The following is a 71,821-nucleotide window of genomic DNA, read 5'->3' on the forward strand; positions in this document are numbered from 1 at the left end:
TTTTGATACCAGAAAGTCTTAGCCCACTTGGGCTTTAAATAATGATTCTTTGAACTTGTCATATCTCTTACTGAGGTCTGGGATCTCTTTCACCAAAGGGAGTAGTGCATCAACTCTGAACAAGATTAGGCTGGTAGAAATTGCCTGATTCACCTTCCTTCTTTGGCATCTCAGGTTCTTCTCTCCTCCCCCTTTCCTCCTGCTCTAGTTCTTCCTTGCTGGCTCTTCCTCTTCTGCCAACTCTTCAAATGCTGGGGTTCCTGGTCCTCTTATTTTCTTCTTACCTTGTCTATGGGCATCCTCATCTATACTCCTTGCACTGAGGATTTCTAAATCTGTACTTCCCACTCAGGAGTTATTCTCCTGAACTGTGTGCACATTTTCAGATTTCTAACTGCTTGAGGCATCACAGCTGTCTGAAACACGGCATGTCCAGAACTGAACTCATTTTGTGCACTCATTCTCCTAATATTGGACGATTCCATATAAAAGTCAGCTTCTGTTGAAAAATTGGAAAATCTTATAATACCGAGTCCATGTGACTACAGCTGGCTGGAGCTGAGGAGTTGTTCACAGTCCGTACCTCTCCCTTTGTCCGATACCTGGCTGACTTCACACAATATGTTCTTGGCCTGGCAACTGTAGATGTTTCAGTTTGTGACCATGGTCTAGGCCATACTATACCATGTGCTGAATTAAGAAAAATATCGAAGAATCAAATAGCATCACTCTTTTGATTTTATTAAATCCTGGTTCCCCCAGGTACTAAACTAATTGCATCTTTGCATAAGTTACTCAACCTCTCTGTACCTTGGTGACCTCATCTATAAAATAGTGATATTTATAGTAGCTACCTCACAGGGTTGTTATGAGGGTTAAATGAGATAAAATATGTAGGTAACTTAGATCAATGCCCAACACAGAGTAAGCCACAGTGTTTGCTTCTCAGCCCCTGTTCTTTGTTATCTTTTCTGGATTTCTGTGACATATTTTTCAAAACTATTTGTAAAATTGATGGCTTCATAAGATTTCAGAAAATAGATTTAATTTGGCTCATGACCTGTAAAGACTCCAACCTTAACTGTGTGGAAATATGTAAATGCATTTTCTATTACTAAGAAATCACGTTTCTGGAGTTAAGTAGAGATTCAGTTTGACAACTGAAAGTTAGCCCAAATGGAACTGACAAATACCTGAAACGAACATATTTCATGACTACATGGGAGTTTTTCTGTTTGCAAAATCCATGCGTGGCCAAAGGCAGAAGTTCTTGTTTGAGCAGTTTTGTATCGATACTGTATTTCCTGTATGACCTTGAACAACTAGACCCAAATTTCTTCCAAATGGCTGTTCTCTTGCCAGGAGTGATGTCCTGCTTTCGTCACACAGGAAGTACTTCGCCTTCAAGATTGTTTTCAGTGTCGCTTCTGATACTCTTTTCTCTTACACTGAGTCACAACTACTTGTTTACATGTCTGTTTCTCTTAGAGTGAATTGCTTGAATTCTGAGACATCTTACGTGCTTCACTAGAAAGGACATGATGACTGGCTCAGGCTTTGGTGCCAGGATGCCTGGATTCAAATCCTGGCTCTGCCTCTTTTGGGCTTTGTAGCCCAGGGACAGGTCCTGGACCCCTATGAATCTCAATTTCCTCATCTACAGTAACTCACAGGGTTGTCGTGAGGATTAAATGAGCAAATATTTGTAAAACTCTATAGAACAGTATCTGGCACATGGAAGACATTTAATAAATGTTAGTGATTATTATTGTTGTTGCTGTCGACTTGATTTTTCTTTATTTCCATATTTTGTCTCTAGTTTCCTCCAACTGCTCAAATTTACTCTGCTACAACTGATACAAATCTAATTTTACTGCTCTTTGCTTCTTCTAGTTTAAGAAATAAGCTTTCAAAATATGAATCACAATTTGATCCTGCAGAGACAGAATACTGAGAAATGAAAAATATTGAATGTCTAGTTTTGGCAAAAGGTGCATAGCCACATTCCACTCCTTTAAAAAACAAAAAAAACTTATCCTGTGGGCTTCCCTGGTGGCGTAGTGGTTGGGAGTTCGCCTGCTGATGCAGGGGACACGGGTTCATGCCCCGGTCCGGGAGGATCCCACATGCCGCGGAGCGGCTGGGCCGGTGAGCCATGGCCGCTAAGCCTGCGCGTCCGGAGCCTGTGCTCAGCAACGGGAGAGGCCACAGCAGTGAGAGGCCCGCGTACCGCAAAAAACAAAACAAAACAAAAAACAAAAAACTTATCCTGTAACTCCTCCCTGCTCCCTGGTAAGACCTTTCTAGATTAATAAATTGATTCCTTTTTATTTCTGTACTACACTCTCCTTCCCTTCTACCCCTATTGTAATGTGTTTAATATATATCTGTTTGCACTTAGTACAGTGTACTAATTAAATGAATGTACTAATTCCTGCCCCATCACATCAGGGTGTACTTGACAGTAACATGACTTATAACTGATGGTGTTAACCTTGATCTGAAACCTGGTGCTGTTTGCCAGTTTTCTCCACTATAAAGTTAACTTTTTTCCCTTTCCATACTCTTCTTTGGAAGTGAGTCATTAAGTCCAGTGCACAACCAAGGGAGGGTGTGGGGAGAGAATTAATCTTTACCTCCTGGAAGGAGGAGTATCTACATCTATTCTTTGGAATTCTTCTATAAAGAAAAGTTGTCACTTCTCCAATATTTATTTATTTGTTAAATAATTTTTGTATCATTACGGACTCATGGATATTTATTTTATTCTTTGGGTTATAATCCAATACCATAATTATTTCCTTGCTGAAATTTTTTCAGCTTTGGCCATTGGGAGCTCTTTCAGATTGGCTCCTGTATCCTTTTGACGTGCTTCCATCAATTTTATTTTATCTTTTTTCAAACTTCCTTCCTTTTTGGCATTATAAGACACTCCAGACTCATATTTTCCCTCCCCTGTTCTAGAGTCAGCCACTTCTCCTTTTCTAGGAAAATGGTATTTAGAAATCAAAATCAGGTTGCTGGGCATGCTTATTGCTGCTGGAATGTCACTGCTTCTAGGCCCTCTCAATGGACAGAGCTAGGAAATATATGTATGTATAGTAACCTATGAATACACACATCTATCTATTATCTATCTATCTCTCTATCTATCTTCTATTTACCTATCTATCTATAAACATGAATTTCTACTGATGTCTCTGGCCCTAATCCAGCACCCCAGGGCTCATTTTAGCCTTCTCTTCTTGCTTATTTATGACATTTTCTCTAATAATGAGAGACCTGGCTCCCATTATCTACAATTATTTACTTATTTGTTTGAGCCTACTATTATGAGTTAAAATGTGTTCTCCCAAAGTTAATATGTTGAAGTCCTAGCTCCCAGTACCTCATAATGTGACCTTATTTGGAGAGAGTCTTTACAGAGGTAAGAGGTGGGCAAGTTAAAATGAGATCATTAGGGTGGCCTCTAATCCAATATGACTAGTGTCCTTAAAAATAGGGGAAATTTGGACACAGACACATGCATAGAGGGAGGAAGATGTGAAGACAGGGAGAAGATGAACATCTATCTACAAGCCAAAGAGAAAGGCCTGGACCAGATCCTTTCCTCACAGCCCTCAGCAGGGACCAACTCTGTCAACACCTAGATTTCAAACTGTGAGTAACCAGAACTGTGAGACAATACATTTCTGTTGCTTAAGCCACCCAATTTGGTACTTTGTTATGGTAGCCTTAGCAAACTAATATAGATTTTCTGGTGTACAGGTAAATTAGTTTTGAAATTCCTAATACTTAGCTCTACGAGAAACAGATTTACCAAACAGAGTACAAAGTTTTTGCCTTTAGCCTTATAATATCTAGTCAAAACACTGTTTTCCAAAGTCAGTTCCTTTTCTACCTACCCCTTCAATGAGGTTATAGTATATATTTATAATATAGTTAGATTAATTTGTCACAGCCTTCATTCCATCCCAGGATTCCTCATCATCTTGGTTGATTTTTTTTTAACTTGAATACAGCAAATGGATTTTGACAAATGCATCAAGTCTATAGGTATCCACTACCTGTAGAGTATAGAAGAGTTCCTACCCTAAAACATCCCCTCCCTCTGCAGTGCCTTTGGAGTCAACCCTTCACTCCTCCTGAATCCCTGGCAACCACTGGTATGTTTTCCATACCTATAATTTTGCCTTTTCCGTATGTCATATAAATGGAATTACATAATATATAGCCTTTTGAATCTGGCTCCTTTCACTTTAGCAAAAATGCATTTGAGATTCATACATGTTGTTGACTAAATTAGTAACTGCTTCCTTTTTATTTCTGAGTAGTATTCGATTGTACCACTATTTATCCACTCACTTGTGGAACAATATCTTTGTTGCTTCTGGTTTTTGGCAATTACAAATAAAGTTGCTATAAATATTCCCCTCTAGGTTTGTGTGTGTTTCAATTCACTTGGGTAAATACCCAGATATGAGAAAGCTGGTTCTTTATGGTAAGTGTATATTTAACTTTATAAGAAACTGCTAAACTGACTTAATGACTGTACCATCCTGCATTCATACCAGCAATGAATGAAGGTTCCTATTGTTCCACATATACACCAGCATTTTGTACCATGAGTTATTTTTTTTTAATTTGAGCAGTTGTAATAGGTGTGTAATGATATCTAATTGTGGTTTTATTTATTTAATCTTATTTTATTTTATTTTTGACCATGATGTGCGGCTTGTGGGATTTCAGTTCCCCAACCAGGGATTGAACCCAGGTCCTTGGCAGTGAGGGCGTGGAGTCCTAACCACTGGACTGCCAGGGAATTCCCTGATTGTGGTTTTATTTTGCAAGCACTAAATTTTACAGATTCATCCCTGTTGCCATATTACATCCCATGTTCTGCTGTATAATTCTCTGTGATGTGCATCTACCACATTTCACTATCAAGTCTCCCAATAACAGACACTCCCACTGTCTCCAAATAATACCATGAAATTTATTTTCTTTATTCATTATGATCTCAGAGATTTCAGTATTTCTTTAGTTTCTTTTCATCATCAAGTTATTTCATACATGAGAGAAAATAATATCCAAACAGTCAAACAATATCCAAACCATATCTAAAAATCTTCTTGCATAGACTAGATTCTCAAATTTTCTCACATAGACTCTATGATAAATATAGAATTGATGCAATTATTTTCAAAAAAGGATTATTTAGGGCTTCCCTGGTGGCGCAGTGGTTGAGAGTCCGCCTGCCGATGCAGGGGACGTGGGTTCGTGCCCCGGTCCGGGAGGATCCCACATGCCGCGGAGCGGCTGGGCCCGTGAGCCGTGGCCACTGAGGCTGCGCGTCCGGAGCCTGTGCTCCGCAACGGGAGAGCCCGCAGCAGTGAGAGGCCCGCGTACCGCAAAAAAAAAAAAAAAAAGAAAAAAAAGAAAAGAAAAAAAGGATTATTTAATAAAGCATTATGACTTCTGGTTTGTTTTCAATAACATTTCTTTCCTTTCTCCCTCCCTCTCTTGCTTTCCTCCTTGCTTCTTTCATTTCATCCCTCAAAAAAATATTATTGAAGGTCTTTGCCTATAGTAGTCATTGTTCAAGCCAAGGATATACACAAAGAAGGACCCAACCCTGTAGTAGCTGACAATCTGGTGTAGTGTGTGTTGGGAGAGAAGGAAACATGGGAACATACATACAGACATAAAGGAAAGAGTTGTTTAAAAACAGGCAAGAGAGTGCAGCCAGCTGTGCCCTGGTGAGATAGGGAAGGTTCTCCAGAGGAGATAAAGATTTGAACTAGTTGTTGAAGGATTAATAGAAGGGGAGAGGGACTTCCCTGGTGGCGCAGTGGTTAAGAATCTGCCTGCCAATGCAGGAGACACTGGTTCAAGTCCTGGTCCAGGAAGATCCCACATGCCATGGAGCAACTAAGCCCGAGTGCCACAACTACTGAGCCTGAGCTCTAGAGCCCACAAGCCACAACTACTGAAGCCCGCATGCTGCAACTACTGAAGCCTGCATGCCTAGAGCCCGAGCTCCACAATGAAGAGTAGCCCCTGCTTGCCGCAACTAGAGAAAGCCCGCGCGCAGCAACGAAGACCCAACACAGCCAAGAAAAAGAAAAAGAAAAAAAAAGGGGATAACAGAGGGCATAAAAACACTTGTCACGTTGAGGGGCTGGTGAGTAGTTCAAAAATTATAAAATTTGGGGTCCATGAAAGTGGGTAGTGGGAAGTATGGCTAGAAAAATAGGATGGATTCTGATTGGGATGGGCTTTGCAAGTCTTATTTTGTCATGTAGACATCAAAGAGCCATTGAAGGTTTTATAACAAAGTAGAGTTTATTAGACTTGTATTTTAGAACCATAACTTTGGCATATAGATCAGAGAGGAATGAGATTGGTAATAGGGAGACCAATTGCAAGTCTATTACAAATAGTTTACATAAGAAATATTGAACATAGGAATGGCTTGTTTTCTCCCTAAGTCGTCTATGTGTGAGAAACAAGGAAAAAAAGTAAAATCTGGGAAAGTAGAACTTTATTTGGCATGTAAGTTAGAAAAGAAAAAAAAAAACACAGCCATCAAAGAGCCACATAAGGGATCCTTGCAGTGAAGGGACTGTATCCTGCCTGACATGATGATACAGAAACTGACACGTGATAACATTGTAGAGAACTAAGCACACAAACACACAAGAGGATTGAAGTAAGGGGAAATCTGAATAAGATTGTGGATTGTCATCATTGTGGTAAACTGGGTAAAGTTTATATGGATCTCTGCGTTATTTTATACAATCGTGTGTGAATCTACAATCATTTTAATAACAATTTCAACTCAAAATGATAGCAAAATTAAGATATTTTCAAACCAAATATATATTTTTATATATATATATATAAAAATCTCCTTTTGGATGTAGAGGAAGAGATTTAAGGCAACTTTTCCACAATTCCTCACTGGAATTTTGATTGATTTTATGTTGCAGTCATATAATAATTTGGAAAAAAAATGGAAAAAAAGAAAACCAACCAGATTCAAAACTAAGATAAGGTATTTAAATGTGTAGTTTTTTAGATGATAATTATGATTGGTTCCATATCTTACATATTGATTAATTGTGAGGGGAGAAAATAAACATTTATTGGGTACTTAAATGCAATCACTGCTCTGGGGGCTTACATATATTTTTCTATTTCATGCTGCTGAAAAGGCAAATTTTATTAGAATTATTAATGCACTTTTCAGACGGGGAAGCCTAAGTGTCAGAATGTGTAAGTACTTTTGCAAGGTCACAGTGTTTGGACTAAGCTAAGCCTGTCTGACTTTCAAGCCTATGTACTTTCCTACCATGTAAGGACAGTTACAGACACAAGCATATTTAAGACAGTATCTCTGTCCCTGACTTCTCTGGTTGAGCTCTACAGTGTCTGTACCCAATACTAAGAAATGTGGAATATAGTACTTTTGTGGTTATCAGTGTGGATTATTTCAGCTCAGGAAAATACGTTTTCAAATTTGTGACAAGATAGCTTTGATAAAATATTTCGCAAAAAATAGAGTCAGATATAATTAGACTTCAGGGCAGTCCCTTCAACCTTTAAACAAAACAAAAACAAAAACAAAACCTCAGTAAGAGGGTTATAACGTTTAACTATTATGGAGTGTTTACTATCTGTCAGGTGCCAGGTTAAGCAACTTACGTGCTGTTTAACATCGCACAATGAAATAGGGATGAAACTTGGGCTATTAGACTTCAAGGCCACACTGCTAAACCACTGGGCTACAATGCTGTAAGCATCTACCAGATGAAATTAATGGGGAATGAAGAAAAAAGGAACTCTAACGAAAAGTTTAGCATGATCCATGATCAGTGACCAGAGCTACCATTTATTGTAAATTAATTACATGAGTTAACTACATTGTGTGATTTGGGGGCCTAAGGGGGTCTAAGCCATGAGAAAATCTCAATGCTATGCTCAGATCGGTCACCTTCTACCCCTTTATGTGATTTTATTTTCTCCACAGCTCTTTCACTTACTAATACCTAAGATTATTTCATTACTTGTCTATCACTTGCCCCACATCACCAGAACACAAGTTCAATAAAATTAAGAACCATGTCTTTCTTGTTCAATGCTGTATTTCCAGTGTGTCAAGTTGTTCCTGACATATAAATATTTGTTGAATTAATGCATAAATGATTGCCCTTCCTGGGTCTTAAATGGTAGAGGTTTAGATTTACAAACTGTGGTTCAAAAGATCACATTAAAAGGCATGCCTTATTAGCAATTTATTCGTGTTTCATTCCTTAAATTGGCTAGGATAATTGAAAGAAAGGGAGGAGGAAGCCGGAGGAAGGAGCTGGAGTAAAGGAAAGAGAGAATATAAACTGGTAACCATAAAGCCTTTAAATATGGCAGTGGGGGTTGAAGAAATTAGGAGCCTCGGATCAGTGCCTGAAATTGGTGGGGCACCCTGGAGTGGGATGGAAACCATCATGAAGGCTAACTTTTCAATTTGGTCTCAGATGTTCAAACCACCAACGTGTATGGAAAGGAGGTGAAAGTTATTTACCTTTGATTAGACTACGGTGCTCTTGAGGACTCCATTGAAATTAGTGCCAAGTGTACTGACATTTTGGGCACTGGTCTACCTAGTTTGTGTATTGTAGATTCTTCAGGAGGAGCCATTATTTTTTTTTAATTTTTAAGTTTTTGCAGTACGCGGGCCTCTTACTGTTGTGGCCTCTCCCGTTGCGGAGCACAGGCTCCGGACGCGCAGGTTCAGCGGCATGGCTCACGGGCCCAGCCGCTCCACGGCATGTGGGATCCTCCCAGACCGGGGCATGAACCCGTGTCCCCTGCATCGGCAGGCAGACTCTCAACCACTGTGCCACCAGGGAAGCCCAAGGAGTCATTATTGATGTGATTATAATCCTTATTAGCCTTACATCATTGTCAAGTAGGATGTATATGAAGACAGAAAGTTGAGAAAAACAAAATAATCACATAAGAAAACCCAAAATGAATGGATAAACTCAGTAGCACAGAGTGGAAAAGGCAACTAATTTTAATGAGGTTGGGGAGTGCCGAGGGAAAAAACCATATCCTCTAAAATGGATTAGGGGTTGCTGCTAAACATGAGAATTACAATAGATGACTCTAAGCAGTTAGAAGTTTCAAGGAATACAAGAGAGAATAGTTCTCAAACTTTTTAATCTCAGGACCCCTTTACATTCTTAAAAATTGAGGACTCCAAGAACTTTTATGTGTATTATAGATACCTATATTATCATATTTGAAATTAAAATTAAGAAATTTTAAGAGTAGTTATTCGTTATATCATTTTAAACATTCGTTATTTCATTTCATTTTAACAGAAAAGAATCTTTTATATGAAACGTAACTACTTTTCAAAACAAAAAAAATTGAGTAGGTGGCATCGTTTCAGGTTTTTGCAAATCTCTTTAACATCTGGTTGAACAGTAGATGACTGGATTCTAATATTTGCTTCTGTTTTCAGTGTTTCCATATCACATGTCATGTAGCCTCTGTAAAACTCCACTCTACACTTATGAGAGAATAAGAGTGCCAAGGCAAATAACATTTTAGTATTATTATGGAAATACTTTTGACTTTCCCCTTTAAAGAGTCTGGGGACCCTCAGACCACACTTCGAGAACCACTGTTTTAAGAGTTAATATTAGTCAATCCAGCTTCAACTGAAAAATAGCCATGAGGTTTCACAGGCCCTGAGGCTTTACATGGGATTTACTTTTTCAAAAAGATGAAACAACACTGTCCTCATTATAAAGCATCCAGACAATACACAAACATGCTATTTTCATCCATCGAAAGTCCTAAAGGATCGCAAGTCTGGTAGAAGGATGGAGAGGTAGCAATGAAGAGCATCCCCGGAAGCCACGGATACCCACTGAGTTAGGAGAAGCAAAACCAGCAGAAGACGCCGCCGAAGTGGTTAGAAGAAAAGAACTGTTGTTCTGAGGGGGAAAAATGGGCGGGGAGAGAAAATGGTTACCGGGGACCGGAGAGTTGCAGGAATTAGGCCGTGACAGCGTCGGGAACTAAGGAGCGCTCGCCGTTAGGATGCGGCAAGCCGGGACCCGGTGGCTGGCCCCCTGTCCTCACCCTTCCCAGTACCACGCAAGGGGGACGAGGTGAGCGGGGGGGCGAGGCTGGCGGGTCTGGGCCCTTCCCGGGAACGGAAGGGGTTGCGAGTTCCTTTCCAGCGAAGCGGGTAGAAAAGAGATGGCTGGAGGCGTAGTAAGGGGCGGAGGCGGGAACCCGAGGAACCCAAGCTTGGCGCGGGAGGTTTGGAGGTCGCGGGGTGGGGGGGGGAAAAGAAGGACGGTTCTGTTGCTAGGCAACCCGTCCTGGACCCGCCTCCCGCTCGCGTTGCTAGGAGACGGCGAGGCCAGGGGGAGGGCGGTGGCTGGGGCTCTACGTGCTGACGCTAATTGTATATGAGCGCGAGCGGCGGGCTCTCGGGTCTTTTTTAGCGCCATCTGCTCGCCGCGCCGCCTTCTGCTCCTCCCGCCGCCGCCCTGAGTCACTGCCTGCGCAGCTCCGGCCGCCTGGCTCCCCGTGCTACCCACCGGTAACGGACGGGAACTCGAAGGGGAAGGGGGGACGTAGAGGCGGCCTGCGCGGAGGGAAGGGGTGAAGGGACGGGGAACCACGAGCGGGGGCTGCTGGCCCCTGGGCCTCCGGGGCCGTCCTGTGAGGCCAGAGCCCGAGGCGTTTGCGGAGTCTCGACCCCGCAGTCGGAGAGGGCCCGCGGGATCGGCCGGCGCTTCTCTGGGGAACCGATCAGGACACGCGCGGGGGTCGGTGCGGCTCGCGTGCTAGTCTGCACCGAGCTTTTGAGCTCCACCAGCTTCTCAGCGCGGACGGGAGCGAGGCCGCGGCGACGCCCGGGCGCCCGGAGGAGGCGGCGGCTGCGCCACTAGGGACCGGCAGGCGCCTGGGGTGCGGCCCGGGCCCAGGTCTGTAGCCCACCGCCGCCTCGACGCCCCCGCTCACTCAAAAATAATACTCGGAGGAAGGCCGCTGGGGGATGGAAAGAACCGCGGAGGCTGCGAATTCCGATGGGAGGGAGGGGCTGTGAGGGGACGAGGCCCCTGGGCGGGGAGGGGGCGGGGAGGCAGCGAGGCTCCTGGGCTCCCCGCCCACTGTAGGCGGCGATGGATCTGGGAGGGGAAACCCCCGGCGGCTTCCCTCCGCACGTGGCCGCCGGCGGGGCCTGATTGGAGACCCCTGTCTGGTTGTCCCTACTTTACTGGAAGTTGTGGAGATGGTGGGACGTGAAAATGAATAGTGAGCCAATAAGTCCAGCCCTTGGGTTTCCAACTCTTCCCTGCTTCTCTTTGGTCTTAGTCTTTTTATTGGTACCGGAGGAAAGTGTGAACGTTAGGTGCTGAATGATGAAGCAGGACCTCCACTGCTAGGATTTTAAAGAATTAACACGTGTAAAGCGCTTACGTTAGCTGTTATTAACAAGAGATTCTTTTGTGTGTCTCAAGTACAAATTAGAATTAGGATGGGTATCTTGACCAGGGTTTTTTATTTGGGGAGAATTGATCCTAATCAGTCTAAGCCTGAACAGTTCTAAGGTGGAAGTAAAGGATTTGGCCTGCAATGTCTTTAATTTTTCTAGGACTTCTATTGCTTTCTTACAAATTAGTTCCTTTGTTCACGTTCCCAATCTAAGATAGTTAACCAGTTGTTTTGTTTTTAAGGTGAGTGGGGTTATGGTGGAGGAGGTATTACGGGGTGGAATGCGGCGTCAATGTAAACGTACTGAGCGAAGTGTGTAGTCTGCTGCCTTGTCAGTGCGCCCGCTTTGCCCTCAAAAAAAGAGGCAGGGCAGGGAGACGGGTAATGAGGTCCTTTAGGGGAGGGCTGGGTTTTCCGAGTACAAGAACCGGGCACATGATGTCCTCAAGGAGCCCCAATTTTATTCTCTCACTGTCTGATTATACTGTAAGGACTGCGCTTTAAAAGCTCACAACTTCAAACTGCTTGCCTGATTTCAGGAGAGCTGAGCTGGAAAACGAAATTTGCCATTTTTGAAAATACGTAGCATCAGAATACCTTTGCAGAATAATATTTAGTTCCTATTTTCTTGTCGGCTTTAATTAATCCTACTTCTATACGTACTTAATAATACACCTTTGGCTAAGGGAAAAACCTTATATTTAGAAAAACTTATTTAAAGCTGACCGTTGGTAAATGAGGTTTACAGTGATCTTCTGGGGCTAAATCTCATGCTTCTTTCTAAGTTTTCTGAGTTCAAATTAACGGCACAAATCTAAAATGTGCCATTTACTTTTTAAGAAGACTGGTCCTTTTATATCACTCTGAAAACTTTGATAAAATGTATATGTTGCAAAGTACCTATTTTTGATATAGGACCTATTGACAGGGAAAATTACTAAGCTAATACTAAATGTGACACCCTTGTACTCTAGAGATAAAAAAAAAAAACACACCCAACACTTGTACCAGAACTAATTTAATCCAGGTGCTATTTCTTTTATTACTTACTCAACTTGCCCATATTGCCTCGAGATGACTGACTGATTCTAAACTCCCCAAAATGTATTCATACAGCGTCCTTTTGCAGGAAAAGGGGCTAAAAAAGGTAGAATCTGATTGACTTAAAGGTATGAAGATGTCAACATACTGCTTTGCTTACTTTATTTTCTGCTTGATTGTAAATTTGAAATATTAATGAAAGGGGATGAACCCTGATCAATTTAGAAAACTAATGAACAATCTATTCATATTCTCAAGTCTAATCAAACCTGTAATTACTTGTGTTCTTAGTTGATTCTTTGAGTAAATATTTTAGCTCCTGTTTGGACATACACCTTATTTCATGAGCCAAACAGGCAAATTGGTTGTCTAGATATAAAGTGTTGAGTTGTGATGAGTGCCCTGAAGAAAAAGAAAGTGGGGGAAGTGGGAGATAGTGTAGTATCTATAACCTTCTTTACATGAAGGAATTTGTTAAACCAGCAACATTAAGACCCATTTCATACTAATTTCATCTGAGTAAGTTCTCTCCCTGTTGGGCAGAGTAGGGGTTAGAAGGTGAGCACGGTTGCTTTCACTCATCCTTGTAAGTAAGTTGCTTAGTACTCTGACTGCAGCCCACTAGATCACATTACTGGGCTTGCCATGGAAAGTGGCCTCTACACTTCTGGTTACCAACTGTGCCTTTTACTGCTACATAGTTTGATGTATTTTTACTTGCTCAGAAGTTTTGTACATTGTGATTTTTTTTGGGAAAGGAGGCTATAATTTTGAAGAGTTTATTAATTTGAATTATTTTCTCAGGTAAAGAGGGTACATAAGAAGAGCACAACAGGCAGAAAATATTCTTGCATGATTATTCAGGCAATGTTTTACTCTGTGTGTATATTAACACATTTAATGCTCCTGGAGATAGCTGGTATCAACATTTTGATGAGGAAACTGAGGTACAGAGCAGTTAAAGAACTTATCCAAGGTTACATAATTGAACAATGATGATTTATAATAAGGATTTTATATTGGTTTAAAGGGAGTTCCCTTGACTTAAATTTACACTGTATACATCTGCTGGGAATTTAAAAGCACCCTGCTTGGGTTCCAATGGGCTTCAAGGGAAAGTTCAAGCACTTACAATCCTGAAGATTTCTTCCAACATATGTCTGATATGTGAATAAATTGTTTTAGTTTGTTAATGCTGAGTGAATTTTCAAGAAATATCAGTATGTTTCTCTGCTGTTGGGTCAGATGATCCCTTGATCCCTTGAACAGAAGATAGTGTTCTCAAATAGGAGTTCATTTGGCTTGGGAGTGTAATACAAAAGTCACTTCTAGGTTGACTTTTGATATCCCTGAAGTGAAAAAAGCATAAAGAATGAGATGTGTTGTGCTGGAATCAAGTAAAGTACTGAGCCCCTGGACCACCGAAATTGTTAATAGAACAGCAATGTCCAAAATACAGATTTGTTTAAAATGCATTTGGAATGAGATATGAGGTCTGAAGTAAAGGGAAATGTTTTCCTTGGGATGTTACTGGCTCCCTTGAACTCTTTTGCTTTAAAACATTTGTAGTTCTTTTTTTTTTTAATTCTTTAAAAATTTTTATTTTTTAATTCTTATTTTCTTACTTTTGTATTTTTGACTGTGCCGCATGGCTTGTGGGATCTTAGTTCCCCAATCAGGGATCGAACCCACACCCCGGGCAGTAAAAGTGCGGAGTCGTAACCAACCACTGGACCACCAGGGAATTCCTAAAACATTTGTAGTTTTTAATGATTGGCTGTTTCACCATGAAGTAGTCATTTTCTGTAAAGGAATATAACTATAGGTTACTGTATAATCTATGTAGCAGTAGGCTGATAAGGGGAGGCCCCTTGGCTTTTGGAATAGTGGAATTGGCATGGGTATTGGAAGTCAGATTTTAATTCCTAGTTTTTTCACTTGTGTGTTGCTGAGCAAGTTGCTTACTAATCTGCAAATAAGAGGAAAGCATGTAATAATTTTCTACAGAGTAAGCTCCATGAATATTAGCTTTCTTTCCTTCTCATTGAAAGTAAGGAGAACAGAATCAGGTACACTGAAATGGTAGGTCGTTTGATGTCTGGACATCTAGCTATTATAAGACCACAGAATAATCAAATGATGGTCTGATTGAATCACTTGTTTCCCCCTCTTTCTCCAATGGAAGATTTTCTTCATGTTCAAGTTCTTGGGTTAAGATTTGCCTTCAGTCATGTTATGAGCTGTCTTTCCATTGAGATCTTCTGTAACATATATTGTTTGGGTAGTGGGTTGAACCTTTTGTCGTAAACTTTAACCTCTTTAAACTTTAAAACAGTGATACCACCTTTTGGTTAAGGATTGTATTCTACTTTGAAGCTTTTTGTATTCTTACGTTGTAGATGTGTTTCTTATAAGTGGGATGCAGTTGGATTTTGTTAAATCTAGTCTGACAGTTTTAAAAGGGAGCCTTTAGTTGATTTATGTAATCACTATGATTAGGTTTAAATCTGATTTTTGTGTGTGTGTACTTTTTATTTGTCCAAAACCTGTTTTTCTTTTAGGTTGATGTAAAAATAGGTATAGTTTACTTGGTGTTCCTTGTACTTCGGAAGCTACATGTTCTCTTTCTGAAATTTTGGAGTCACCTTAGAAATTATAACATGCTTACTTAACATTAGAATAATCCATTTCCTCCCCCCCCTTATTCTCACCACTGACAGTGTTATGGTAGTTTAAATTTAACACTACACAGTGGTGATATTATGTCTTTTAAAATATTTGTTTAGGTATACGCTGATAGCCTTATTTCCTCTTATTTCTTCTTGTATCTTTAGATCTCGTGTTTGGGATCACTTGCCTTCTGCCTGAAGAATATACTTAATAGCATTTATTAATGAGAGTGCTGGAGATATTTTTGCCTGATATTTGTTTCACCTGCGTTCTTTTTTAATTGAAGGAAACTTTTTACTTTTATTCTTATTTTTAAATTTATTTATTTTTGGCTGCGTTGGGTCTTCGTTGCTGCGCGCAGGCTTTCTCTAGTTGCGGCAAGCGGGGGCTACTCTTCATTGTGGTGTGTGAGCTTCTCATTGCAGTGGCTTCTCTTGTTACGGAGCTTGGGCTCTAGGTGTGTGGGCTTCAGTAGTTGTGGCACATGGGCTCAGTAGTTGTGGCTTGTGGGCTCTAGAGCACAGGTTCAGTAATTTTGGCACACGGTCTTAGTTGCTTCTCAGCATGTGGGATCTTCCCGGATCAGGGCTTGAACCCATGTCTCCTGAAATGGCAGGCGGATTCTGAACCACTGTGCCACCAGGGAAGTCCCTCACCTTCATTCTTAAAGGATGTTTTGGTTGGGTGTAATATTCTAAGATCCGTAGTTATTTTCAGCACATTGAGCACACAGTACGTTCTGTTGTCTTTTGGTGTCTATTGAAGAGAAAACAGTAGTCAGTCTTTTGTGCCTTTGAAGTTAATCTAAGTCTTTTCTCTGTGTGCTTTTTGAGGTGACTTCTGTCCCTATTGTCTTACATTTTCACTTATATATCTAAGTGTGGGTTTTTTATTTATTCTGATTGGAATTTGTAGGGCTTGTCTTTCATTACTTCTGGAAAATTCTTAGCTATTTATTGCTTCACATATTCTGCCCATTCTGTCCTCTACTCCTAGAACTTGTATTAAATCTTTTTTAGACATTATTGTGTCCTAAAATGCTTTTTCAGTATTTTTTATCCTCTAGTCTCTGCCATACTTTGGAAGATTTCTTCTAAGCTCACTTCCAGCTCACTTAATTCTCTCTCCATCTGTGTTTGGTTTACTGTTAAACCTGCCCATTTAGTTTGATTTCTGTTATTTTTATTTCTAGAAGTTCTGTTTAGTTCTTTGCCAGATTTACTCTATCACCTTTATTTAGTAAATGACTGTTTCTTGTAGGTACTGCTACAGACACTGTATTTTCAAACTTTATAAGCATGATTGTTTTTTCTGTGTGGTCTTTTTGACAATATTTAAGTCCATTCATAGGATGGGCTTCTGTTGCATTCTTTTCTGTTGCCCCTATTGTTCTCGAAAATTACTTTATGAATTATTTAAGGTCTAGGATGAAGGCACCTTTCATTTACATTTGGATATGCAGGTGCCTAGGAATGCTGAGATGGCTTTAAGCTCATAGCTTAAGGTTTTGGGTGCAGTGCAGATGAGGTGAATTTGGGCTTTTGAACAGGAGGACTTGTGTATTATCTCTGAGAATATAGCACTTTGAGGTTCCTGCTTAATTTGGGAGGTTTGCTATAAAGATTTCCTACCTTGAATAAGTCCAGGGCTTTTGGTTTCACCAGACAGTAGTTCAAATTTGATTGGCAGTTGCCCTCAGGGCAAAAGCGGCTTCCTTCTACTTATCCTTTTGCTTCCTGTTTTGCCTTCAGTTTTGTGTTAGTAATTTCTTACTATCTTATTAACGTTTTCCCATGCTTTTAAGATTTTAACGAATATTTTATTCTGTACTTTTAATTAGTTTTCATTGGTAGAGTTGGTCTGAATAATCTAACTTGTCACTACCAGGAGTGGAAATTCTTCAGAACTCTTAGAAAGCAATTTCATGTCTGATAAATAAAATTCTCATTGATTTTACTTAATGTTGTTGACTGCAATAAAAAAAAAAATCAATGCAGGTGTTAACCTAAACTTGTGTTTTTCAGTGTGATCTGAATGTCTGAGGGCCACCTGCCTCAGAAGCTGGGTTTCTTATTTCAAATGCAGATTTTTACGTCCACTCCTTGGTTTTGAATCTGGGTATGGGAATAGCTCCTTTATTTTTAGTTTTTTGATTTATTTGTAATTCTAGATTTACAGAAAAGTTGTAGTTCAGAGTTCCCGTATGCCCGTTACCCAGTTTCCCCTAATGTTAACATCTTAAGCTGCCATGGTGCATTTACTGGTCAGTCTGCATTTGTCAAAACTGAAAGAAGCTGTTTTTAGCCATCATTCTAGCTAATTATTTTGCAGGAACACTGACCCCATGTAAAGGGTAATTCAAAATGGACAGAATGAAAAACATTGTGTGTGTTTATTGAGTGTTAACTAGGTGTCAAACACGAATCTTTTACATGAATTTGCTTCTTAATAAGAGAAATCCAATGAGGGAAAAATTTTCTCCTGCTTTTTGAAGATGATGAAATAAGGCCAGAAGTTGTTTGCCTGAGCTAGATTGCTACAAAGCTGGTGTCAACCCAAATGATCTGACTGCAAAATTTGGCATACTTTTCTTTAAAAAACAAAAGTGTATACAACCAAGAAACCTAATTTAGCCAGAATGCGCAGATTGGAGAAGGCATCTCTGAAGAAGTGAATGCCATCTTGTTGTATCTTGAATCCTCTGTAATAAAGAATCAAAAGAATTTCATTATAAGAGTTTGAATTCTAAATGTAATGCCACAAGGTGGACACTGAGGGTAGAAGTGTAACCATTTTTCTGTGAACATGTTAAAATGATATAAAAATTTGAATTTAGAAGTTTTGGGTGTTTTTTGTTTCATACTTTTGATAATTGCTGGATTTACTACACTGTATATTCAACCCGGCAAATTCTAAAATGTTATTAAATAAGTATCTGTATAGGAAAACCGAATAATGCAGAATGAAACGTAAGTTCTCATTTACTTCCAATCTTTTCTCTCTTATAGGTAGCTCCTGTTAGGTTTCTGGTGTATCTTTCCAGAAATGTCTTATTCACAAGAAAGTATGTACATGTATGAGTATGCACATTCATATATATCCAGATTGGATTTTGCCATACATCCTTTACCCCTGCTTTGGTGCTCTTTCCATATCAACTCAGATCTGCTTCATTTTTTTATTGCACAGCATTCCATTGTATGCACATTAATACTAAGTTTTTTTTTGTATACTGCTTTGTATACTTTCTATACTCCTCTGAAGGATATGATGCAGTGATTGGAAAAAGCAGATATAATACCTGTAATCATGAATTTTATGGCCTGGTCAGTTGGGGGGAGACAGACATTAGTCAAATAATCACAATAATTTATAATTACAAACTTGAGACATCGTATGATGGAAAGAAATGGAGCTTTATAGGAGTGTGTACAACCCAGAAATCTTACTTAGCCAGGATGTGCAAGTTGGAGAAGGCATCTCTGAAGAAGTAAATGCCAGCCTGTCCTGTCTTGAAGAAGTAAATCTTTGAGCTGAGAGCCAAAGAATGTGTAGGACTGGGAAGAACCTATTAGGCGAGCATGAAACATTTACAGACCCTGAGACCCTTTAATTTTTTTCAAGGTAGGTTCTCATAAGTGAATAACCAAGGCTGGAGATGGACATATTTAAGGCTTTTGTTATTCCCATGACCAAAGTGCTCTCCAGAAAGATAATGGTTTAAAGGAACACTAGCCATATTTAAGAATGCATATTCACCATAATTTTCCCTGCATTAAAAGAAAATCCTTACTCTGATTTCGTAGACAAGTTTGAATCCCGCTTGTGTTTCTTTGACTGATTGAATATTTTTCTTATTTTTGAATTAGTATCTTCATAATTTTTTGCTAAATGTTTTGTTAATGCTAGCTAATTAACCAGCATCACTAGAGAAATTTATCAATGCTGTTAGAAATTATTTACAGCAAACAGAAAGTGTATAAAATAGAGTAGGATACATTAGGAAGAAATATTTCTAAATTGTCTAAAGGGTGGATGTTGGATCAGCAATACTATTCCAAATGAAAGCACTTCACTGCTAAAATCAGTAACTCTTAATTCTTTAAGTGAAAAGCATATTAAGCATGTTGGTATGAGGAATCACATCTTGTAGCATCTTGTGAGTTAAACTAAGGTTTTAATTTTTAAAAGATTAAAAATTGATTTTAATGTGGGATTCTAACCTTAATTTTTAAAAAAGTAATCTGTGCATTACCTATGGCATTCAGCCATTTTTCTGGCTCAGTGTAACACATTTTGTCTTAGTTTTGGCTTTCCTTTTTTTTTAATTTTATTTTTTGTACAGCAGGTTTTTATTATCTATTTTATAAGGTTTTGGTTTTCTAAAAGCAGTATTCTCTAAATTAATACTAATCTTGTAGGACAAAAGAACTTAGGACATGCTCTGATCAGTCCTAACAGTATTCAGGTCTGACAGCCAAGAACATTATGGCCAGTGTGCCAGCATATCGGGGTGGGCTGGGGTGTGATGGTATTCAGCGATGTGACCTGAGGCACATTCGCGGAGATGAGGAAGGTTTACTTGACATAGCTTGGGACCAGAGCTTTTTATAACTGCCGTTAAATAGTTTAAAGGGCTGACATTTGATAACAAGAATTATTAAACTAAAAAAAAAAAAGATCTCCAGGGGGAGCATAATGAGTACAGTACAGCATGTGGCAGATTTTAACTTTTTAACATGAATTTGATAAAAATTAATACTGTAAAAATCAAGTGGGTTTGAGAGAGGTAAAACAGTTGTCCACACAAAGACTTTTATACATAAATGCTCATAGCAGCTCTATTTATAATAGCCCCCTGCCAAAAGAAAACCCAGATGTCCATCAGCAGCTGAATATTTAAACGTACAATAGAATATATGTTTTCTATGGAATACCATTATACAATAAAAAGTAATGAATATTTGATAAATACTACAACATAGATGAATCTCAGAATAATTTTTCTGAATGAAAGAAGCCGGACTGGGGGGAAAAAAGTACATACTGTATGATGGCATTTCTATAAAATTCTAGAAAGTATGAACTAGAGTGACAGCAGAGCAACAGTTGCCTGGGGTGGGAAGCAGGAAGGGGAGAAGGGAGGTGTTCTAACAGGGCAGGGGAAAAACTTTGAGAGTGATGGATATGTTCATTATTTTGACTTTGATGATGGTTTCACGGGTGTATATATATGTGAAAACTTGTCAGAGTAAAAAAAAAATCAACTGGGTTTGATCTGTGAGGTACTAAGCAGCCCAGAAATTTAAGCAAAAATTGACCATTCATGGTTGTTAAAGGAATTTGAATAAAGACTCTTTGTATTGTTCCTTTCCTGTGATTCTAGCATACATTAGATTTTCACCAACAGCGCTATTGTAAAAACCCTTGCCCAATAGATTCTGAATGCCAAGTAGTAACTTGTAAGCAGCATCCTCTGAAAAATTACTTCAGTGACTAGTGTCTGTGTTCCGTGTTTTTTCTTGAAATAGTTTTAACGTGATATTCATTTAAACGTTTTGGTTTCAAATGTTTTTATTGGTTATAAATAAGTCGTGTGCTCTTTCTTTTTAACATTGATGTTTCTCTCCATAGATATTTGGCGTTCATACAACATGGCAGACATCGACAAGTAAGTGGCAGATAGTTGGTTCCTTTTTCAGATTTGGCATCACTTTGTACCGTGTGATGTAGTTAACAGCAGTACAAATTATGTACTATGAAAATGTATGGTAATGACATGCTTTAGTGCCTGCTATTTTAAAAGTTGGGTACAATGTATTCAAGACAAAATATAGTATACATAATCACTGTCATAAATATAGTAAACCGTTTGTCAGTATTTATTCTTAGGGAAGTGCTGAGCACAATAATGAGTCATAAATATTTGGAGAATTCATTTTTACCATTTCTCAAAGATTTTACTACTTGCGTTGTAAAGTATCATACATATAAGATAAAAAGTGTGTGAAGCTTATGTGTAGAATTTAAAGAATAACAGTACACTTGTGTACAAGTTTTTAAAAATGGATCATTACTTTTAGAAGCCCTGTGTGCCCCTTCTCAATTGCATCCTCCTTTTCTCTCCAGAGGTGTCAGTACTATCTTGCCTTTTGTCTAATTCACTTCTTTGTTTTTCTTTAGAGTTTTACAACCTACAAATTCTTAATCAGTGTTTACTTTTGAAAATCTGAATAGCAGTTACAAACTTAGCTGTGTAAAGAAAAAAGCAGTGTTAGTTGAAGGGTCCAAGGTAGGAAAATAAAAAGTAAAGGAGTATCTGGGTCATGGACTGGCTTCAGCTTTCCTGAGTCTTTACAAGGGCTTATTTTGGAGGAGTCATTGGGCAAGGTCATACATCCTGGAAACATAGGTTTATTGAAGTTGGCATCTGTCCGGGTTCTAGTGTGGATGGATGTCTTGCAGAAGTATGGTGAAGGAGAATGAGGTGACCTGCACTGTTTGTTGCTGTTTGTAATTTCACAATAGTCTGCCAACTCAGGAATAGGTAAAACAGAACATTTCAGGATGAAGGGGTTATGATGTGATTATCCACAGCTGTTGTAGGCAGCAGAACATGGAGGTGGGAGGGCAGGAAACTTATATCATAAGGGCAACACATTCAAGTACTTATACGAATTTGGCCAATCCTCCCATGTATACTGCCTTCAGCATAAAAAGAAGAGTGGCAGCAGACATTTTAGTGATAATGGCTGTCAAAGTGATTGTCTCCTGAATCACACTGCTCCAGTGTGGATTGCTTGACCTTGGTTGCCAATTGTCATTGTGGATTTATTTTATCTTCCTGGGGTTTCCTTTTGTCTCTCCTCTCTTGGGTGCTGTTTGCTATATCCCATGTTTTCTTTTTTTGGTTCTTTGGTTTAGTACCTTGGAAGAGTACAAGGGAAGTAAATTCTTTTGAGATGGCATGACTGAAGATGACTATTTTACCCTTCTGCTTGATATTTGGGGTGTAGAATTGTAATTTAGGAATCACTTTTCTTTAGAATTTTGAAGGCATTGCTCCATTGTCACCTTGCTTCTAGTGTTGCTGTGTTGAAGTTCAAAATCGTCATAATTCTTGATCATTTGTATGTAACACTTTTTAAAAAACGTAGACATGTATGTCTATTTCTGGAAGCTACTCTGGCTTTGGAGTTCAGAAATCTTTACATTGTTAGGTCTTTTTTTTTTTAATCTCTTGTTAGGCATTCAGTGGTGGACTCTCAGTCTGGCAACTTGATAGCTGTCAGTTCTAGGGAATATTCTTGACTTATTTTGTTGATTGTCTTGTTCCCATTTTCTATTTCTGGAGCTTCTGTTATATGTTGGACTGGTTCTTGTGATTACCTTTTGTCCTAGTTTCCATCTTTGTCTCTTTGCTCTTCTTTCTGGGCAAAGCTGAAGAAACTTTATCTTTTAACTCTTGTATTGAGTTTCTAAATTTCTGTTTTAGTTTTCAAGCGTTCCTTTGCTCTCTGTTCCTATTTTTATAGCATCTTGTTCTTACTTCACTGATTGTAATATCTTTTCTCTGGATGTTCTTTCCCCTGTATAGTCTGTTTGGTCTTAAATTTTTCTTTCTGTTTTGGTCTCCATGTAGGAGGCTTTCCTCAAATAGGAGGTAATACTTGTTTGCTCTTTAAGACTGGGTGGGGGAAATGCATAGTTGAAGGATGTTTTTTAAAACTTAATTGGCGAATTTGACTGTTGGGAGGGGGGGAGTGCTTTCAATTTAGGATTTTAATGTGGGCTCACCAGGGCAGACATTTGTTGTGAGACTCCCCACTGTCAGAATGGCATTTTTTTCTGGGCTGGTCACATACCCCAGTAAAGAGTGTTGGGGTAAAGATACGGCTTCCATACATTTGGGAACTAACGTGGGAGAAGGCAGCTGGGGAGGGGTCTCTGCATTCAGCATTCTATCAGTAGTATGTATATATCTGTGATCCTCTAGTCTGAGCTTCCAGTTCCCTTTCCAGAGAAGAAACTGTTCTGCTAGAGTGAGAAAGAGGATCTAAGGATTTAACTGTTTATTAGTTTTTGCTTAGTTCTCCCTATTTTATCCACCTTCACCCCCAAGCCCTAGTTCTAGAAGTGTCCTTTTTAAGATTCTGTGTTTAGGCTCGTTCTCAGCTCTACCACTGCTGACTTAGATTTCAGTTGTCGGTGAATTTGCTGCTTTTTGTCTCCTTGTCCTTCAGTATTTGTTTAAAAACCCCTTTGTCATAATTTTAGTGGAGATTTTGGAAGGATTAAGATCAGATGAGTATGTGCAGTCTGTCATCTAACATTCATTTTGTCTTAAACTTCGAAAAAAGAGTAAGTTGGTTGTGGTAGCTTGATTCTGCCCTATGCTTCCCACCCCATTATTTACTGTTGGATGCCTGTGAGCTCTTAGGAGGGTAGGAGGAAGAGGAAGATCCTTGTTCTTTAAAGCAGGAGTCCGCAGACTTTTTCTTTAAAGGACCTGATCGTAAGTATTTCAGGCATTTTGGACCATGAGTTTTCTGTTGCAGCTATTCAGCTCTGCCGTTGTAGTGTGAAAGAAGCCAGAGACAATACATAAATTAATGTGGCTGTGTTCCAATAAAACTTTATTTACAAAAATAGGACTGGGCTGGATTTGGCCATATGACACAGTTTGTGGACTTCTGTTTTAAAGCTTTAAGTTTTAGATGTTCAATAAATGATTGAATGAGATGGCACTGGAGGAAGAGCTGTTCCATGTTGTCTTTATGCTTAACTTTATAGTGAATAAAAGATATTCCCAAAATAATCTGTATTGTTTCTGATGGGAAGGCTGTTTTTTTTTTCCCTTTGTTGACAGAAACAGATTTTTCTAGCAGAATACAATTGACCTTTTTTATAGTTCCTATATGAAAAATTAATTTTTCAAATGCTATTTCTAGACTAACCAAATACCATACTAAAATGTAAAATAACACAAGGAATTGTATGATGATCTGTATGTTGAGTTAGATATCCTAATTCCCCATTTTAATGCTGATTGTAATCTCATGTTCAAAAACTAGATTTTTAAGATGAAATGGGAAGAATGTTCTTACTTTTTACCTTCTCTTTCAATGGTCCATCCTCCTGGCTTTACTCTAAGCATGAAGTAGACTCAGGTCTTCTTAACTTTTACTGTTCTTCCCCATCTCCCCTATGAAGTGAAGAAAAAAGGAAGGTCCAAAGATAGTAAGTACAGGCTGATGTGGTTGTTCCACAGCCACCAGGGATCCAGGATCCTTCTGTTTTTCCAGACTCCTTAATTTATTCTTAGCTGGTGAGTTCTGTTCTCTAGGATGCCTCATGGTCCAACATGGCTGCTGGAGCTCTAGCCATCATATCCCTGTTCTAGGGAGGGAGCAATATCGAAAAGGGTTCCAGCTGTTTACCATTCTATTAAGGAGGCTTTATATATATATATATAAAATTCTACATTCCTCTTTTTTTACCTTACTGCCAAAAGATGGTTATATAGCCACATCTAGCTGAAAGGTAGGCTGGGATATGTAGACTTTTTAGCTTGGTTTATTACCATCTCATATAAAATCAGAGTGCTGTTACTAGGAAGAATGAAACCAATGGATTTGGGTAGAAAGCACATACTTTCTGACATTACATCCTCTGAATCACAACCTTTCAAACCACATTTTTAAAGCCTAGAGTATAAACTTTATATTAGACCATACGCTTTTAAATGAAATTTTAAGTATTTCCAATTTGTCCTTCTTTACATATGAAGTTAGAAAACTGAATCACCCTTTGGATTTCCTCCTTCATATTTTTGAAAGAGAAATATTCACCTAGAAAATGAACTGAAGTTTTCTATAATTTTTTTTTTTTTTTTTTTGGGTAATTGGTATATTTGAACCTTGGTGTGATACTATAATATTATAGCAAAGAACAGTCTGAACTTGATCAAGATTTGGATGATGTTGAAGAAGTAGAAGAAGAAGAAACTGGTGAAGAAACAAAAATCAAAGGTATTATTTTAAATTCCTTCAGGAGCCAGTGATTGCTGGCGCGTGTCTTCTGGAGGGTAGTAGTAAATATCATTCTCTTTTTGGATACTTGTCCACTTTACTGACTAGCCAAACCTGCAGTAACAGTTTTGTGTGTAAATGTATGTTTGGGATGGGGAGGGGGAGGGAGGGAGGGAGGAAGGGAGGGGCAGAGGGAGCTGGAGATGGAGAGGAGTGGTAGTAAGCGAGGAGGGAATGGATGTAGTGACCTAGCAGAAGTCACTGTGTGTACGCTCTACTGCTGGAGTGATGTCATAGCTTGTCAAACAGTTGCCTGTGAGATATGTCTCAATTTAGGTACGTTATAGGTGGTGGTAGGAGTTGTTTCTAGTGGTGCTTCTAAATAACACTAGCTTAGATTTATTTGAAAATGTTTAGTATTTAATATGTAGAAAATACGTAGTGTGTATGTCTGTTTTTAATCCATTCCAACCGATCAAAAAGAGACATTTATTAAATGTAGACAAAATCATTTCAAAATTTTCTTTAGCAAATTATTTTTAAAGGGGGTAATAATGGTAGTGGGGAATTATACTGCTTTAGGATATGCCCTGTAGCTTAGGAGCCAAGAATATCAACGTACCAGATGACTCAACTTCTCAAATTTTTTTTTTTTTTTTTTTGCGGTACTCGGGCCTCTCACCGCTGCAGCCTCTCCCGTTGCGGAGCACAGGCTCCAGACGCGCAGGCTCAGCGGCCTTGGCTCACGGACCGAGCCACTCCGCGGCGTGTGGGATCCTCCCGGACTGGGGCACGAACCCGTGTCCCCTGCATCGGCAGGCGGACCCCCAACCACTGCGCCACCAGGGAAGCCCCTCAACTTCTCATTTTTAAGACAGAATGAGGTTTATTCTGAAAAGACTGCTGAACTTCTAGCTTCAGCTTTCATTGTGCAGCGTTTTTTTAAAAGATACAGCACTGTATCTTTAGTGGCCAGTATTGGTATTTCTGAAAGCATGTTGGTTATCACAGCTGTACATCATCCAATAATAAAATCAGTATTAGAAGTAAATTGATGTTTAAAAACAAATTGGGAAAATTAATCGTAATTTTTTGGTGAAGTCTGTATTGATTGAGGAAATAAGATAGCAAAATAATTTGTTTTGCATAAATCTAGGTTATTTTTAGATTTAATATAATTTTTAGATGCCATTAATAACCAAATTTTGTTTGGCTTTAGTTACAACTTTTGACTATCTCGGTTGTTAACTTTCTCTGTTCAGATACCCACAAGCACATTATACAAGCATCAACGAAACGTTCAGATTCATTTGACCATCTTTGTCCCAGGCTTGAAACTGTCACTGTATTTGCAGTTTTCTTGTGTGTGTTGTTTGACTTCAAAGGGTTATCAAGGATCATAGATAGGCATCTGGATGAATCTTTGAGCTTCCCAAAACACAAGGTGGGTAAAACAAGGTAGTAGGAAAAGAAAGGATAATGTTCATAGTAGTTGTGGCAGTGGCCTTGAGAAATGGTGTACGTTAGACATCATTAGAATCTGAACTTTTCCTGTACACTGGGTTTTCCTAGAGTGAATTTTCTTTAGCTTGCTGCTCGTCTCTACTCATACCAGCGATTTATGAGCTAGTCAGGAAAGTTTCATGATTGGATTGTCCTATTCAAATAGCATGATACATTTTCATAAAATCCTTCTTTCAATGCCCTTTTTTTTTTCAAAGCGCGTCAGCTGACTGTTCAGATGATGCAAAATCCTCAGATTCTTGCAGCCCTTCAAGAAAGACTTGATGGTCTGGTAGAAACACCAACAGGATACATTGAAAGGTACAAGTTCTTCTTTTTCATAGTCCTTATTTATCTTTCTATAATCAACGTTGCAGGTGTATATTTTTAAGGCCATCTGGGACTTAATGTATGTCACAATGGAAAGCTAGTGTTCATTAGTATCTAGTATAGGATTATTGGGAGTTTAAAATTTTGCTGAGTACAGGTTTAGAGTTGGTCTTTTAAAGTTTATTTTGGTTCATCTCCGTAGGGAGTATACTGATCTTAAATCATTTCTGAGATTTGTTAGAAATGCACAGAATTAAAAGAAATACAGATTTCTTATTTATTTCATTGGTGATATAAATCACTAATAATAGCCCAAATATCTTATTCTGCTTATAATTTTTTACATAACTTTATAATTCTAAGGTCTCTCCACATTGCTGTCTATATGTATCTCTCGTCATTAGTTTCTAGCTTCTAAATGTTTCCTGGTACTCTGTGATGTGTGTCCACCATGCTTTATTATATGCTTTTTCCTTGATGGTCATCCAGTTTGTCTCCAAGCTTCATCAACACGAATTCAGTTGTGATGTTGTTCACGCTTGTGTATGTCCTCTTAAGGAGCTGTGTAGGAATTTCTTGGGATATGTACTTATCAGTGCAATTGTTAATTATGGGATATGTAGACCTTCAGTACTTCCAGGTGCTTTCTGCAATGCCTATATCCAGTATGTGAAGGTCACTTTACCCTTGTGTCCTTGCCAACAATTGACATCATTCAGCTTTATAGTTTTTCTGTTTTTACCAATCTAAGAGGTGCAGGCTCATTTTGTTTTACTTGTATTTTCTGATTTCTAATGGGTTGAGCTTTCATAATGATTGCGAGTGAGCCTTTTAGGTTGCTCATTTTGTACCCTTTTGCCCATTCACATTTTGGGGTTTACTATCTTTTTTTAAAAATTAATTAATTTATTTTTGGCTGCGTTGGGTCTTTGTTGCTGCACGTGGGCTTACTTTAGTTGCGGTGAGCGGGGGCTTCTCTTTGTTGCCGTGCACGGGCTTCTCATTGTTGTGGCTTCTCTTGTTGTGGAGCACGGGCTCTAGGCGTGTGGGCTTCAGTAGTTGTGGCACTCGTGCTCAGTACTTGTGACTCACGTGCCCAGTACTTGTAGCTCATGGGCTCTAGAGCACAGGCTCAGTAGTTGTGGCGCACGGGCTTAGTTGCTTCACAGCATGTGGGATCTTCCTGGACCAGGGTTCGAACCTGTGTCCCCTGCATTGGCAGGTGCATTCTTAACCACTGTGCCACCAGGGAAGCCCTGGTTTACTGTCTTTTTCTTGTTTTGTAGGAGTCCTTGTGTATTCTAGGTTTTAATCCCTTATCAGTTTTAGACTTTGTAAATAATCTATTGTCATTTCTATTAATTTTGTCCATGGTGTCCTCTATTAAACAAATCCTTAATTTTTATGTTTGTTAAATTTTTTGACATACGGCTTGTTCTTCTGAGGATAAGTCTTTCCTTACTCCTTCTACATTTCCTATTGACTAGTTTTACCTTTTACCTTTAGGTCTTTAATCCCTTTAGAGATCACCTTTGTATTTCATATTCAATAGGCATCTTTCTTTCTTTTTTGGTGAGCTAGTTTTTATAATGCTTCACTAAACAGTTCATGCTTCCCCCCATTTATTTGTGTTACCACCTTTATTGTATATCAAATTCTTACAAACACCTTTGTCTCTGAGCAGCACTCTTCTTCATTGGTTTTTTGCTTGTTCTTTTGTCATTGTCCCACTTAATTACTCTGGCTTTATAGTATGTCTTAATATCTGGCAGGGTGAGTTGCTTTCTTCTACCACCCCTCATCCACCATGGAACACACTTTTAAGGTTGATCTTACCATCTGTAGCCCTTTATCCCATGTATGGTTGAGAGTAAGTTTATCAGGGTTCTCTTAAAAAAACAAAAACCCTCAAAATAACAAAAAACTAGAATTTTCTTAAGAATTCCAATATCTTTTTAGTATTAGATTGTCTCATCCATATCCTTGTATTTATTCAGATCATATTCTGTATCTTTTATTACAAAGTTTTCTTCTTGGTTAATTCCTCTATATTTGTGTTGCTGTTGTGAATAGTATTTTTTATTGTATTTTCTGGTTGGCTGTTCTTGATAAAGGAGTACTACTGATTATTATTTTTTTAAAGTTGATCTTGTGTCCAGAAACCTTGCTACTCTTATTGTATAGTAATTTGTTCTGTTATTTCTCACATAGCCCCAAAGATCTTATCTGCAAGTGGCAGTTTTAACTCTAATCTTCCACATTACACCACACTGCGTGTTTATTTTTCTTTCTTTGTAACATTGGCCAGGACTTTCAATACTGTGTTAAACATTAGCATTAAAAATGGGCATCCTTGTCTTATTTCTTATCTTAACCAGGAATGAGTATGTAATCTCTTCATTAATGTGTCTGTTTGTGATTTATTATGACCTTTTTTCCTTTATCAATTCAGATGGTCTTTTGACTTTTTCTTTGAATCTACTAATTGTATATTAAATATGGTTTTGGAAACCTCAGTTGGGCAGTTAATATTTTATTTAGGGTCCTTATTTATTAGTGAAAAGAGCTTGTGTGTGCCTGTACACACACACACACACACACACACACACACACACACACACACACACACACACACACACACACACACACACACTCACTCACTCACTCACTCACTCACTCACTCACTCACTCACTCACTCACTCTATCCCTGATTTTAGAGTCAAGATTTCAACTGCCTAGAAATGAACAAGATTGCTTTTACTTTTTTCTTTGTTTTCTGGAACAACTTGTATAAGATAGGAATTCCTTGAACAGTTGGTGGAACTCTTCTAAAAATTGACTTGGGCCTTTGGGATTTGGCAACTAGAGGTCCTGGGGAATTTATCCTTTTTCTTTTTTTTTTTCTTTTTTTATAACATACTAACTGACCTCTTCAATTTCTCTTGTGCCAATTGTGGAGTTTTATGTTCTTCTAAAACTGTATGTGTTTTATCTAGGTTTCAAATTGATTAGTGTATAATTCATATTTTTAAAAATCTGATTTTTCCCTTTCATATTCTGTATTTTGTATCTGCATTAGTTTTGCCAGTTGTCTCAATCTTAATGTTTTGATTTTCCATTTGCATGTTTTTTTGTTATTGCTTTTTTTTTCTGGCTTTAATGTTATTTCCTTATGTGGGTTTGCTCTATTTCCTTCCCAGTTTCTTAATTGCCTGCTTAGTTCATTTAATTTAAAAAAATTAATGTGTCTCTTTTATGGCCATAAAACTGTTTTTATAAATGCTGTGTGAATAAGTATGAAAATTTATATGCCGAAATCAATAGCTTAGGTATATTAGTTGTATTGTTCAGATTCTCTTTATTTTTGCGTATTGATTGACTGCTTGATCTAACAGTTTTTGGGATGAATGTATAAAAAAATCTTCTTAATTTATCTTTCTCATCCTATAATTCTGTCAGTTGTGGATTGTGTCATAGATTTTGTTTTGTCTGATACTAAGATAGCTGCTCCAGCTTTGTTTTGGTTTTTATTTATCTGGCGTGTCTTTTTCCATCCTTATATCTTACTCTAGTATGATTGTGTTCTTCTTTATTAGTAATTTCAAACTTTACATTTCTTAGAAGTGGTATTGTTTTGGAGTTAATTGCTCTTCTCTTTTCTTATTATCTAATTTATGGTACTTTTTTCTCCTTTTCTGTTTTCCATTGAAAAGATCAAGTTGTCTTCTGCTGGTTTCAAAGTTAATGCATTTTGGTTTTTGTTATTATAGTAAAATGGATCATAACCTAATACCCCAGTTTATTTACCCCTATTGATCTGTTAAATTCACCAATAATATACTTCCTCTAGGCCTCTTTTTTTTTCTTTCAAGGCAACAATAAAATTTATCAAGATATTTTTGATTCACCCATATGTTATATAGCATCTGGGTTTTTTTTTTTACTTCCTGAAAATTATTTTTCATGAATATAATATCTGTGGCATACTTCCTAAAGCCTCATATACTTTATACAGTTTTTATTTTGCCTTCATATCTGAAAATTTTAAGTTCAAAGTTCTTAAATATCTTAAAAATTCAGTTTTTCTTGTCTACAGTGTTCTCTTTGAAACCCAATATCCCTCTGATACCTTTTCCTTTGTAGGTTGTTTGCTTTTTCATTGGATATCTTTAGAATTTTCTTTTTTCTTTGATAGTCATCAATCTCATTAACGTGTCTAGTGGTTCGAATAAGGGCTTTCATGTTTCTGTAACTGAGAAATTCATTACCCTCATTTCCTCAGATATCCACCTCCCTTCTCTTTTTCAGCTATTGTTTCATTTGGCACCAGTGCCTCCATGTCTCATAGCTTTTCTGTCTGTCTTTCCTGCTGCCTTTCTGAAGAGGTTTTAAACCTCATGGATTTTTTCTTCAGTTGAACATACCTTGTTTGTCCAACTTTTGGTTACTTCAGTTAACTGTATTTTTCATACTTAATATTCCCACCTTGTTTTAGCTTTCTTGGTCTTGTTTCAGTTAAGATGTATCTTTCTTCAACGCTTTAAATGTATTTACATTCTTGTTTAAATCCTTTGTTTAATAATGCTTCAGATGCTAAATATTTCATTCTTTCATAGTACTCTTCAAGTGTCTAGTTATTTTGGCCTTATACCTCCAGCACACTGGGCGATATCAGTTGCTCTAGTAATAAGTATTAAGGGAGGAATGGAGATTAGACTTCCGTCTGTAACAGTCTCATGGCAAAAGAGAAAGGGGACTGGTTGAGCCTAAGGAGAGCTCCAGTCACCTCAGACTCAGACTTGGCTGACAATTACAGGCAGTTTTCTTGGCTGCTTTGGGAGGAACCAGTCTCCTTTGGTTGTAATCCATTGTTCCAGGATTGGAGGAGGTGGAAGAGTGAGTGCTTACGGGCTCTGAGCCAGTCCAGCTTTCATCAACTCTTCATGTTATCCTAGGAGCAATGGCACTGGGCTCTGTGAAGGGTGAAGGGGACAGGCAGTGAGTGTTGAAGGCAAGTGTAGAACTTTAAAGCTTTTCTGCAAAAAGCTTTCTTCCACCTTGTCCTCACTGCTGCCCACTCTGGTCACCACCACCCACCTACCCCCATCCCTGCCTTCCAAGTTGCAGCTCACCCTGTCTGTACCAGTGAAAGACAACCTTCAGTCTTACTCAGAAATTGCTCATGGTATGATGGTGTGTGTGAGTGTGTGAGAAATAGTTGTTTGCTTCATGGTTCTAAAGTTTCCAGGGTTGATTTTTTTTTTTTTTTTGAGATGTGGAGTTGCAGGGAGGCTAGCTGACCAAGCTATTTCACCACCTTGACAACATCTTAATTTTAATTGTAAGAAATAAGAGTTTGTATTTTAGGTTTTTGTTTTTGTTTGTTTGTTTTTACTTCTGATTACCTTAACTAAAGTGGTTAAGTAGAGAATTAATTTGCTTTACACTAATCTGTGTATGGCAAGAAATTCTAACCTGGATTTTGGATCTGTTGTACAGATGCCCTGAACTTCTGGAACTTTTGAGTGTGAACATTTTGGGGTGGTAGAGGGATTCATAATTTTAATCATTTTTTGAGGGGCTCATAAACTAGGTGTGTATAACCTTTAAAAAAAAATCTATGCCCTATAGTGAATTGTATATGAATTATATCTTAGAAAAGCTGTTATTTTAAAAATCTACGTCCCCTCTTCATAAAATTTTACATACTTATTTAACGTAATTTCAAATTCCAAATTAAATACTGAGACTAAAAAGAAAATAACGGTGTAGGATACCATTCTTTTTCCAAAAACACATATGCTCCCCTTCTTTCCCCTAATAATTGACACAGGTGAATATGCAGTTGACCCTTGAATAACACAGGAGTTAATCAGTAGTCATCCCCCTGTGTCTGCGATTCCTCCATCCATGGATTCAGTCAAGCACAGACTGTGTAGTACTCTAGTATTTACTATTGAAAAATACCTGCATATAAGTGGACCCATGCAGTTCAAACTTGTGTTTCAAGTGTCAGCTGTACATATTTTATTAATTTATTTATTTAATTTGGCTGTGCTGTGCTACTTGTGGGATTTTAGTTCTCTGACCAAGGATTGAAGCTGTGCCCCCTGTAATGGGAGCTCGGAGTCCTAACAGCTGGTCCTCCAGGGAATTCCCTCAATTGTACATATTTTTAAAAATTATTCAGGTTATTGTTAGGATGGTTAGTCCATGACTTTTTTTTTTTTTTTTGGCGGTACGCGGGCCTCTCACTGTTGTGGCCTCTCCCGTTGCAGAGCACAGGCTCCGGACACGCAGGCTCAGCGGCCATGGCTCATGGGCCCAGCCGCTCCGCGGCATGTGGGTTCTTCCCAGACCGGGGCACGAACCCGTGTCCTCTGCATCGGCAGGCGGACTCTCAACCACTGCGCCACCAGGGAAGCCCAGTCCGTGACTTTTTAACTTTTAGACTGCATTTTACAACTGAGATGCCAGCACTGACGAGCCCAGTGCTGAACTTAATTACGATGAAAGATTTAGGGTTGGTGATACGGTTTACATTTTCTTATCAATTTACTGTACCTGGTTAAATTTCCTCTTTTGAAATGTTTTATGGTCAAGAGGTCTGTGTATTTATGTCTCTTGAATTTTAATTACTTTGAATGTACCTTTTGCTTCAAATAGGAAAGCTGTTACTAACTTTTATGCTTCAATTTCAGTATGCTAAAAGAAGTGTTACTTGGGTTTTACTGTGATGCTATATAACTGGTGCTTTCTAACCTTTCAGCTTGCCTAGGGTAGTTAAAAGACGCGTGAATGCTCTCAAAAACCTTCAAGTTAAATGTGCACAGATAGAAGCCAAGTTCTATGAGGAAGTTCATGATCTTGAAAGAAAGTATGCTGTTCTCTATCAACCTCTATTTGATAAGGTAATGCTTTCTAATACTTTGTTTTTTTAATGTAAAATTCAAGAAGATAATAAAGCTCTGGAAATATAAACAAACTTTTGTTAGAACTGTCAGCAAAATGGTTATTAGAGGAATTTGGGAGAACTATCGATAATAGCAATTCAAGTTGTATGAATTAATTAAATCTTTAAGCATTCTTAATGAGGGACATCTAGTTTTTAGCTTCGATGCCAGTGTTTTTATGCAAGTTTTTGTTTTTAATCATTTTAGCGATTTGAGATCATTAATGCCATTTATGAACCTACAGAAGAAGAATGTGAATGGAAACCAGATGAGGAAGATGAAATTTCGGTTGGTATTAACTTAAATTTAGTGTGTTTTTATACCTTGGAAATAATTATCTTTATTGTGAGATGGATAGTGAGTGCAGATGATCCACTGTTAGCCCAACTCCACCTGTACCCAAATTCACCTTTTCCTTGCATTTTTATAGCATTTAAAGTTTATAGATTCATATAAACTTTTCGTTTGAACTTCATGATGACATACAAAAGGATTGTTCCCATTTTTAAAGTGCAAATGGAGGTCTCTAAATGTCCTGCCCACAACTTATAGATGGCAGAGCTGTGATACAAATCCAGTGCTCTGTTACATGACCTGTTTCTCCAGCATTGATGTTTTAACATTGGTGATTAAGAGAATATATTTTGATTAAGAGCACCAATGGGTGAGGCAATGGACAGGGTTTATATTTCTTTTGCTTTTCCTCTTTACTGTGCTTAAGTCTTATTTTTTTTTCCTCTTCTCTCCCATGAAGCTGAATTTTTTTTCCTACAGCTCATGGTCCTAGTGGCTTTCTTTTTGGAAGGGGTATGGTAGTAGAAATATTATGGAAGTAAGGTCTGGTATGGGTAACAGCAGTGTTTACACAATTAGACTAGAAGTTCTTTGGCTAAATGTTAAAATTAGTCATTGAGGGTTTGTTGGGTTCTCTGCCACTGCATGCAAGTTAAGGGGATGTGAAAAATTTTATCAAGATGTCTAATCTGGGTATCCAGTAATGATGAATGCTGTCTTTTATTAAGGAGGAGCTAAAAGAAAAGGCCAAGATTGAAGATGAGAAAAAGGATGAAGAAAAAGAAGACCCCAAAGGAATTCCTGAATTTTGGTTGACCGTTTTTAAGAATGTTGACTTGCTCAGTGATATGGTTCAGGTAATTTTATTCATAAAAAACCCAGTTTACCTCAAAGGGTAAACCTTTGAAGTTTAAATGGCTCTGATGACTAGTCTCTTTATTATTGATTTTTATAGAATGATTGCTTTCTTCTTCTTTTTTTTTTTTTTTGGAGAGGGCCCATGCCACGCCATGCGGCTTGTGGGATCTTAGTTCCCCAATCAGGGATCGAACCCAGGCCCTTGGTAGTGAAAGCGAGGAGTCCTAACCACTGGATCACAAGGGAATTCCCATGATTGCTTTGTTTTGAAAGAACTGTTATTGGTAGAAGGAAAATTGCAGCTCTGATTAATGTAATCAAATAAATTATAATTTGTTTTCAAAAATTAGATAATGAAATAGTCCCTTTGGTAATTGCTTATCTCACTGTATGATGCTTTCTCATATATCCCTGTGCCTTCTGTTTTTAGATGTGGAGTGTAGTGGTAGGATGGGGGAGTTTCAGTTGTCCTACCCCAGAGACCTTTTCAGTCTGAAACAACTACTCCAAGGGACATTTGTATTTTAAAAGAATACTGTAAAAATATTTACCTATTTTAACAATTGTCATTTTCCCTGGGAAACTGACACAGATGTCACCTTCTCTGGGAAACTTTGCCTCTCCTAATCTGAATCATTTCTTGAGCCGCTATCATCTGCATTGTAGTACTTGTTACCTTGTATTGTGATTGTTGGACGTTAATGTCAAGAAAAAGAAACTGTCTCAGAACAATGACTGCTTACTGCATTTCTACTTTTTAGCAAAGTAGAAAAGGAACAAGCAGCTGGAAAAGGCAGCAATTAATGATTGGGGAAACTTTTTTTAAAAAATATTTTTGGCTGCACCACACGACATGTGTGGTATATGCATCTTTAGTTCCCCAACCAGGGATTGAACCCGTGCCCCCTCCAGTGGAAGCGCAGAGTCTTAGCCACTGGACCACCAGGGAAGTCCAGATCTGGAAACATTTTTAAAGCAAACATGAATTATTTAGACTTGATTTTGAACTTTTCAGCCCATTCAGTCTGTATAATGATATAGTTCTCTATTTAGTCACCTTTTTTCAGCCAATGGTGATAGAAAGTAGAACTAAGTAAACTAGCTTCAGTATAAGGCATAACCTGGAGAATTAAGTCTTTATGGTTCATAATAGTACATAAAACTGAACAATAAAATGTCTGTCAGTTAAGTGCTTATTGTCTAATAACAGAACACTAGTATGCCATTCAGATACTCATTTTAATTTTTTTTATTTTTATCAAATTAATTTTTTTTTAATTTGAAGGAACATGATGAACCTATTCTGAAGCACTTGAAAGATATTAAAGTGAAGTTCTCAGATGCTGGTCAGCCTATGGTAAAAATTTTGAAATATTTTCAATTTTGTAGCATTAGCTGTTTACAAGTAGATAAATGGAACTTTCTAAAGAAAGGTGACATTCAAGGGTTAGACATGGAAGTGGGAAGAAATTAAAACTGATACTTAATTGATGGTAGGAAATAAATGTTTGGATGTTGACAGTTGTGATGCAGTATTTATTCCTTTTCCTCCCTCTGTAAACTATTTTTGAAATATAGTCAATTTTTGATCCTAGATTAAAATGTATATAAAAATAATAGCAAAGGAACATGAATAAGAAAATGCTTATTCTGTATTAAAAGACATGTGTCTGGGAATTAAATAAAACAAAAATGTTAGAGGGCTCCCACTTACCCATTATGAAAGATCAGCCAACGGCTTCTCTCCAAAACCATCAATATTATGTAAAGCATGGGCAAAGGCTCTGTAGGCTATTAGTTCTTATATTACATGTGATACGGTTGGGCTTTTTCTCTGTCAAGCTAGGTTCTAGTCTAAGGTTTAAAGCCCTCTCTGTGGAGATGGTGGGGGTGGGGGGTTGGTCAGTTTATTCAGCTCTACCTAACCTATGTCATAAACATGTTACTAAATAGTAGTGTTAGCTGAACTAAGTTTTATTCAGTTTATTTTGTGCCACATTTTGCTTTTAAGATACTTCGGGATTTATCTGACCCTTTCTTTCCCAGAGTAGGACTTTGTCACTTAAGATTTTATATGTTTATAAAAATCATAGATTAAGCTTTATTTACTGAAGCATTGAAATTTATCATGTAGGAATTTAATTACTTTTTATGATTTTTCTTTTTTTCTTTCTTTCTTTTTTTTTTTTTTAAGAGTTTTGTCTTAGAATTTCACTTTGAACCCAATGAATATTTCACAAATGAAGTATTGACAAAGACATATAGGATGAGGTCAGAACCAGATGATTCTGATCCTTTTTCTTTTGATGGACCAGAAATTATGGGTTGTACAGGGTAAGTTTAATTTTATTACTTTAACAGAGTGTTATATCTGTTTTTGCTTTACTTATGATTTGTGATATTTGGTATCTTCTAGTGTGTCTGCTTAGTACATACATACATTTTTATCTCCAAACATTTCAGTAAAACGTTTGCTGAGAAGGGCTTATTCATTTTCCTAGAATTCTCCATAGACCATTACAGATATTTTTCCAAAGGAGTGTACATTTAAATTTATTGTGAGTTTGTGGTAATTGTAAATATATTTATTGAAAAAGTTTGTTTAGAAATAAAAATTTTCTCTTTGTACTGCTACAAAAAGCTGCACAAATTTCCCCTCTAAATTTGAAATTAAATAGAAATTTAATTAGAAAAATCTCAGCTTTCCTAGCAATTGAAAGTAATGTGTTAATTGTGATAGACCATCTCTCCCCTTTGTTTTGGAAGGTGCCAGATAGATTGGAAAAAAGGGAAGAATGTCACTTTGAAAACCATTAAGAAGAAGCAGAAACACAAGGGACGTGGGACAGTTCGTACTGTGACCAAAACAGTTTCTAATGACTCTTTCTTTAATTTTTTTGCCCCTCCTGAAGGTAAATAGTGTTTTACTTCGGGTATTTATGGTTGTTTTATTGTAAGCTTTGTTTACTTTTTATTCATTTGAATTTCTTTTCTCAATTTTGCAGTTCCTGAGAGTGGAGATCTGGTAAGCTGAATTGTTATTTATTTGTTGAATTGTTTACTAAATATGAAATTAAAGGACTGGTTCTTAAATGTAGGGAGTAGAATAGTTGCTACTAGTATTTTGTTCTGAGGCTTGCAATGCATAGAGGAAGACCTTTACGCATGTGAAAAATTACTCCATTTAAAATGCTTTTGAGGCTTCCCTGGTGGCGCAGTGGTTGAGAGTCCGCCTGCCGATGCAGGGGACACGGGTTCGTGCCCTGGTCCGGGAAGATCCCACATGCCGCGGAGCGGCTGGGCCCGAGAGCCATGGCCGCTAGGAGAGGCCACAACAGTGAGAGGCCCGCGTACCGCAAAAAAAAAAAAAAAAAAAAAATAGCTTTTGGTGCTTCTACTGAGAAATGGTGAAAGGCTAAAGAGAGTCCTTTCTTCTGAGACTTGCAAATACTGCTGTGAGGGATTCAAGTTTTCAAGACTAGTTTTCTTCCTTATTGAAAATAGAATGTATTAAATCATTTATACTATTTACTAAACACTAACCCGATTGTACTTAGAGTTCTTTGTGTGGTTATTATTCCGATGGAAATTTGGTTTTATATATGTGGTCATATAGCCGAAAACTGTGAAATGTGCCTAGCACACAGCCAGGAATGAGGAACAGCCTTAAAGAAATCTACACAGGCAAGGTAGGCTAGTTCAGTTTTGAATTTGGCTTAAGTCTGTTGCAAAATATTGATGGTACCAACACAATCTTGAGTTATGGATAGAACACCTCTGCCTGTGATTAGAATTCTTTCCTTCAAAGTCTTCCCCCACGACCCTTTGGTGTTTTATTGTTGTTGTTAGAGTGGATTATGTTGATGAATCAAAATAAACATTCAGGAATTCACAAAATAGTTACTCAGTGTTTAGTATCATAGAACTAGAACTTTAGTATCGTGGAATGATTTTAATTTTGAATAATATCAACAGCATTTCTGTGCTGTACTTTGCCATTAAGTAGAAATCCTAGATTGACTTAGTCTTTATCAAGTAGGACAGTATCTCACTTGGCATTACACAGATGCTTGGATGCTGTCTTTTAGGAAGTGTGAAATGATCTTCTCTGGTCTTATGTGCCATATGCATAATGTTATTTGGAAAAGCCTGAGATTCTTTCTTGCTGTTATTCCGGTTGGTGTTTTCAGTAATTAATATTTTAAAAAGAAAGTTGTAGTCATATAGCAAAATTGCTTTTGTAACTTTTAAGCTAGAGAAAACTTAAGCGATAACCAGTATGTATACTGGCCTGCTTATTTTTATTAAACTTATTTTTATTAAAAACCTGTAAACCTAGGGCATATGTAGAGACTATTTGATCATGCACATGTAAGATAATTTTAAAAGTTTAAAGTTAAAAGTGAAGTTGAGAGTTTCTGCATATGATTTAAATCCAAGTCTCGCATATGCCAAATTAAATAAGTTATTAAATCCTGTGCTTTTATTTTTCTTTAACAGGATGATGATGCTGAAGCTATCCTTGCTGCGGACTTTGAAATTGGTCACTTTTTACGTGAGCGCATAATCCCAAGATCAGTGTTATACTTTACTGGAGAAGCTATTGAAGATGATGATGATGATGTGAGTGAATTTGAATCCAGCAGTGAAATCGTTTGATGAGGGTGTGATAGTCAGAATCAGTGAGAGGTTTAATGAATAGATGCAATTGTTAAAAAGCAAGACAGAATAATTCAAAATTAGGCTGATTACTTATGTCCTTTTAGATAATCTCCTTGAATTAAGTAGGTCCTTTTAGGATCTTTGGGTTCATTTATTGTAGTTTTTATTTTCCTGCTATTAGGAAGGCTACTTTCTCTGAAGTAGTAAAACTTTACTATGTTGGGTTAGTGTTGTAAATCCATTACACATCTTTGACCAAACAAAACGTAACCTTGTACATTTTCTACTACTGATAAAAATTTTTATTAGGAAGCATGGAATTTTTATCCATAGGAATATTAAGTAACGATTAAGGTAAAATTAGGCTGCTCTCAAATATTTTGTATATCTTTCTTGTTAAATGGCAATCATTCACATAGCCTTTAGGTCCTTTTTGTACAGGCAAGTAATATTTACAGTCATAGTTATCTGAGCATACTTCATCCGTGATTGTACTGTGTTCTTTATTTTAATTTTTTAAAGTGTCAGATTTAGATAATGGCACTGAGCTGGGTGATTCCTGAAGCTATTGTCCTTGTTTTAATTTATAATCAGTCACTATAGGGAATGTATTTTTTCCTCTCTTTAGATATTAGGGGATACAATGGTGGATATTAACTAAATGCTACTTTCAGATGTTTGTTAGTGTCATTCAAATGTCTCCTTTTTTCCCTTTTTTAGTATGATGAAGAAGGTGAAGAAGCGGATGAGGTAATGTTTACCAAATGACCAAATAATTCTGTTTAACACATTGAGAAGCAAATTGAGTGACTTATGTATTCCTTTGCTATAAATCATTACTCTGTGATATGGGATAAAAAAGTTTTTGGAAAAAAATATGGTTTTAGAATTCTACAGCCAAACAATGTATGTATGAGGTTTCAATAAATAAATTGTAAAACTCAGAACATTTTTTTTATTTCAAATAATTCTGTTCTGCTGCAGGGTTATCAGCTCTTTGAAGAAGTCAAAAGCTGCAGTAAACTTTTTCAACGTTGGCTGCAGTAAATCTTTTCAATAAAACCTGTCTGGATGTCTCAAGTTGTGTTGGGAAATCTTTCATATTAGAAGCTTTCAAATTAAATTGCATTGTCACCAAACTCTGTAATCATGAAAATCTGTTGACTTATAGAGTAACTTGTATTAAATTCTCCCTACATTATGAGCCGTTTCTTCCTATTATGTACCTACTTCATGGATGCATTTTGAACTTTAATATAGGAAGGGGAAGAAGAAGGAGATGAGGAAAATGATCCAGACTATGACCCAAAGGTGAGCAAAATTAGTGCTGCTTTCTGTTAAATTTAAGGCAGGTTAAATATGAGTTAGTGTTTCTTAATGTAAAGTTTATTTTAGTCTATTAAAGTCTTTAATAAATCTCTCCTCACTGGCATTTCAATAGTACATGTAATTTCAATGCACCTTTCCTAAGAAACGTTTATTTTTGGTTCTGACCTTTATTTTTCCTAGTTTCAGGCGAAATAACCCTAGGTTCTATTTTAATGGCACATTATCTTGGGCATTTTTTTTTAATGTTTTTTTTAGAAGCACTTAAAATTACTTATTGCTTGTGTTCTTTAGGTTGTTTTCTCCCCAAAGGAAAGCTTATAATAAACATAGGTCAGTTTTTAAATCATCTGAATGCAGGCGTGCACAGGAATAGGGGAGCAATACTCCTAGGTTCTCCCAGTCATCTCTTTGCTCCATATCTGAGAGTCCCAGTTTCTTATTCCTGGGAAGTTGTCATGTGGACTTTATCTCCCACAGAATGCTTAGTATGTTATCAGAATTCATTTGGAACTTCTGGTTTCTCTTTAATGTATTTATTCATTTGCTTGTGCTGTAAAAATATCCAGAAGATACTTTAACCTAGTGAGCAGGTAACAGAGGGTAGTTAAAAAAAATCAAATATTCTAATAGGCATGAATTGGGGTTAACAGCTAAATATGAATGGAATTAGTATTTTAGAATAACTGATCTATTAAAAGGCAAAAATAATTGGTAATATGACTTAACAAATTGCTTGGCTATTTTAAGATGATAGCTTAATGTTTTCACTTTATGGAGTTCATTCTACAATGTAAAATTGGGGCTTTTATTTTTTAGCATTTTTGTGACTTGGTAATATTTGAATAAATAATTTGCCATCATTTAGTTTTTTAAATTTGGCAGAAATTTTGACAGAACAGTGAGATAATGTGATAATTAAGATAGTTAACTACTATTGAAAAATAAATTGAAGCAGGTAGAAAAAGATAGATTGACTTGTTGTTTTCCTTTAACAGAAGGATCAAAACCCAGCAGAGTGCAAGCAGCAGTGAAGCAGGATGTATGTGGCCTTGAGGATAACCTGCACTGTAATAGCCTAAACACAACTATTATTTACTTACAGCCTTATGTTTTTGTATTTTCTTGGTAGACTCAAGTTTTTTTTTAAAGGAAAGGAACTGATATTTTAAAGACCAAATTTGTTCTACTTAGCATTTTAACTAGTTTTTCTGCCAGATACATTGAATGCACAAATTCTCTCACGCATGTTTGTTCATTGCTACATATTTGGTTCTTCCTGGAGTATTTTTATCTTGTAACTACTAGATTACAGTTATGAAAATGAACAGAACTGTGAAATGAACCAGATTTTTTGTCTTGCTAATTTTTTTCCTGAAGAACCAAAGTATTTTTTCAGCGGGTAGTTGAATGGGTTTAAGTTCGCTTGCACTAGCTGTGCCTTTCATTACTTTGTTACAGAAATACGGTGACTTATACTAAGATAATTCATCATTTAAAAAACAATACTTGTCAAGACAAGTATATGGTTAAGAATTTCCAGTAAGACCACACCTGATAACTTAGATTGTTAATGGATTTTTGTATTTCAGGTGACAGTTACTATAAAGAAATCTTATTAACTAATAGTATGGTTATTGGTTACCACAGGGAGGTGAATAAAACCTAGTATTTTCAGAAGTTAAGTCTCATTATTTTTATTTTAACTGTACTTTTAAAATTTAACCTCCATTAACTAAGCATCTTTTCTTTGTGGTAGGGTCTACCTTCTGCTTCCCTGGAAAGGATGAATTTACATCATTTGACAAGCCTATTTCAAGTTTTTTGTTGTTTGTTTGCTCGTTTTTGTTTTTGCAGCCTAAAATAAAAATGTCAAATATAATTTTAGTTCTCCAGAGATAATGTCTTAATTTTGTACTAATTCAGGTAGAAGCAGACGCCTAGCTTAAATTATGTACCCAGTTTACCGCATTATTGAAAAGGGTGCCAACTTTGGAAGAGGTACTACATCTACTAATGAGAGAGTATTAAAAAAGAAAACAAAATCTTAAATGATTTAATGTTTTTAATAGAAAGATTAAAAGGGTAAATTTTATTTCCTTTGGTCAGAACTAGACAAAAGGCCCCAAGCCTCTACAGTTAATTCCAATTCTTATTCCTTAAAGTATGAGTGTGTCATTTACCCACGCCTTTTGTTTTACTATCTATTAAAATGGGTAGTACTGTTTACTTAACTACCTCACAGATGTGTTAAGGCATATTAAGTTAAATTTTATGAAATGTTTCTCAGTCTCATCAAAAGCTCAAAAGTTTGGACCTATTTGTACCACAAGTATGTGATATTCAGCATTTTATTTATACCAAGGTCTGATAGTTAAACTGGAAAACAAAGATTAAGGACCTTTATTCTGGATCCGGTCAGGCAACCCTTGCAGATCTTTGTGTGGCTCCTATTTTAATAGAAGTGGATGGATGAGCAACTGTTTGAAAAGGTCCAAGAATTTTTTTTCCAGCTCTTTTAATTATGACCATATTGTAGCAAATACTGCAGATATCATGGGACTAAAGTAGAAATAAGACCATTTTTAGAGGGGGGGAAATGCCATTAAATTAGAGACTGTAGAGCCACGTTTAAAATACCTCAGGCTAATTACTGTTACTTTTGCGGATGAACTTTAAAGCTTTGACAGTGAGGATGGACTAATTGGGTTGTAATTATAGGAAGGCCTTAGAGTTCCTTCTATATTATTAACTACTGGAAATCCTTAACCAATTGCAGTAGCTTATAGGGGGGGAAAGGGGAAAATGCCATGAAAACACCTGTTTTTCCTCTTTATTTTCAAAATGATTTTGGTTGTTTTGATTAGACATTCTGTGACTTTTTTTTTCTTTTGTACCCATAGCTCACCTGAACACAGCTTTTTCTGAACTTAAAATTTTTAATCTAAAGATAGAATCCCATTTTTAATGAACTTAAAGAAGTAGCAAAATCACTATTTTTTTTTTATTCCTTTAGGAAATAGCTGTTGCCAAAGTGAAGAGGTAGATACTATTTCATCTTGTTATATAAGGGGGAATATGGTTTGCAGAGGAATTGTTTTTTTAAATAAAGTTGGAGTTTCAAGGGATATCAGTGTTCATCTATGCCATCTTTCCAGTTTCAAAATGGTTCTATTCCATTCTAGAAATTTGACATATGTAATTTGAAATCCTTAATAAAACTGCATTTAATTTTATAAAATGTACTGGTGATATTTTGGGTGGTTTTTAAAAAAGAATGAGTATATACTTTTTTTTTTTTTGAAAGAGTGGAGAGTAGAGATGTTTTGAGTAGGCTATTCAATGCTTAGGCCATGATGGCCTGTAAAATGTGTCATTTTAAGAGCAACCTCCCAAGCTCTGCTAAATCATGTTTGTTATTGGAAGACGAGACAGAAAGGAATTCCCTAGTTCTACAGATTATACTCTGAGTTAACTATAGATGTTTTTGAGGCCCTTCGAATTTTGTCTTTACATTTTCAGTTTATAGTATTCTCTAGCCCAGGCAGTGACTACCAAGAAATTCTCTCTCTAGAAATGGTAAAATCCCATATGATCACCTGTAAAGTAATGCTTAAATTTTTTTTTAATTCAAATATGGTTATAAGCAGAGAACAACAGTTCCATAAATTGATTGGTTTTTAGATTAACATGGATCTCTGAACGTTATTTTATCTAGTTCACTGAAGCTGTATTAGTATTTATGTGACATAAAAATGTCTTAATTGTGTGGAATTGGCTTACAGAGTAGTGCTTTAAAACGTGGGATTCTACCTCTGTTTCCTTTTTAACACATTTAATAACAACACGTAAACCTTAAAAGGACACATTAGCTTTGATAGAAACATTTTAATTATTCTGTGAACGGGTTAATGGTATTCATTGGTGTATTTGATAAGGCCCTTAAGATAACTGAATTAACTGTATATTTCTGCTGCTTGTAAGACAGTGAATTTGTGGGTTATCTGAGTTGTAGGCCATTCCCATCATTGAAAATAAAAATAAAACTGAATCATTGTAAAAACCTTATTGTACCATGCAGAAATATTAAACTATTTAATATTCAAATATTCTTTGCTTGGTTTTAGGGCTTGGTTTAGAATTTGAGTCCTTTTTTATGAGTTAGTCTTATAAAAATTTTAGCCTTTATATTTTTGACTATTTAAGTCAAGCCAAATGTTATTTAAATGTACAGAATTAATGGATAGTTTTGAAGAAGCATACATTCTTTATAGGAACCTTAGGAAAGAGAAATCAGATGCTAACATAGATTTTAATCTTCTGCACTGTATATATACTTGGTAATTGTGAACTGGATTTTGTTTTGAAAATCCGTGTTTATAATTTAGGTAGTTTGCTACTTAAAGCACTAAGTTGCTAATAGCTGAAAAATAAATGTAAATGATAATGGTGAAATTAACTGAGATTAACTTATATAGTGGTGATTTTTGTATACTGGTTTAAAAATCCAGATGCTAAAATTATAACTTGGAGAAAGAGCCAAGTTTTTGGATTAATTAAGGATTACTTCAGAGAAATGGGAACATCTTTGTTGGAGTGTAGAATTATTTAAGGATAAATGTTTATTAGAAAACTTAAATTGTATTCAGTTAATTTTATTTTCAAAAAATACAATATACACGCTATCTTGTGTTTCTTCCATTTGACATTATATACCATACTTTTTCAGTTTTTTAAAAAATTGAGGTATTGACTAAGTGTAAAGTAAACGAGAAACGGAGCACAACAATTTAGAAATAATGAATTGCCAGCAGGAAACAATCAAATTGCTTACTTTTCATGTTGAGAGTTTATAGCTTTTGTAGATCTCTTATTTTGAGTTTTATTATTCTGAAACTCGGGGATGTGTTAGTTAAAAGCAGTACTTTTTAGTTCTTCATCTGTGTGGGTGCTTTTTGTTTTTAAAGAGAAGTCTGTGTCTTCATTGGCCGGCAGGCTATTTGAGGCGGATGGAGCGGGAGGGGTGGGTGGCCCCGTGCTGCACGGGCTGGCTCTTAGGTGATTGAGAACTCGCCTCGGTAGTGCCCAATCATCGCAGGCTTGATTTCCACCTGGTTGAAGGTCTTGCCGTTGTAGACGCCCACCATGCTGCCCGTCACGTTGGGCTGGATGATCCCATTGCGCAGGTGCGTTGACCACCTCGGGCTTCTCCTTGGGCGGTGCCGCTTACTTGACCTTGCGCAGGCGCTTCGGCAGCCATTGCTGTTTCCTCCGCAGGCGGCGGTGCGGCCGCCGCCACTGCCTCGCGCGCCATGAAGCTGCCTTAGCTGCTCCTAGGATATGTCCAGCGGTCGGTCGAGGTCCAGGCCACAGTAGGTGAACTCGTGGAAGGTCTGGTGCTTTCCACTTCTGCTGTCTTGTCGGTTCTTCAGAAAGGCTAGGTCTTCATGTATTTTACGTTTGAAAATAAGGAACTGGGGGATGTGTTGAAAAATGCGAGTGCCAGAAGTGGACAGATTTCATAGTATTAATATTCATTTTTCTTTCGTAATGAAGTTAAGCAGTTGTTGCTCGGAAATTTTCATGGAGTGGTAAAAGTTTCTGCCAGAATACTCAAATCTTATGTAAGAGCTTTTAGCTGGGAATTCACGTATGAGTAGGAGTTTGTGTAGCGAGGATGGAGCCTCCGAGCAGAGAGCAGTTCAGGTGAAGGTTTTAGAGGAGACACACCATGAGGGTCCTGAAGTAGGACAATCCATGGCACTTTCAAGGCAGTGAAAGAATGGATGACATAAGGGGCGAAGCCATGGAAGACTTAGCTGTAGAAGTCCTTTCAAAGGGGTTTTCAAGTGATGATGACCTTTCCATGAAGATAACTTTAAAGTAAGACATGATTAAGACTAAGAGGCAACCATTCGTAGGTAAGAACATTGGGGCTGGTTAGAGGCTGGGTCTAAAAGTAGGGTAGAATGTCAAAGTAAGGGATGAAGGTTTTTGGTTTTTTTTGTTTTTTAAATAATAGATTCAAGGTTATCTGCAATGAATCCTCTTAAATTCCAGATTGCTTTTTGCAAGGAAGCCCTTATGGATATTGCAACTTTTCTCTAACTCTAAAATTACAATAGTTGAAAGAATTCCTGTACATCCTTTGCTCAAAATCGCCATTTATTGTTTTTGCTACATGATTCTATATTCATGCATATATCTTTTTTCTATAGTACTTGACAGAGTTGGAGACATTGTGCCCTTTTAGCCTCTAAATGCTGTATTTTTTCATTAGGAAGACATTCTTACAGAATCACAGTATGATTAATCAAAGTCAGGAAGTTTTACTGTGTAATCATAGTTCATTTTGATGCTTCAGTCATCTCAGATTTGATCAATGGTATCCTTTTACAATTGGTTCCTGTGTGCTTTTGGTGTGTCCTGCATCATTTGAGCTCTTGCATACTTTATAGCTCAGAAAGATTTTCTGGGATCATCTTAGGCTTTTTTGTACCAGCTCTGAAACTGGCTATTTCCCCAAGGATCCCTGGTTCCCTTTAATGGGCAGTGGTACTTAGAAATCAAGTCTGGGTGATGGGTTTGCTTGTTCTTGGGATGTTATTATTTCTAGGTCTTTTCAGGTGACAGACTTAGGAAATATATTAAAAACTGAGTACACACTGAATATTTCAGAGTTAATCCAACACAATAGGATTTTTTTTCCAGCCTTACCCCAGTACATATTTGTAACTACCTTCAAACAGGTGGGGTTAGTAGTAGCTGATCCAACTGAGAATTGTAGGTGAGGTTGCGCTATAGGAATAAGAAACCATGAATAAAAGTGGAAAAGATTTTAGACTGAAACTTTGGCAGCCCTAGACAAACGACCCTTACCATCTGTTTTTAATGAATATGGGAATAAAATAGTTGATACATTGGATAGTAGAATGGTTAAATATAAGCTTTGGAGTTAATCTACCACTTGTTCTTTTAGCTTCATTATTTTGATGTCTTGTGAAAGATGGTAGTGGGCACTGATGAGAGAACACATTAGTTCTTGAAGTAGTTGAGGAGTACTTAGAACCTGATATATATAATGAGCAATTAGTAAACATGCTTCCTAAACATAAGAAAACCTGGAATTTGTGGTTGGGATCACCTTTTATAATAGATTCTGGCAGTTAATTTCAGAATTAGTTGGGGGTTTTTTGTTCTGTTTTTGTTGTTGATTCTAAAGGCAAAATGGCTCCTGGCTAAGAGGTGTCCCTACTTGGTGTACAAAAGAACCCTGAAACTAAAACTGGATAATAAATATAAACCTATGCCCCCATTTTGAAGGTTTTTGATGTTTTTTATAAAGAGATAAAAATAGAAGAAAAGAATAATTGATCCCCCTTACCTAAAATCAGTCTTTAAAATCTGATTTCATTTTTTAAAAATGCTGACTTATTTCCTTTTGTGAAGTCCAGAAATCATCTAGGGAAAAACTAAATGAAGTTTGACTGTATTTAGATACCTCATGCTCCAAAACTTCCAAGTTGTCATTACTTAGCCCATCCCTTTCCATCCCAAACATTTATTAACCTGGATCCCTGGACATTGTGGGTGGACCGTCTAGGGGTGGACAGTGAGACGTGTCAGTCTTCAGGCCAGATGTGGGTTTAGACCTGGATTAGGCTAGTTGTCCTTTTGCTGTTGAGTTGGCTTGGTGAGTGGACCCAGAACCTTTAGAGCAACTTGCACATCTACAACCTGCCCTGTTTAACCTACATTTGTACTGTTTCAGTTATGCTTGGCTGTCTTTTCTTTCACTTCCTTCTCCTGGGTCTTTTGTGCACATACCTTATTAGCTCAAGTCTCTTTTTCATTGAATTAATACGTACTTTTTTTTGGTTCTTTAGTTCTGAACTGGTATTGCCAGTTCAAGAAGGACTCTAGGAATGCTCGTTCACTGCTGGATTCTCTGATTTCCAGTGTGGAGCCAGGAAGATGGTAGCTATACAGGAAATTTTTATACAGCCAATGCGTAGATGGAGTAGGGTTTATCTGGACTCCTTCCAATTTACCAGCCATAATACTGTACGGGGCCATGTAACAAGTGACTGATTCTCATTATTTCAATCTCCTAAGTCAACCAGGATGCTCCAAGTTCCTTTGTAGTTGTCACATTTCTGCATACTGAGTTGCTTATTTTGGGAAAACCAATAAAACCACAAAACTGGACCGTGTATATTGTTCTGTGAACTCAGTGGGGCTATGAGAATGTGGAGAGTTGAATCAATTGTTGCAGTTACCTAATATTGCATAAAAAAGCCACTCCCCGCACTTAAAGCATCAACAAGATTTATTTTTGCCGACTGTGCTTGGGTAGTTCATTTCTGCTCTACTGAGCATCATCGGGGCAGCTTTGAAGGATGGGGCCTAGAATCATCTGAAGGCTCTTCACGCACAGGTGGTCAGTGCTGGATGAGACTTCAGCTGGGCTGTGGCTAGAGCTCCACCTAGACTTTGTTTCACAGCATGGTGGCTGGGTTCCAAGAATTAGGCAAAGTTTTATCCTACCCTGGGAAGTCATCACTTCTGTACTCTGTTGGTTATAGTCAAAGCCACCAGGGTTTAATGGGAGAGGACTCTGCATCTTGCTGGAGGAATGATAAAGTTTGGGGAAGGTGAGAGGAACTGGAATCTTGTAGTGGCCACAGTTTGTCTTTGGAAAATACAGTTAGCTATAATAGTATTGATAAAACAAAGGCTACAATAGTTTCCCAAAATGAAACATCAGGAAAGGTTAAATTATATATTGTATGCCTGTTTATGGAGAAAGAATGTTTTACTTTATCATACTGGAATCTTATCATTTGAATTTGTCTGGACAATTGAGATTACCAAATGTACACCTAATTAGCTCACTCTGATCATTAAAATGTCAGGCTTGATTAGTAAAAGAACCTTAAATGGTAAGTATAGGATGACCATTAAGTACATATTTCTTTTCAAAGGTTGGGTATATTACATAGTTTGGGGTTCAGAAGAAAGCTTCATTGCTGTACTGTTTGTATTTCAGACTAGGTGGGACTTTGCATTATAAATCTTAATTAGCACCCAAATGAGTATTAATTAGCACACCCAAATGTGTATTCAGCCATTTAAGGTAATAGAAATAATGTTTTATTTAATCTTAATACTTGTTTGAAAATGGTAATTATTCCCTCTCGACATGTAAGGGTAAAAGGTAAATAACAGGGCTGCCCAGCTGATCTTTGTTGGAGTCAAGTGTTTGATGTCAGCTGTTTTGGCCTCTGTCAGTGCTCGCACCTGCTCTGAGAGCTTCATCCTCTGCTTTGTTTTCCTTGACATATGGCTTCCACCTTTAAAGTTGCTTTATTGTCTGAAATGGCTGCTGCCACTCTTACCCATTATTTGCAGGTTTTAGGCAGCAGGTGGGGCTGAAGGACGCAAAAGACTCCTGGCATCCAACCATCTTTAGAGATTGGCTTACGATTTGTGCTTTCAGCACAAAAGTGGGGCTGCTTAATATAGTAGACCCTGGGTAGAACAAAGGCTGGGATCACAGCCACATCAGCCATGCATGCTGAAGAACTTCAGGTTTAGAAAAGGGTTTAGGATATCCTGGAAAACAGGAGGCAAACAGCTGCATTACAGAAGTAAGTAAACCAGTTCCAGAAAGGTGATTTAGGAATACAACCTGAAGATGAATTCTGATTGGAGTCTTATCCATCTTCCGGGTTTTTCGCTTTTCCTTACATGATAATCTTTCCCAGAGCCCCTGCATACACAAGTGAAGTTGAGACAATGACTTAAGCAAAAGTGTAAATAGAATCTCATTAGAAGCAAGAACTGCTAAATGTTCCAGTTTCTGATCTGTTAAAGGAGGCCGATTGTTGAATAGTTTGTAGTCATGAGTTGTGTGGCGATTTTGTTGCCTCTAACCTGGGGCCTTGCTTTTCCTGATAGGTTTAGTGGCAGTGTGGAAGCTTGCCATAAAAAGGTTTCCTGGGTTCTATCTTTGGTAAGAAGTGTTCCTCCATCTTTCTGGGCCTGGCCACCCTACAGAATTCTTTTATTCCATCTCTTATTCCTTGGTTCTCTGTCAGCTGTCATCTGTGATGCACCCTCCACCCTGCAGTCTTGGTCTTTGAAACCTGAGTTCCTCTTCTTAAGTAACCTTGCCATTTACAGCAGCACCCAAGCAAGTTTATCATACCACCTGTTTTCCTGTATCCTTGAATTTTTGGAAGGAATTCTCTATACTCACTGCTTTTACTTTTCCTCCTCTACCACCTAAAAAAGGCCTTTGCTTATTTACTGATTTATTCATTTTTTTGCAGGTGTCAGTGATCAAACTGAAGTCTGTTCTCAGACTCTGTGCTATGTTGTAAAAGAAGACTGCAAAAGAGGGAGTTTCCCCATGTATTCTAGTCCCTTAAAAGGAGAGATTTGCCCACTGGCTATCCGTCAGATACTTGAGTTGCAAGCAACAGGAGCATTTACCTAGTTTGAGTAGAAGTAGATTTAGGATATTAGGTGTTTATGGGCTCTTAACTGGAAGGCAGAGGCTTGGATGCTAATCTGCCAGGGCAGTGTTCAAAGTAAACCTGCAAACAAGTTTACCAGTGCTTCCACTGTCAGTCACTGAAGTACCTGGTGTTTCTCTACTGCCATCCCTGAAGGCCCGGGTGTCAGAGCATCAGTACAGTGTTGCCTGCTCAAATGTTACTGAGGTTTAGGAAAAGCAAAAACAGCACAAAGTAGATAAGTGACGAGCTCACTTAGGGTTGAGTGGAAGGAGCGTCTAAATTGCAAGGGCAGGTAGGGCTTTACATTTCTGTGGAGGGATTTTCATGCTAGAGTAAGGAGTTGAGATGTTCTCTTATGTGAATAGGAGGAAACCGAAAATTTTTCTGTCATAATTTAGGAATGGAAGTGGTAGCAGTGCAGTGTATTAGATAGCGTGGATTCAAGTGGCTGGGCTGCTACAAGAGCATGAAGGAGAGAAATGAGAACCTAAAGTTAGGCTGTTGGCACAATAGAAAGGACAGAGACAGCTGACTGACGGTGTTTGATCTGTAAACGGGTTGTAATAGCCGTGTTTTGAACACTTCTCAATTCTCAGTTGCTCTAAGCTGTGTTATACAAATTGGTCACTAGGAGGCACAGTTCATCAACTTCAGGCGAAAAGGAAGGCAGCTAGAGGGACGCATCTGTGAAGAAAAATAGTTCTGTATTCAGTTGAAGAGCTGTTAACCTTTTCAACTCAGCATTTTGGAAATAAGAATCTTTATAAAATATTTTTACTGAATAGAATTTTTAAAAATGAAGAGATGAATGGCTAAGAAGTCTAAATTGCAGTCTGAACACAGACCTTTATGCACTAATGAAGGTGACCTGACTTGTATTTTCATGATTACTTGGCTTTTAACTATTTCTTTAAAGACATTTGAACTTTATCCAAATCTTTAATAATGATATTTTGCATGAGTTTCTACTTTATATTGCAAATTAGGAAGTTTATAAGATTAAAAGTTTTATAATCTTGTAATCAAGTTGTAAATGAAAGTAAACACTTTATAACTTTCTAACTTCTGTTAAATGTCTTTAAGCCAGTATTAATGAACTTCTAAGCAGGTATCTGCCAACTAAGAGAAAATTCTATCAATTCAGTTCCATTACTGTGTTTTTTTTTTTGATTACTCTTACTAGCAAGCAATAGGATGATGTATAAATACCTCTCAATATTAAGCTGCATGCTGCTCAGGAAAAGGAAGGTTTGTAGGATGTATTTTGAGATAGCATTTATAGACTATAGTAGCATTTAAAGTTCAGAGAGGCCTAGCATGTATAGTTGTTAATTCAATTTTTTAAAACTATCACCAGCGCTTCCCTGGTGGCGCAGTGGTTGGGAATCCGCCTGCCAATGCAGGGGACGCGGGTTTGAGCCCTGGGCTGGGAAGATCCCACATGCCTCAGAGCAGCTGGGCCCGTGTGCCACAGCTGCTGAGCTTGCGCTCTGGAGCCTGCAAGCCACGGCAACTGAGCCCCTAGTGCCACGGCTGCTGAAACCCGTGCTCCCAGAGCCCAACGGGAGAAGCCATCTCAGTGGGAGGCCCACACACCGCGGCAACGGGGACCCAACGCAGCCAAAAGTAAACTTATTAAAAAAAAAAAAACTATTACCAAATACATGTATTGGTATGGTAAGTTTTAGAAGTCTTTTCATAAATTCTTATTACAGTTTGAAAACTTTAAAAAGTAGGATGCATTATGAAAAATCTGTCAAGCATTTGAAGACATTGATTTTCTTTTTATGACAGATGTGGGCTTTTGAGTCTTAAAATTTCTACATATGTTGAGCTCCTGTGTGCCAAGAAATGTATTAGGTGATCGGGACACATCAAAACAATGATTTTTGACCTCTTGGAAGAACTGACATACTCTAGTAATGGGAACAGAAATAAGCAATAGGAATTATAAATTATTCAGTTACGTTAGGAGGTAATACATGCTGTGGGAAAAATTAAGGGAAATTGGGTGGTTGCAGTTTTAGACTGATTAGGAAAGCCCTCATTGAGATGACATTTGAGCAGAGACTTGAAGAAAGTGATTGGGATGTCTTAAATAGATTATAATGTAGATGATAAGACAACAAGGGTAGAATCAGGGAGGCAAAGTTCGGAGGCCATGGCAGTATTTCAGGGTCTCCCCTGAAATTATCAGGGTGGTGATGAAGTGGAGAGAAATGGACAGAATATAGATATGGTTTGAAGGCATAACCGTTGGGATTTCTTGACTCAATTTGTGGATTGGGTACTGGAAAGCGAGTAAAGGATTTTTGCAAGACAGGCATGCTTCTAAACATTTGCCGTCCTGGGGTAGGAGTGCAATGGAGACGCCAGTGATTAAATATTTTAAAGTTTTGTTCAGTGAAGATACGTCCCACACTACTATCCTGCCAAATACACCTTCACAAGTACCTGGAGGTCCAGGTTTGAAATTCAGATCCTTAAAACTCCTGTGCCAGAAGCTTCCTTGTGAGGAAGCTGATCCTCTGCCTGTGTCCCACTTTCCTTGTCTTCCCATTCCTGCCTCTGAATTGTATGGCAAGGGGCCTCCTGCACGTTTGTGTGGACATTCCTAGCCTGCATGTTCAAAATCTGTCCACCTGCCTTAACACACCAGTGCACACAATGGTCATTAATACTCTGAAATAGCCAAGGTCATTTAGGCAGGGTATTTGGAGTGAGTACCTGGAGTATAGAACAAGTATGAGTTCCAGATAGGCATGTAGTACTGGCTCTTCAAAGCACAGGGCTCCTTTTGTCTTGTTCTAAGGGCAGTACTGCTGCAAGGGTTTTGGCCTGAACAACTGTACAGATAGAATTGCCATCACCTGAGAGGGGGATTGCAGGTAAGTAGAACAGGTCAGGGTGAGGAGGTAAGTTTGGGAGTGCATATATTCTGGTTCTCTAATAGACACCCAAATAGTACTGTAGAGAAAGGGAAAAGGAAAAAATTCAATTTACAGTAACAGTGGCCTGGAATATATAAAAACTGAAGGGTATTTTTCATTACAGCCATTCTAACCAGCTAAGGCTCTTTAACAAACCATGAACTTTGACTTCAGACCCTTACTGAACCAGTTCTACCCAGGCATTTGTTTTAACCAGTCATATATAAGCCTATGGACTCCATCCTATCCAGCATGCTATTTTTTATTCGCAAAAGCTCCATGAACCCTGCTTTCTATGATCGAAAATCCCCTCAGACTTCTCCCTCTAGCGAACTACTCAGTGCATGTCTTCACCGGTATGTGTTCCCTTGCCTGGGGGTGTTATTATTTTTTAACTTTGGTAGTCTTTGTTTTATTCTTTGGCAACAAGCAGTTGGATATAAATTTGGGAGTCTTGGGCATATAGATCTTATTGAAAATAATAAGACTGGATGAGGTCAAGGGAGTGAGTGTAGATAAAAACCAAGGGCTGAGCTTTGGGGCACTCAAAAGATTGGAAAGAGGAGGAACCTGTAGAGACAGACAATGACCAGGGAGGTGGAAGGAAAGCTAAGTGATGTCCTCGAAGCCAGTGAAGAACTGTCCTAGAGCAGAAGATGATCAACTCTCAGATGCTGCTGATAGACAACTTGATGCAGCTGGCCATAATATACACTTTGACTTAAGCCTTGTTAGTGACTTGTTAGCTAGCTTTCTAAACTTTAGTAATTTTTAAGTGACATTCATAGGTTTTCATTATCTACAACTGAAGTTGTGGGGTTTTTTTGGGGGGGGCAGTTATTTCCTGTAATTCATTTTCTGCGAATTTATTTGTCTTAAAAATGGTAATATGGCCATTTTTGTGAGTTGGTGGTGACTGGTGAAATTAAAAGCAAAGTTGTCACCTATCTACAAGATTCCTATATTACACTACTGAGATTTCCAATAATCAGTTGCACTATGGTTGGAGAAGGCAAACTGTATACTTCTGAGCTGTTCACAAAGTCACTAAGTTGTGAAATACCCAACTGGAAATTCTGAGTTTTTAAGTCTCTAATTATAACGAGTGCTTTTGAAAATCGTGCTGCTGGTTGTTCAGACATTGTGAAGTAGCTTAGATAGAATGCATTTGTTGCATCCTGATAAACTGCAGAAGGATAGAAACACCAAATGTTGCGTTTCTCAAGAAAATGGCTTGGGCTTCCAGAATACATCTTAATGTTTTACCCAGTTTGGTTTGTATAGTATCAATTTTCCATATGAAATGTCTTTCCCAACTACACCTGCCCTCAGAGACTCTGAATTACACATTTAAAGGAAGTATCCTTTCTAAATGAGCTGAAGAATGGCATTCTGTTAAAAAGATGAACAGCTGGTCATGTAGAAATTGTCTGGAATGCTCACTTGTCCTGCAAAGGCAGGGGAAAAACTGAGACGTTAGGTGCAGTGTTTGTCATTCATTGGTATACAGAATTTTTTAAAAAGTCACCTTCTTAAAATGTAATCATGTAAAGAAATCTTTACATGACTTTGCCTTTCTCCTTAAAAGACTAATCCATCAACCATGTGAAGGCCCTGAGAGCCCACTAAGTGCAATTCAGTGGGTCTCAGGATTGTGCTGGAATTGTCCCATTTGCTGAAACATTGTTCCTTATATTAAGATTCAGGACCCTCCCGTGTTTAAAAGTTACCCTTTATTCTCGATTACCTTGGGATAAACCTGGAATTTCTTAAGCGTGACACACAAAGAATTTGAATCTTGCTCCGCTCTCCAGGCTCGTCTCTCACTTCTTCCCCTTTGAATTCTTTGTACCAGCCTGATGAAACTACAGATGAGCTAAGCTCTCCCTTCTTCCTTCTTGAGTTCAAGTAGCAGCCTTTCCTCTTACCTTGGCCAACTCTGACTTATCCACCCCTGGTTTATTTCTTCTTTGTGTAATTCTTCGTATTTTCAGGGTCGGTACATAGTTGAGGTTCTCTGTTTACTTAATACATTTCCCCCAAGAGATTTGGTCTCGGCTTAGGCTCTTTATTCTGCCTTGTTTCCCAGAATTTCTATAGAAATTGTTTAAATGGAGTAGGAGGGAGCTAGGGGCGAGTACCGCATGACTTTCCCCAGGTTACAGATAAATGAGATTACAAGAGATCTGACCCGTTTGGCGTTTGCAAAGAGAGGGACCCGCGGAGGCTAGCCTGCCGTTTGGAAGGCTAAACTGCCTTAAAGTGTTGGGACCGGGCATTACCTGAATTTGTCGTTAGAGTTGAATTACTGTTGTGAGATATTGCGGGCTGTACGGATGGGTCAAGAAGGAAGCTAGAGCGCTCGTGTCACGGGTAAAGATAGGCAGTGCCTGCGCTCCTGGCTCGAGAAAAGGAAGGCGAGATGCCATCCGAAGTGGTCCCCTTCCTCTACCCCTTCCAAACGGGACAGACGGTAGCGCTGTTGCTTTAACAATCGCCCCTTCGGCTCCAAGAAGAGCTAGTTAGTGACCGTAAGCGAATGTGAGTGTAAAGACACCGTGTCCTCTCGGCCTTTGTGGACTAAGATGTTTACGTAGTGTCCGGGGGAGGCACGCTTCCACGGGACTCCGCGGCTCGCGAGCCTCACCCCCAGGCTCCTTGCTCGCCCAGGCAGCGCGAATCCCCAGGGCTGGGTTCCCGAGGGCAGAGGGTCAGCTTGGCGTACCAGGCACTGTCTGGTAGCTGTACCCGTCCTCGCAGCCCCATCCTCATTTTCTGAGGCTGTTAGCAGAAAGCCCCACCGGGAGGAGAGGCGGGACGGCTGGGGATGGCCTCTCAGCGCCCTCTGCGCCTCGGCATCCTTTGCTGGCCATCTCGGGCGCCCTCGGCTGTGGCCCCCGACGGAGGAGAGGAGTTTCCGGGGCTCGGGTCCCTGCAGCCGTCCCGGGGAAGGAGCACGGAAGCGAGTGGGCGGCGAGAGGCGGAGCAAGGGACGCGGGGGGCGTGGACGCGGCCGGCTTTGGAAAGGCCCCAAGTTAATGAGGCGTGCGCCGGCGGCGGAGTGCTTTTCGGAGCTGGGCTTTCCCCCGCGGCGCGGGCGCCAGGAGCCGCCTTTTCCGCTGGGTGTCACTCGGGGGTGGGGGGGATGGCCCATTCAAAAGCGCCGCGAGGGGGCCCGGCCAGAGCCCTTCAGTGAGCGCTCGCAAGAGGACGGCAGAGGCCCGGCGGCTCGCAGCTCCCGGACCTTGTGGCGCATCAGGACGCGGCTGCCCTGCTGCCCGGCCCCCGAGGAACCGCCGCAGCCTCCGCCGCCGCTCTGCTTCCTGCGCGTTAGCCTCTTCTGCGCGCTCCGGGCGGGCGGCCGCGGGAGCTGTTGGGGCGAGGACGGCGCGCGGCTGCTGCTGCCCCCCCGGGCCCGGGCGGCTGGAAGAGGAGAGGCCGAGCCGAGCGGCGGCCCCCCCTATGCCGGGAGGATGTTGGAGAGCAGCGGCTGCAAGGCGCTGAAGGAGGGTGTGTTGGAGAAGCGCAGCGACGGGTTGCTGCAGCTCTGGAAGAAAAAGTGCTGTATCCTCACTGAGGAGGGGCTGCTGCTCATCCCGCCCAAACAGCTGCAACACCAGCAGCAGCAGCCCGGGCAGGGGCCGGTCGAGCCATCCCAACCCGGAGGCCCCGCTGTGGGCAGCCTCGAGCCGCCCGTCAAGCTGAAGGAATTGCACTTTTCCAACATGAAGACCGTGGACTGCGTGGAGCGCAAAGGCAAGTATATGTACTTCACTGTGGTGATGGCCGAGGGCAAGGAAATCGACTTTCGGTGCCCGCAGGACCAGGGCTGGAACGCGGAGATCACGCTTCAGATGGTGCAGTACAAGAATCGTCAGGCTATCCTGGCGGTCAAGTCCACGCGGCAGAAGCAGCAGCACCTGGTCCAGCAGCAGCCGCCGCAGCCGCAGCTTCAGCCCCAGTCCCACCCCCAAGCCCCGCCGCAGCCGCAGCCCCAACCCAAGCCCCAGCCCCAGCCGCAGCCGCAGCCGCAACCCAAGCCCCAGCCGCAGCCGCAGCCGCTCCATCCGTATCCGCATCCGCACTTGCGTTCGCACCCACATCCGCACCCGCACCCACTACCGCTCTCGCAGCCGCACGGCCACCGGCTTCTCCGTAGCACCTCGAACTCTGCCTGAAGAGGGCAGCACCCGAGCCAGACGAGGTAACGTCCCGGCAGCTCGGCTCCCGAGGGAGGTTCCGAGGAGTGGGGCTGGGGGTGGTAGCAGTAGGAAGCATTTTCCCTGGTTCGTATCTTGGGTGGAAAAATGAGAAATTAATGCAGGTTTCTGGGAGGCGGAAAGAAGGGAACAAGCTGGAGCCAGGAGAGGCGGGGCAGAGAGGGGAGGGTGCGGGGTTCGGGCCGCGCAGGAAGTTCTGATCGCCCGCCCGCCCACGCTGACCCACGCGTGTTCACTGGTGCGCTCCCCAGCGACGCCGCAGCTTCTCTCCTTGTCACCAGCGCCACTTGAGTGTGTCTGGGGACTCGAGGGAGCGACCCCGGTGTCCTTCTGAGCTCGCTTTGTCCACGGGACAGGCCCGAAGAGAACTGGATCTTGTAGGAGTCCGAGCCACTTCAATCCTTGTCATTTCTTTCCAGGTTGTGAGGACTTGAGGAAGTGGGACAAGCACTTTTCTATTGTCTTCACTTGGATCGAAAACAAAACAGTCACCCCGCCCGCACCAGACCAAGTAGTTTGGACAGAATACGACCGATAACTTGGCGATTCCTCTTAGTTTTTCTGCATACTCTTCATCACAATGCAGGAAATGATTTCGAGTCCAGAAGGCTTTATTTATGAACCTTTGAGAGGATCTTCCAGTATGGTGGACCTTTTAGGAGCGATGATGTACTGTAATGTTATTTTAATGTATTTTGATTTATGATTATTTATTAGTTTTTTTAAAATGCTTGTTCTGAGACATTTCTGAATGTAGGCCATTTTCCAAAAAAGAAACTTTATTTTCAAAAACCTATTCCCTAGTAAGTTCTAATCTTGGGAAAGAAGAAAGTAAAAGGGCGGTGAAGGGGAACACATCAAGAATTCATTTTCAGAAGGTCTGATACTTAAATGTTATACCAGGTGGTTGAAATTAAACTCTGTGATACTACGTGGAGTTTTCTTTCTTTTTTTTTTTCTTTTGAGTTTTTTTTTCCTTCGACATATATTTTGTGTAAAATGGAAGTTTAAAGAAGCTAAACGTTCAGAATTGTGTAATTATAAAAATCGAATTGCTTTTTCTAAAAGGAAATCAGTAGTAATGATAGCTGATTCAGAGTATTTCAAACATAACCCAACTGATGGCAAGATGATCATATCCTGAATATACAAAGGAGGGCTGGGTCTGCTGTAGGAAAAGGCTTTCTTAGATTATCTATGTGTGAAAGGTTTAATAAGGAGTTTTCTATGATTTCTGAGTATGAATGCATTAGGTGTTTCATTTCAAAAAACATAGTGGGGGAAAAGAATTATTCCACTTGTTTGAGAGAACATTTGTGCTCTTAGCCACAATAGAGATTACCCTTCTCCAAGAGCTTTGCACACTTGATGTGAACCACATTTTCTGGCCCTTTTACTTTGTTCTAGAATCATATTCTATCTAGAATCTCATAGTTTAAATAAAATACAGTTTGTAAATATTTCAAAGGACTAGGAGTCATAGTTTTTTGTTTTCATTCTGAGAATAATGTTGATCAGAGACACCAGCTGTTTTGCTTTTTATTGCTCTGTGAGAAATCCAAGGGTTATATGTTTTGTTGTTAGGTTAGCTAAACTCAGAAATTGAAAAAGGAAGGACTGGATAAACACTGGATTTGCAGTAAGAAAACAACCCCAGTCTTGTTTTAGCAGCGACTTGTTCAGGAGTCTGGGGGGTTGTTGGTGGGGCGGGGGGAGGTGGGGGAAGAGCATGTGCTTTTAAAGGTAGAACAAACCCTCTTCTGTGTTAAATGAAAAGGATGGTCAAAGTCCACAAGGGCAGATGCTACTTAAGTTTAAAAAGAGCCCATAGATGCTACCAAATCCTCTTACGGCTGAAAATCACTTCCTATCTGCCTAGCTTTACTAACGGGTCTCTGTTTTCCATCATCTTTTCTGCAAAGTCTTGATCAGTATTTTTCCAGCTTCCAAATTGGAATGGTCAGTATTGGGCCACTGCTAAGTTCTGTAGTCAAGAAATGAAAATAGAATTTCATGCTAGAGATATCTTTATTCTCCCTCCATCTGAAAAGGAGTTTCAAGGTCAAATTACTTCTCAGTGCAATATTTAAATGATGAAAATTTGAGATCATAACTCAAATCCAAAAAGTGGTGGGGGAAATAAAAGTCAACCAAATGGCAAGCAGAATTTAAGTGGACTCCCACTTGCAGAGGCTAAGTTGCAGTTGTGAAAAAATGTATATATGATGGGCATCTCAGAGAGCAGATCTCAAGAGTTCTTAAGTCAAGTTCGGTTTGATTTCTTTGGAACCACTGCTGTGCTTTTTAATAATGCCTCATTGTACTGTCATTTTAATACATGCAGATCATGTAACCCCAATTAACCCACAGCTTTTTTTTTCCAGATGGTAGGATTTTTCTTTCAAATTCTCATGCTATAAAAAAATTAAAATCCATACCAAATACTTTTAAAATTAAGATTCTTGTAGGCTTTTAAAGGCACTTGTATGTTGTTAGCTTACATACCGGCTAGGTAGTGTTGTCAAAAAAAAGTATGCCCAGGCTCCCTCGTGGCTGCTAGAATTTTTTTCTTTCTCACAATGGCTCTGGTTTGTAATGTGGCCACCGGAATCATGGTTCCTTGTATTATCTTTCCACAGCCCTTAGTCCTTGCTCTGCTGTGATATTTATACTGAGTTGACTCTCTTAGTGACTCTCTAGTCTGAACCCCTCTTAGCATTTAACTGTGAAACCTCAGAAATCAGAAAGGAGAGGAGTAGGATGGGATTTTGTTTTTATTTAACACTTATTATGGCTTAATAATTTTTCCAGCACAACAACAACAAAAAACGAGCGTACTTAACAATACTCAGCAAAACAAAATAATGCAAATCATTTAATGTGTTGGTGGCTCTATTTTACCTGTAAGAAAATGATACAAACCACCTAGGGTATTCTGAGGCCTGACAAATCACCTTCATGGAGAAAGGTGATTCTTCTTTCAACCCAAGAAAGGGAAGAAGGAGAGGAGAGGTCCAGTAGAAAACCCACCCCTTAAATAAACATAAAATGTAAAAAGTTGGACAATTAAAAGGAATGTCCCATCTGGAAACTGAACTTTTTGTCTTTGAACTTGTGTTGGCACCAAGCCTCTTACACAGTGAGTTCAATGACTATCTGTTGGGACAAATGAAAGAAGGAAAAAATGTCTAACTCCCCAGCACCCAGGAGGGTGATTTCTGTGGCCTCACACAGTGCTTCCTTCTTTACTTGCTCTCATGCCATTCCCTGAGGACAGCTACCACTGGGACCGGCTGTGCATCATGACGGAACTCCTTGGACATACTTTCTTAGCGGAGATCCACATGGATCTGCGTATGCCCTACGGGGAGTGCTGAGGTCAGAGAGCAAATAGCTATAAAGGGCCCTTTCAAAATGAACATCTCCCTCAGAGGAAGGGGGATTCTCTCATCATGTAGAAATCAAACCAACTTTATAACTTCATTTCACGTATTTTTTTCAATGGAGGTTAAAAAAAAAGAACGAAGCCCAGTTGTTGCTTAGAAGAGCTCCTTTTAACACATTAGCACCGTTAGGAAGTCTGGCTTAAGCTGAGAGGCCCGTTTTAATGCTGTATTGCTCTCATATTCTAAACACTATTTCTCTTAAAGACTCTTCATTCAAGTCTGACACTATATGAGTTGTTGCCAGTGTGTGGGTTCAAACACATCACTTGTTTTCTGTCCCCAGGGAGAGTGCTTTGGTTTTAGCTTGGCTCCAAGTGTTTACAGTGTCATGTTCAGTGGCAGGTTTACAAGAGGGATCTAAGACTTGAATGAAACTGGAGCAATCTCTAGAAAATAGAGCTTTGTAGGATGACGATGGGCCTGTGAACATTCGTTTTCCTCTTTTTTTTGTAAATGTCAAACGAATTCGTTTTTGCTTTACCAGTAAAATGCCCTCAGTAGAATAAAATTTAAATTTGGGAATTACAGAGCTCGATGAATCCATCAGTGATTCTTTCAAGAGAAATACACCTATTTACCTAAAACAACCTAAGATGTATTAATTGTGGAATTGGGTTGGATGGGTTTTTAAGAACTATTTTCTAAATTCTTGACACAGTTTAAAGGGTGATTTTTTTCCCCCTTTTTTTTGCGGTACGCGGGCCTCTCTGCCGCGGCCTCTCCCGTTGCTGAGCACAGGCTCCGGACGCGCAGGTTCAGCGGCCATGGCCCACGGGCCCAGCCGCTCCGCGGCATGTGGGATCTTCCCAGACCGGGGCACGAACCTGTGTCCCCTGCATTGGCAGGCAGACTCTCAACCACTGCGCCACCAGGGAAGCCCTAAAGGGTGAATTTTGATCTGCGGTGCCGAACAGCCAATCCAGATTTACATAAGATTGGATGACAAAGTGATCTGTGACTTTGTTGGCAGGACTCCATCTGTCAGATGGAGTAAAGGATCCAACAGGGTTTCCTAGAAAGGTCATTATTGTCCAATGAAGGAAGCAGAAGGGCCCTGGACCATTAGATGCAGCTGCATAAAAACTACCTGTTCTGAAGCTGGCCTGCTGGTGATCAGCTGGGTGGTGGGGAAGCAGATTTTAACAACAGGTGGTCCTTCCAGACCATTGTATTTATTTTGAGAAGAAGGATAAAACAATTGTCTGTTACATTCCCCTGTCAACCTTCTGCTTAAAATTTCAGAATATGCAAATACGAGCTTTGAAAAGCAAGCGTCACCATGTACCAAATGCTTTCAAACTATCACATTTGTGAACTTAAGTGGTCGTCATTTGTGTAAATATGTCCCTTAAATGATTTTGGAGAGATGTGATTTATTTTTCGTATTTTCAAAATGCATTCCATTTCAAATAAAGTATCTGTCAAGATGACTGACCTGTGGACCTTTTGAAGGCCTTGTTCACCAGTCACGTGCGCTGCGTGTACCTGTGGGAGCAATGTTCTAAAGGGCTTGGGCATTGTAAAGGCCGTGACCACTCTGGGAAGAAAAAGATGATCCTTTGAGGTTGGAAATTTATTTTAAAAATTACCTGGTTGGGCTTCCCTGGTGGCGCAGTGGTTGAGAGTCCGCCTGCCAATGCAGGGAACACGGGTTCGTGTCCCGGTCCGGGAAGATCCCACATGCCGCTGAGCGGCTGGGCCCGTGAGCCATGGCCGATGAGCCTGCGCGTCCGGAGCCTGTGCTCCACAAGAGGAGAGGCCACAACAGTGAGAGGCCCGCGTACTGAAAAAAAAAAAAAAAAAATTACCTGGTCATTTTGAATATAGGGCATAGAATTTCACTCAGGTTATTTGGTGAAATAATTATTGCTTTTTGAATGCTAATGAATTTGAGTTGAATTTTTCCATAGTGCCCAGAGGAAAAGAAATGGCCCCTAGTGAATTAGCTTGGAGGCAATTCCTTCTTGAGTTCCAGAGAGATTTGAGTCCTCCTAGGTCCATTGAGAGGGTGAGGTCTTGACTCTAGGAGAATCATCTTTCAAGCGGGTATCTATAAAGCTTCCTGTTTTGCGTTGAGAGCAGGAGACTCGATTCTTTTTTCTTTTTAAAAAATATTTATTTATTTAGGATGCGCCACGTCTTAGTTGCAGCACGCGGGACCTTTAGTTGTTGTGGCATGCAGACTCTTAGTTGCTGCATGCATGCGGGATCTAATTCCCCTGTCAGGGGAATGAACCCGGGCCCCCTGCATTGGGAGCGCGAACACAGAGTCTCACCCGCTGGACCACCGGGTAAGTCCCGAGACTCAATTCTTTAAAGGAATATGCCATATCTTTACTTACAATTTCCATTGACATCGAAAAGTGTTTAAATCTTCAAAGACTTTAAAATAGGAAATTTGAAGGCATTTTTTTATCTCTTAACATAGTCTTACATTGAGAGCTTTATTACTTTACTGTTTTTGTTTGGTTTTGTTTTCTTTTTTCATGTGTCCTCCTTGGTTATGTGGAGGTTTTCTTGCCCTTTCGGAAGTCTGAGGTCTGCCAGCGTTCAGCAGATGTTCTGTGCGGATCATTCCACTTGTAGATGTATTTTTTATGTATTTGTGGGAGGGGGTGAGCTTCATGTCCTACTCCTCCGCCATCTTGATTCCTCCCCTGTTTGGTTTTGTTTTTAAAGAAGAAATGAAATCTGAGAAGACAAATTACTGCCGTTGTGAGGGAATTTCAGGGGAACAATGTGAAATAAATGTGTGAAGCAGGCGGTAAAGCAGGGTTGGTAAGAGTCAGGATTTATGAGTACATGGGTTCAAGTCCCAGTTCCACCACTTACAGGCCATGTAGAGCCTGAGTTACTTAACTTCTTAGAAACTCAATTTCCTTCTCTGTAAAATGGAGTTAATAAAGGTTCCCACCTTCTGGTTATAGAGAAGATTTAATAAGTTAGTAAAAGTGCTTAGAACAGTGCCTGGTGTGGCTATGAAAGGAAGCTCCCAGTGTTTTAGGGCACATAAGCAGGTTTGGGGATCATTATAACCATGTGAATATATAATATATGGTGTTTTAAAGCTATGAATTGTATTTTCTGATACCTCAGCACTTCTTTTAAATTGTAAGAACAGTATGATGGCAACATTCTTGTTTTCAACTTTGAAAAAAGACAAAAAAGGCATTATTTATAGTACTACTATTTTCATTTGCTTATCACTTTCCAGTCTCCGTTCACATGCTTATGTATTTTAAGTGAGTTACAATGAAACAATCAGAATACTCATATATGCGTCTGGAGAGGATGCTGTGGGTGGTGTTCCACCCAGATTGCCACCTGAGGACAGAGAGGGTACTCAGTCCCCAGATATGAGACTGTTGATGGCTGTCATGATGTCAGTTAGCCCTTTCCCTAGAATTGTCCTCAGCCTTGTCTCAGGGAGAGCTACCTTGCCCTAGGACATACCCCCTCCTTGGGTGCGATTGGTCTATGGGGAGTGGCTAAAGACCAGGCCCTGTTGTCTCAAGTCCGACAACTGTAAAGGGCCGTCCCAGCTCCAGTGCTCCCTGGAGAAGTGGCTGAGGCCTGTCTCAACAAGGAGGTGGCCTTGTAGTTCAACTCTCCCTCTGCCCAATCCTCTTTCCCTTGCTCCTTCACAGGTGAGGCTCTCAGGAACACGCCCCAAAACCTCCTGCAGTCAAACATCAGAATGTCAAGAACCTGTTTCTCAGGGGATCTTGTCTATGACTCTGTGTGTGTGTGTGTGTGTGTGTGTGTGTGTGTGTGTGTGTGTGTGTGTGTGTGTGTGTGTGTATTTCCACCACCATGCTTCTGTAGGAAGGTTGGTGGTGTTGGAAGGGGGGTCTACGGCATAATGATTAACCTTATGCTGTAGAGTAGTTGCTCTCAACCTGGAGCGATTTTCTCCCCAGGAGACTTTGACAATGTTTGGAGACATTATTGATTTTCATAACTGGTGGTAGAGGCCAGGGATGCTGTTAAGTATCCAGCAATGCTCAGGACATTCTCCATAACAAAGAATTATGCAACCCCAAATGTTAGTAGTGCCAAGCTTGAGAAACCCTGCTTTAAAGTCAAAAAGTCTTGATTTTATTAGCTGAATTCCCTTGGGCGAGTGATGTAATTTAGCCTCAGTTTTCATGAGTAAAATGAAGACAGTGATTGTATTGTACCTGTCTCATGGAGTTGTGAATCCAAAATTAGGTAGTTAGCATAATGAGCTGTCACTGTTCCTGTCACAAAGTAAGCATTCAATACATGGTAGCTATCACCCTCATTATTATTTAAAGTGGTAATTTTAATGACAGCATAATATCCCATTGAGTCGACGTATTATTTCAGTCTTTTGCCTGTTGTCATCTAGTGAGTTTCTGTTTTCATGCTGTTTTCAACACTCCTGCAATAAATATCTTCATGCATTCATCATATTGAGAAGAACGTGGACTTGGATTCTAGTTCTGACTTTGTTTAGTCTTTTGACATTAATCTCTGAGCCTAGTCTATTCATTTGTAAGTGAGAATAACAGCCTTGCCCTTGGGGAGCTATTATGGACATACAGTGAAGTGGCAGTGAAATCTACATGAGTTCAAGTCCTAGAGCCACGATTTAACCACCTTACTCACAGTGAAGCATTATGTAAATGAAAATACTATTATCCGGATGCCGTTTTAAGAGGGGTTAGATACTATATCTATATATTTATTATACTTACATATCTAGATATAGATATTGTATGTGTGTATAAAACACATACGTGTGTTCCAATCCAAATAATTCGGATTTAAGAAATAGGATGTTATCACAACTAGAAAAATAGCATCCAGTAATCCCTAGTTTTTTGCAGAACTTGAGCCAAATTTATATTTGTATTTAAGTGGAAGGAATCATATGAATACAACGTTACAACTGTCTAGAATTATTGACACAGAAAACCCTGAGTAATGAACTTACTGGCCACATGAATCTATTTAGCAAGGTGTTCTTCCTTGCTTTGTTTCTTTCTCAAAGACCTTGTTGGAAACCTTCACCACATAGAAAGGCAATAAATGCCATGGCATGGGTGCTCTGACCCCTGGCCTTACCTGCCTACAAAGTGAGTCAGGTTATCAAAGATGGCACAGGTGGGACAAGAGGGCTTTGAAGATTTAGAGGCTCTAGGGTGGGCTATAGATGTAGGCAGGTCTCCTTGGTCTGAAAGTTGTTCTAAATCCGATTTTATTTTGAAGGGATTGTTAGGACCTGAGGACAGAAAGGACCGCTTTGTCACCCCTTGATGCAGTCACAACTGACTGCTCTGAGATAGGGTCCATGTGGGAGTCACTTGCTCCCTGCCCCGGGCATTCATCTGAAGTATTGGATGGTTAGTTAGATGCCAGAAATGAACACTTGAAAAAATAGTCGACGTGGTTATTTGCATGCTCTCAAACCCTGCCAAATTCATTTCTAACAGAGTGGGCCAACATACTCCATAGTCCTTTAAGACCTGACAACCTGTGCTTCTGAAGTAACTGATAAATGAGTATTCAACTACTGTACAGAAAGCAACAGGAAATGACTCTTGAGGAGTTTCAAAGTTTTAATTAAGTCACTGTCCTCCTTTGGCTTTCTCCTGAAGCTGAGAGTTCATCCAGTTCAGTTCCTATTGAAGCTGACAGTTCAGTTGTGTTGCAAGTATTTTGAACTTTGCTGTAACAGATTCTACCGAGTGGTGTGGCTTACTCTGTCAGGGCTGACTCATCACCTCAAAAGAGCAAACCGGCTTTGTGAGTCATCACAGTCAAAGAGGCCAAACTTGTAACAGTTTTAGGCATATTCTCTTTCTAGTTTTTAGCTGCTGGAGAGATGTTCATTTTTACAAAGCTTGGTTCCAGTTTTTAAACACATACCTGTCTTTAATGATCCTTCCAAGTAATTCCCAGTATCTATACATTTGTGGGTATGTACATCTATGTGTGTATATATGTGTGTGTGTGTGTGTGTGTGTATTTGTACATACATATACTTTTCTCGCTAGTAATGTTCATGGCCCGTGAAGGTGGGATGGTCAGTTTTTTTGTTGTGGAACTTGACATCTGAAGGATTTGAAACTACTGAGCAGAGCTGGCTTCCTCAGAGCTTGGAGCATCCTGCTCTGAGGGTTAGCCCCACCCTGCCTAAACCACTATTACAAAGCAGTGGTCTGTGGTGGTGCCAGATCCCCTTTGTAATTTCCTGTTGCCGTGTTTCGACACCACCACTGGAGGGAATGACGGGTCTCTGTGGGAGACGATTCGGTGACTTAGTTTCTTACAGCAAAGGAGATCCTTAAGGTAGACAACAGTGTGAGTTGTGTTTGCAGGCGTGAGAGTGAATCTTATCCTTGCCACAATGCACTGGCTCACTATAGAATAATTGTAATTATTGCCTAGGGTTCTAGTTAAAATCCCTGATGCCTGTAAAAAGTGCCGCATAGCTACCACAAGACCTGAGCTGCATGGCTGTCTTGACAGCTTGTGGACCCTGGTTTGTATTTGCTTTCTATACAGTGGTAAGCAGTAATACCTCTTCTCTACCTGTATAAATGGTAAGTTGAGATCAGAGCTGAAAACAGAATTTTAGGAGTTTTGATAAAGTCTCATTCATCTCTCCCCTTTCTGCAGAGGAAAAAAATGAAGCTAAGAGGGCCAGTGACCTGCCCCCGGTCACACAGCCAATTAAACTCAAAGACAGGATTAGAACCCAAATCCGGCTCCCTTGATCCTTAATTAACGCTCTTTCCACTGTGGCACTACTTTGTAAGGCTTGGAAGATAGTTTATGTAAATTCAAGATGTTATTCTTGCAAATAATCACTCGAAGTATTCAGACATCACATCTCTTCCCCCCAAAAATATAAATTTTTACTTAAATTATATAAACTGTCTTAAGGGGTTTATAGATATTGAAAATAAGCTGTTTAATTCTACTGTTATTTTTTAAATAAATTATTGTATTTATTTATTTTTGGCTGTGTTGGGTCTTCGTTGCTGCGTGCGGGCTTTCTCTAGTTGCGGTGAGCGGGGGGGCTGCTCTTCATTGTGGTGCGCGGACTTCTCATTGTAATGGCTTCTTGTTGCGGAGCATGGGCTCTAGGCACAGGGGCTTCAGTAGTTGTGGTGCGCAGGCTCAGTAGTTGTGGCATACGGGCTTAGTTGCTCTGCGGCATGTAGGGATCTTCCCGGACCGGGGCTTGAACCCGTGTCTCCTGCATTGGCAGACGGATTCTTAACCACTGCGCCACCAGGGAAGCCCAATTCTACTGTTTTAAAATGTGCTTTGTGACTTAGTCTTTCCAAATATAATCCATGTGGGTTAAAAGAAACCTTAAGCAGGAAGAAAATTCACAAAAGAAAGCAATATTTTGAAATGGGCATATTTTAAAATACAGTTGTTAGAATATATTCTTTTTCAAAAATTTTTTGAAAATCATTTATTTAGAACCTGGGCTAGAAAACTGCTTGCAGTTTATTTTATCACCTGGCTCCTAAAATATTCATGGAATGTTTCTGGTGTTACTAGTCACCTCCACATACCCCCCAGGCCTTGAAATTATCTCTGGAGCTGAGAAGTTGAAACGATTTGAATGTTTATACGGGTACTTGAGGAAATAGCTCACTGGCTTTTCTAGCTTCTCTGTGTAGGTGTCAGGAGAAATATTCCTTGAAAAATGTTTATGGAGGGTAATAGATCCATAGGTATCCATGAAATGCTAATAGGTCGGGTGGTAACACTTGTTGCTGCCCTTCCAGGGAATTAGGTGAATGTAATTCACATAGCCCAGAATTCAATCGTAAATAACAGTTTATGACCTACCTAGGACACGAAATACCCCAAACTAGACAACTTGGACAAGATTTCAGAATTTGTAACCTTTAATGAGATGACAGGGGAGAAAAAAAGGGGAGGGATCCCTAATAAGTGTATGTACTCCAGAATCCAGTAAACAGGTTTTTAATTCAAAATTATGTATGCACCCCGGGTGACGCCATTATTTCCTCTTACGTAAAATGACCTTTTACAGGACTTCATTCATAGCACTTGGCTCCGGAGTCACAGCATTTGTCACAAGGCAGCGGGTTGCCTGCTTGTTCTTATGCAAGTGATGACTGGGACGGCTTGATAGAGGGTGATGCTGACAGCCTCTCTCTGACGGCAGATTGTCAGCATTCCTGACCCGGGCACTCCAAGAGCCTGGGAAAACACGTTGATTTCAACGTGGCTTTAAAAAAACAATATCCAGTTGAACCAAATGACTGCATAAAATAGGTACACAGAGCAGATTTTTTTTTTTTTTTTTTTTTTTTTCCAGTACGCGGGCCTCCCAGTGTTGTGGCCTCTCCCGTTGCGGAGCACAGGCTCCGGACGCGCAGGCTCAGCGGCCATGGCTCACGGGCCCAGCCGCTCCGCAGCATGTGGGATCTTCCCGGACCGGGGCACGAACCCGTGTCCCCTGCATCGGCAGGCGGACCCTCAACCACTGTGACACCAGGGAAGCCCCCACAGAACAGCTTTTGTGGAATTAGCTGGTTCTTGGTGCCCCTAAACAAATTCATGATGATGTTGGTATCATAATCAGGGTACCCTCTTATTTATATGCATTTATTTAACTTGACATATAAAATCAAAACTCTTACTTCAAACTTACTGCACAGAAATTGATCAACAGAACAGGAATGAGAGACAAAGAGTGTTTGTGAATTCGAAATATGGAAAGAATCAGATCTGAAATGGGAGGGTGTGAGTTATAAAGGTTGGCAAGAGGATTCCACCCTCCTGATAAGCAAGGCAGGGGGACCCAGGCAGGCCTGGGAAGTGAAGAGATCTTGCAGGAAAATGGAGGGGAAAGGAAGACCTTTTTCTAAAAAACTTCTTCAATTCTTGCTTTCCCCAAGTAGCAATGAATGTTTCTGTTTTTCTCAGGATGTAAAGTTCCTATGGACCTTTGATTAAGAACACTACGTTTTAAAAAATGAAAATATTTTAGAGGAAAAGGGGAGTGAAGAGTTAAGCTTTCTTCTCGCTTTTGAAGACTTTGTTTCTTCTTCTGTAAGTGGGTCTCTGAAAAAGGAAATTAACACAGAATAAAGTGAAACTTCTGCGAGGTTTCTGTAGGCTCAAAGCTCTTAAGAAACATTTTCTGTAATTTGATTTGAGTTTGAAAATATAACAGTCATTAGACTATTTCCTTCTAGATCCTAACCTTACAATAAGGAGTGTAGTGTACGGCAGTAATCATACCTCTCCCACAGGATTGATACGAGCAATTAATTCAGGCAAGGTACCTAAGTGCTTTATCCTAGTGCCAAGTTCATAGCAAGTGCTCCATAGAGAATGGCTACAATAACAATGAGTGCGAGGTGTGTGATGGGGCGTGTAAGACAGTTTTTGGGGCCAGAGGCCAGACTTTCCATGTTTTTTTTGCACTTTTTTTTTTTGTAAAAAAAGATAATGTTTTATTAATAACACACTTTAACAAAACTGGTT

General features: G+C 39.3%; 2 protein-coding genes across 7 annotated transcripts; both read left to right on the plus strand.

Annotated features, from left to right (window-relative positions):
* The first annotated feature begins 10,485 nt into the window (after positions 1 to 10,485).
* NAP1L1 (nucleosome assembly protein 1 like 1) lies at positions 10,486 to 43,079 on the plus strand. Of its 6 annotated transcripts, XM_060165255.1 has the most exons (16): positions 10,486 to 10,624; positions 20,869 to 20,905; positions 25,180 to 25,265; positions 26,987 to 27,089; positions 33,869 to 34,010; positions 34,260 to 34,340; positions 35,075 to 35,203; positions 36,490 to 36,561; positions 37,399 to 37,538; positions 37,971 to 38,116; positions 38,210 to 38,229; positions 39,705 to 39,827; positions 40,587 to 40,616; positions 41,127 to 41,177; positions 42,191 to 42,262; positions 42,952 to 43,079. In XM_060165255.1, the coding sequence occupies exons 2-15, from the start codon at positions 20,889 to 20,891 to the stop codon at positions 42,224 to 42,226; spliced, it is 1,176 nt and encodes a 391-aa protein (XP_060021238.1). In that variant the 5' UTR covers positions 10,486 to 10,624; positions 20,869 to 20,888; the 3' UTR covers positions 42,227 to 42,262; positions 42,952 to 43,079. The 6 variants fall into 6 exon arrangements, 5 of the variants coding, with proteins under 5 accessions (XP_060021238.1, XP_060021240.1, XP_060021236.1 ...); XM_060165253.1 differs by lacking the exon at positions 10,486 to 10,624 and having other exon boundaries at positions 42,191 to 42,234; XM_060165257.1 differs by lacking the exons at positions 25,180 to 25,265; positions 26,987 to 27,089.
* Positions 43,080 to 57,683: 14,604 nt separating this feature from the next.
* PHLDA1 (pleckstrin homology like domain family A member 1) lies at positions 57,684 to 59,796 on the plus strand. The gene is made up of 2 exons (XM_060164896.1): positions 57,684 to 58,849; positions 59,285 to 59,796. Exon 1 carries the CDS (start codon positions 57,684 to 57,686, stop codon positions 58,821 to 58,823), a length of 1,140 nt encoding a protein of 379 aa, XP_060020879.1. The 3' UTR covers positions 58,824 to 58,849; positions 59,285 to 59,796.
* Positions 59,797 to 71,821: the final 12,025 nt, after the last annotated feature.

The sequence above is a fragment of the Lagenorhynchus albirostris genome, chromosome 11 (genome assembly GCF_949774975.1).
Source record: "Lagenorhynchus albirostris chromosome 11, mLagAlb1.1, whole genome shotgun sequence".
NCBI lineage: Eukaryota > Metazoa > Chordata > Mammalia > Artiodactyla > Delphinidae > Lagenorhynchus > Lagenorhynchus albirostris.

Bases quoted from the DNA above. Each gene is read 5' to 3' on its own strand.
- NAP1L1 (XM_060165255.1), top strand. The intron at 36,562-37,398 runs GTAAAAATTTTG...TTTTTTTTTAAG, and splicing joins CAGATGCTGGTCAGCCTATG to AGTTTTGTCTTAGAATTTCA. The intron at 37,539-37,970 runs GTAAGTTTAATT...TTGTTTTGGAAG, and splicing joins GAAATTATGGGTTGTACAGG to GTGCCAGATAGATTGGAAAA.
- PHLDA1 (XM_060164896.1), top strand. From the start codon at position 57,684: ATGAGGCGTGCGCCGGCGGCGGAGTGCTTTTCGGAGCTGGGCTTTCCC.